The following is a 67,277-nucleotide window of genomic DNA, read 5'->3' on the forward strand; positions in this document are numbered from 1 at the left end:
TTAAATCATTGCTGGATTGCTTGTATAAATAATGATGCAATACTATGTAAGTATTTGTCATACTGCATTGTTAACAGGACAACGACAAGAAAATATTTTGAGTGTGTTCAGCACATACACAATTGTGTGTGAGAGTGTATGAGTGTGTGTGTGATTGTATGTGTGTGTGTGTGTGAGAAGTGTGTGTGTGTGTCTGTGTGTGTGGTGTATATGCCCATGTGGAAATCAGAAGAGGATGTTGGGTCTCCTTGTTCTACTAATCTCCTTCTTAGTCTCTTGAGACAGAATCTCTAACTAAGCCTGGAGTCACACTGGGGTCCAGCAGGCCTCAGCAGTCCCCGTCTCCAGCCCTCACAGTGCAGAGATGTCACTCCACCCTGGGGAAAGCCCAGCTTTTTACTAGGGATTCAATCTCAGGTATTCTTGTTTGCACATTAAGCACCTTCACCCACTGATCTGTCTCCCCAGCACCAGTTTTTGTTGTTATTTTAGTGAGTCATTACAGCGTGTGTGGTGAGTGTGAGTGTAGGCATGCATGTGTCGCAGTGTTCCTGTGGAGGTCAGAGAACAACTTTCATGAATCAGTATTTGTCTTCTACTCTGTGGAGGCAGAATCTTACATGTTTAGACCATACTGGGTACTCCAGGATAGCTGCCCTGCTGTAAAATGCATCTGTGACACACGTGTAGTCCATGTGTATTAACATGTGTACACCTGAGGCCAGGCATAGTACATACCTGGACTCTCAGCATTTGGAAGGCAGAAGCAGGAAGATCTTGAGTTTGAGACCAACTTAGGCTGTTTGAAGAGCTGTATGCTTGGTGGCAACTGTTTTTACCAACTGAGCCCTTTTTACCGGGCAGTCACCATCTGTTTTCTTGGTGGCAGTGGTGGGTTTTTGTTTGTTTTGTTTTGTTTTGTTTGCATATATGGTGTGTGTGTGTGTGTGTGTGTGTGTGTGTGTGTGTGCCATAGAGTACATATGGAAATCAGAGGCCAATTTATGGGAGTTACTATGTAGGTCCCAGGGATGGGACTCAGGTTGTCAAGTTTGTTGGCAAATGGCTTTATTCTCTGAGACAAACATCTACAGCCCAAGTATGCACTCTTTTAAAGGAGGTCTCTCACTCAGTATAATGCCTTTGAGACCCATCTCCTCAATGTGTGTTTGACAGTCAGCTGACCAATTCCTTAACTGCCAACTAATAAAAAGATACTGTCTCCTGTTAACTGACTCTCCTGAGGGAGAACACCTGATCTTTGAAAATCTGGGCTACATTTTGTTTTCAATCAAGATCTCTATGTAGCCCAGGCTGGTCTTGAATGCTTAGGTCTCTTGCCTCAACCTCTTAAGTGTTGGTATTAATGGCAATTTGGAGCTAGTTTAAAGAAAACTGCTGACCACTCTTCTTCCGGTCACTTTGTGGCCATGTTTCCACTTTCCTTTGCTTCATTAAGTAGATGAAAACAGAATTTCTGGGCCATAGAGTAACCTGGCAATAGTAACCTGTGTGTGTGTGTGTGTGTGTTTAAATTTAATTAAAGAGGTTTTTTTAGTTTTTTTTGTTTGTTTGTTTTTGTTCTTGTTTTCATTTGTTTGTTTGTTTGTTTGTTTGGTATTTTCGAGACAGGATTTCTCTGTGTAGCCCTGGCTGTCCTGGAACTCACTCTGTAGACCAGGCTGGGCTTGAACTCAGAAATCTACCTGCCTCTGCCTCCCAAGTGCTCGGATCAAAGGCGTGCGTCACCACTGCCCAGCTTGTTGTTGTTTTGTTGTTTGTTTGTTTTTTAAACTGTAGTTCTCAGAGAAGAGACTAGTTTTCATTACTAAATTATGGTATCTCTGGGGAAAGATACCTCTGTCGTCTTTTTAAAGACGCTTGTTTTATTCTCTGAAAGTGTACTCATGTGTACTGTGAATTTCGGTTTTATCTATCCGTCCTCTCTTCATACAACTCCACTCAGATCCTAGGGACCTAACTTCTCTTCCCCTTCATATTCTCCTTGCCACCAGAACCATATGTTAAGTTAGTGCTGACCATGTGCAAATGTTGTTAAACTAAACCACTGGGGCCTGGGGAGATCTGCTGGCAGCCACAAGTGACTCTCCATCAGCAGCCAATAGATTCTCAGCCAAGGACGCAGAGAGTTAGACCAAGTCACTGACCCAGCAACAGTCCCCAAGAGCGCCCACTGCTCCCCATCCTGGCAAACGTGCGGTGGCGTCAGAGGGTTTTCCTCCCAGTTCTTTAAAGATCTATTATTCTTTATTTATGCGTGTATGTGTGCCTGCATGAGTTATTAACACATGTGTGAGTACCCTTGGAGGTGGAAAGGAATCAGGTTCTCTGGAGCTGGAGTTACAGGTGGTTGTGACCCACCAGACATGGCTGCTGGGACCTGAACCGGCCTCGGCTAGAGCAGCAAGTGCTCGCATAGCCACTGAGACCTGCTCCACCCAGGCCTTTGTCGTAGCCACTGAGACCCCCTCCACCCAAGCCTTTGTCGTAGCCACTGAGACCCCCTCCACTCAGGCCTTTGTCGTAGCCACTGAGACCCCCTCCACTCAGGCCTTTGTCGTAGCCACTGAGACCCGCTCCACCCAGGCCTTTGTCTTCAGGGTGTTATTTGACCAGAATTCCCAGTGCTTTGGGCTTTGGAAACCAGGAGGGGCTTTGCTCTGCTTCATAGGAGCTTCTGCTCGGTGCCTGGCAATGGTTGTTTATCTGAGGATTTTCCTCACATACCTTCGGAGGAGTAATGCACAAGTAGGATTCAAACTGCAGTTTTGCTGGCTCCATGCTTTTGGGTGGTTGGTTGGTTGTGAGATTTTTTTTCCCTACCCCATTTAGAGAATACTGGAAAGGGAGGCCCCTGTGTGAGGAAGTGGCCAGAATGATGCTCAGCGTGAAGGGCCGTGGGGATGACGGTTCACACAAGATTCTGGTGCTTTTGGCAAGTGGGTTTGGAGGAGTTAGGAGATGAGGTGAAGGAGCGCCCAAGACAATAACAACAACGACAAAAAGAAATCACAACATAAACATCTACGGATTTGTTTCTTTGTTTGTTTGCTGCCTTTGCTTTTATTTTGCTGGGTTTTTTGTTTGTTTGTTTGTTTGTTTGTTTTGCTTTTTTGGGTTTTGGGCAGGATGTCTCTTTGTAGCCCAGGCAGGCAGACCTTCAACTACTGATCTTCCTGTCTCAGCCTCTGACTCTGAGATTACAGGAAGAACGGATGCCTTAATTGGCTTTAGTCTATAATTCTAGGATTGAGCAGCACTTCATTTCATAAAATGGAGTGTGTTCCAATGGCTTGAGTAGAAACCAAAACAAAGGGTGACTCCAGGTGTGACCAGATCAGGGAAACTGAACAATAGCTCAGCCATGATGGTTTGAGAGCTGGCCAGTTCAGATTAAGGCAGAGTCAACTTCATTATCCGGTCAATTAAACTGGCCCTTTGAGAACTGCCTCAGGTCAGCTCGGTAGCTTTGTTTCAGCCTGGTGATATGGAACCTTAGTTTTGCTGTGGAGTAACCACAAGAGAAGACTGCTCAGTTGTGAGTTCAAGCCACCGGGAAGTCACTATGAGCTGGCCAGTGACTATACTGGTTGTTCGGGAATCCCGGAGTAGGCCCGATCCCTTTCTCAGGGTGAGCTTTTAAGCACAAACACCATGTTCTGGGTTGATGTACGCCAGCTACCAAGAAAGGTTAGCCAGAAGCAGAACTATAGAAGCTAAAAAAGCAAGATTAGTACACTGAAAAATTTTCCCAGAACTGTAGACGTTGATGGATTAGTTCTTTGTTTCATTTGTATTGTTGGCTCTGCTTTGTGGCCTGAATGGATGCTCCCGAGCAGTTTGTTTTCTCTTTGTTTTCTTGTGGTGTTGGGGATCAACCAGAACCTCAAACAGGTTTAGAAGTCCCACACTATTCTGCTGTATTTCTAGCCTTTACATTACTTTTTAATTTTTTTATTTTTTTTAAGATTTATTTATTATTATACCTAAGTATACTGTAGCTGTCTTCAGACACACCAGAAGAGAATGTCAGATCTCATTACGGATGTTAGTTGCTGGGATTTGTTGCCCATGTGGTTGCTTGGGATTTGAACTCAGAACCTCTGGAAGAGCAGTCAGTGCTCTTAACCCTTGAGCCATCTCTCCAGTCCTACTTTTTTTTTTGAGGTTGGGTCCCACTATGTCTCAGGCTGGCCTTAACTTTTCTCCGTAACACATGTGATGGTGCAGAAGGGACAGATATGGGCACTTCATATTCTGCATTATAAAGGCACACGTGTGCTTCATGTTATAAAAGGAATCTGCCCACACAAGTAGCAGTTTGTTCTAAATTAACTAACCACCCTTTTGCTCAGATGTCCCTAGAGCAGTGGCTCTCAACCTTCCTAATGCTGCAAACCCAGAACATAGTTCCTCATGTTGTGCTGACCCCCAGCTATGAAATTATTTTATTCCTGCTTCATAGCTGTGATTTTGCAGCTGTTGTGAATCGTAAAGTAAATATCTGTGTTCTCCCGTGGTCTTAGGCAACCCCTGCAAAAGGGTCATTCAGTGCCCAGAGATTGAGAAACACTGTCCTAGAAGAACCAAAGGCTGAGCCCAGCAGATAAACAAGAACTGGAGCCTAAACATCGACAGAATTAGGAAAGGTACAAAGAGATGAGGTGGCGAGAGAGCTGCAAGAGCCTCAGCTTCACCTCTGGCTAAGCACTGAGTGAGGCTTACCAGGACCATACGAGGCACCTTTTCTCTCCTTCGTGAAACAGGCCTTTCTTACACAGGATAGGGGAGCAGTTTCTTCAAATATATACATCTGAGGCTGGGGTTATTAGAGCTAGGGACAGCACACACGTCTAATCTCCGCACTTGGGAGCAGAGGCAGGTGGATCTCTGAATTTGAGTCTAGCCTGGTCTACAGAGTGAGTTCCAGGACAGCCAGGGCTGCACAGAGAATGAGACCCTGGGTTTAATCTCCAGCCCTGAGGGGTGGGGAAGTCATAATTTCTTACCTAGGAGATAACCAATATTGATTCTTTTTTCTTTTCTTTCTCTCCTGCCTGGGCCAAGTAGGTTGTGCAAAAGCAAGCTGACCTGTTCTGTTCTGCTGGTGTCAGCAGACGCCTTCTGTGGGGTACTGATAGTGTTTCCCTGTCCCCTGATGTCCTTTCTATGTCTTGTTGCTGTCATCTCACTGTTGTTAATATTATCTTCATTGTTACACTCAATCTTAGCTAAAAGGCAGAAAGGTGACTATCATCTCATTGTTATTATTATTTGCTATATTGGGAGTCGAACCCAGGACCTCATACAGACTAGGCAATGATCTACCAAAGATCTACATCCTCACCTCTGGAGGTTCCTCTTCCCTCCCTCTCCTCTTCCTTCCTCTTCCTTTAATAGAGATGGGGGCGTGTCTCATAATAGCCCAGGCTGGCTTTGAACTCATGATATAACCAAGGCTGGCTCTGAATTTCTGTCTCAGACTCCTCACTGCTGAAATTATAAGTGTGTACCACCATTATCAGCTATTTGTATTGTTGGGGTCATGCTTGCCTCAAGTCTGAGATGTTCCTGCCTCAGTCTACTGCATACTGGGTTTCCTCTCATAGGAGTCACCTTGTAGACTTCATTCCTGTGAGATGGAACTGGATAGAACTAGACAGATGGCTAAAGCCATCAGTGCTGCCACCAACCCAAGGAATAACCTATTTGTTTGTTTGTTTGTTTTTGATTATTTTGAAACAGGATCTCAGTATGTAGCAGTGGCCTGCCTGGAACATACTATGTTGACTAGGCTAGCTCCAAATTCACAGGGATCCAGCTGCCTCTGCCTCCCAGGTGTTGGCATTAAAGAGGAGCACTGTCTAGTCAGTCAGGTGTGGTGGTGACTTTAATCAGCACGAGGGAGGCAGAAGCAGGTGGATCTCTGTGAGTTGAAGGTTAGTCTGGTCTACATAGTGAATTCCAGGACAGTCAAGACTACAGAATGAGCCTTGTCTCAGAAAACAAACAAAAAATGGGGGGGGGGGGAGTAGCAATCGCCAAAAATACTAAAAATAAAATGAAGCACATGAATCCGTAGTTGTTAGCACTTTAACAAGTGCTCTCTGCCGTCTTAGAGAATCTCTTCTGCCCAGGCATCATTGGTTCGCCTGGTTCTATGTTGGCTTTCTCTTGCTGTAAGCCTAAGTGGGAGCACACAACATGAGGTCCTTCCCTCAGCACAGTCTTGAAGGTTTATCCAAAATGTATGTGGTAGCCCAGCATTTTTTACAGCTGAGTCACACTCTGTTTTGCCATTACAGGACATTTTGTTTATTCAAGCATCAGTTGATCAACAGGAGTTGCTTCCACCTCTGGGCTCCTGTGAATAATGCTGCTGTGCATATTTGGTAACGTTAATATAAGGATCTATATTTCTTCAGGGCGTATGCCCAGTCTCCTGTTCACATGTTCACCAGGAAAATACTTTTAACACACTCAGGGCAAGATCTCACTGAACATCCTGAGCACAAGCCCTGAGCCCCAGGCAAGGCTGGTGAAGTTGACCCTGTATCCAATCTTCAAGGTTCACTTCATGTGCACACCCTCTCCCTCTGCCCTCTCCTTGGTGACAGGCGGGCACATTGCACAATACAGCCAGAAACAGCATAGCACCTTCTTATACCTCAGGAGGCAGAGGATTCAATGTGTACATGAAGGGAGTTAAATATGCTGGGATAACTTCCTCCTAAAGTTGTCCACAGACTGACTCTCAAGAAGAGTCTAGCCTTTAATCCCAGCATTTGGGAGGCAGAGGCAGGCAGATTTCTGAGTTCAAAGCCAGCCTGGTCTACAGAGTGAGTTCTAGGACAGCCAGGGCTGCACAGAGAAACCCTGTCTCAAAAAATACCAAAAAGAAAAGAAAAAAAAGAAGAAGAGTCTACCCTGGTGGTATTCATTTGTTTATTTGGTTATTTATTTGACACATGGTCTCTTGTAACCCATGCTGGCCACAAATCACTATGGAGCTAAGGATAGCTTTGAGCTTCAAAAATCATTAATATTAAAGTGTGTGTACACGTGTGTGTGTGTGTGTGTGTGTGTGTGTGTCAGGGTTCAGGGGTGTGTGTGCTATGGCATGAGTGTAGAGGTTAGAGGACAGCTTTTTGGAATGTGTTCTCTCCTTCCACTGTGGCTTCCAGGGATCAAAGTGATGTAGGTCATCAGGCTGTGTGGAAAGCACGTTTAGCAGCTGAGCCATCAAACTGGCGCTGTGGTCTTGAACTTCTGACCTTTCTGCTTCCACCTCAGGGCTGCATGAACCACTCACTATGCCAGGTTTAGGTGGGGCGAGCGATGGAACCCAGAACTCTACGAATACAAGTCAGGATAGTTCTACCAACTGAACTATATCCACAGCCCTGTGTATCGCTCCTTTGAGACAGGGTCTCATGTAGCCCAGGTTGGATCTGAATGTGCTATGTAGCTCAGATCGACCCTATAGCCCCCAAACTTCCCAAGTATTTGGACTACAGGCTTATCTCACACGTGACTGTTTGTCACTGTTTGCTTCAGGAGGATCTATCTCCTTTATTAAACACATTGTGATAATGCCAGTGTAGCCCTCAACACATCTGAGGAGCTATAAAGGGAGGATTTGCTACAGTCTATGTGTCCTCTCGTCTGTGCCCGTGTGGAGGATGACCTATCAAAACACTGGTTTGCAGACTGGACTCCTCAGCTGTCTGGACAGGCTGGAGTGAGCAGGCAGCAATGCGGGACTATTCTAACATTTTAAAATGAAGCCTTTCAGTGCCATCAAGATCATCCCAAGCCAGAGGCTTCTGGGTTCTTTTTTTTTGGGGGGGGGGAGGGGAGGGTTTGAGACAAGGTTTCTCTGTGTAGCCCTGGCTGTCCTGGAACTCATTCTGTAGACCAGACTGGCCTCGAACTCAGAGATCTGCCTGCCTCTGCCTCCCAAGTGCTGGGATTAAAGGCGTGCGCCACCACTGCCCGGCGGGCTTCCGGGGCTTCCGGGTTGTCTGTCTCTCTGTCTCTGTCTCTGTCTCTGTCTCTGTCTCTGTCTCTGTCTCTCAATTCTGAAGAATGAGATAAATGAACCGCAGGAGGTGAGGTTTAGGAAGTGGGGGAAGTACCATAGGGAGCTGAAGGAAGAGAAGGAAGGCAGAGGTCCTGAGCAGTGTGTGTGTGGGGGGGGGGGAGACGAGGGCGGGGGAGGATCCCATTGTGGAACTTCCAAAGGCCCGGGAGTTAACAGGGCTTTAGCCTTTAGATGGATGGAGGCAGGAAGGAGGATGAGCTCGTCAGTCCAGTTCTCATTCCAGGTGTTGAAGTCATTTCAGTTTGGGTCACAGCCTCAGTATTGGCTTCCAGGAAAGGTCACTCTGCTGGGGAAAAGAGATGGCAAGACCCCCCTTCCTGGCAGCCAGAGGCACTTTTGGCTTAGACACCGGAAACACCTCTAGCTCCTGCCAAGGCCAAGGCTCTGGACATGTCACAGAACATTTTGGGCTTTTAGCCAAGAAAGGCAGCTCATTTTTGTTTGGATTTTTTACCCTAAAATAAGCAGTCAGTTTCCACCTGTTGTCAGTAGCTGGGACAGCTGGCCTTGGACCTGCCTTCTCACAAGTTTTCTGAGTTCCTCTGGTATTCCACTTAACTGGGGTTCAGTCACTATACTTCCACTCCGGTCCTTAACTCGGAGCCTACCAATAGAGCCTTGAAATCCACTAGATCCATATACCTTTCTTATCGTCATAAGCCTAGCTATAAAATCCATGCTGCCAAGAGGCCATTCCTATATTACAGGGATGGAGAGATCTGAGGGTGCTTGATGGAGACCCTGGGGTGGGGGTAGGGGTACGCTATGACCTGTCAGATCAACTAGGTCAGCCAGTTTCTCATTGGCTAGCCTACCATACAAGATGGGGGAGGTTCATATGGACTGGCAGGAGTTCTGAATTTCATAACATGCCTTGGACAAAAGGGGTTTCTTTCTTTCTTTTTAAATTGGGGATCGAACAACCCAGGGCCTTGGACTTGGTAGGCAAGAGCTCTACTCCTGGGCTACAGTCCCAGCCCAGTTCTAGTTTTGATTGCTTTCCTTGGTCTGAGTATTTCTATGCCATTGTAATCTGAATTTCACACTGTAAGGGCCAGGAGGCTCCACTGGGACACCAGCCATTTCCAGCTCCCTGAACCCGCGGGGCCTTCCCCATGAATGCATATCACCAAGATGTTATGTCTTCCCGGTGCAGGGTACCTGCAGAGGTTCCTGGAGAGCATCTCTGTGCGAGTTGGAGAGAGCAGCGAACCCCTGGTTTCTTTTGGATTTACCACAGCGGTGCGGTACCGGCCAAGGCTAGGCAGCTTTCGGAGTCCCGAGACGAAGGGGGAGGAGCAGCGGGGGCGCGGTCAGGCGTCACGTGACGAATCAGCCCCAGCGGAGGGCGGAGCTGCGCGGGTACTTAGGAGTGCACCGGAGAGGCCGGGAGCGGTTCGGTTCGGCTTGGTGGCTGCAGGCCCAGGCTGTCGCGCTGCGCTCGGTGAGTTTGCCCGGAGCACAGTGGCTCCGCGGCAGAAGTCCCTTTGGCTGGGGTCGCGGGAGCGGGCTGAGCGGCGGCGATGGAGACAGGCCCCTCGCTTGCCCCGGGCGCAGGCGCGGTTCTTTCGCGGCCCTAGATGCTGCGCGCGGTGTCGGATCGCGGTCCTCTGGAAGAGGAGACCTAGGCTCCCGCACACTCATTCGGCAGAGCTCCGGCCTTCACGTTTTAGGGCCGAGCCTGGTGACCCTGCGGTGGTCGGCTTCTTCCCAGTGGCCTTGGCGTACTTCAAGGGCGGAGGTGGGGACTTCGGGGAGCTCCGAGGGAGGAGCTTAAAGGGAAGGGTTCAGCCCTGGCCTTCCCAGCTCGCAAACTGCAAGTCTCAGGGGTGCTCAGGGCGAGTATCGACCTGCATCTAGTGCCGGTTTGTGGCTTATTCTAAAGAATCTGCCCCGGGAACTTTTCCACACACAAACCCACGCAGTGCTTGGCAACCTAAAAGACCTGTTCTGTTGAGAACAGGAACCTGGTGGTGGGAGGCTGGGGTGGAACCTGCACGAAGAGTTAAACCGAAAAACAGGAAGCAGAGCTAAAGGATAGAGGCTGCCAAGTACCTTTCTCTGGAGGGGGATGGCCAAGGTGTTGGGAATGTGATGGCGGAGAGGTACTTGCAGGACAGCTGCTTTCATTCAGGGCCCTGCTGGCTGGGAGAGATAGCATCCTCTCCCAGAGTGTTGGGCATGCGGACCAAGAGATAGGTGAATTGGACTTGGTCCCCTAGGGGCCTGGAATAAAAGACTAAAGCCCACCATCACCTTGCCTTCACCTGACCAGATCCCCTCACCTGTTTGGGAAGGGAAATAAATTGTGGGGTTCAAAGGGAAGCTTAACACCTTTTAGTGTCTGGGGAAGACTGATCTCCAGGTGCCTCCTGTGAGGGACTGCTGTTCTTCGGTCTCCGGATTCAGAAGAGTAGCACGTGCAGAATGCTGGTGAAGGTGCTCTCATCTCTCCTCGAAGCCTTTCAGGGGAGAATTGCTTTCTCATAGGCTCTGGCCATGGTGACCTAAAACTACAGCGTTCCCGGAGCCATACCAGAACCAGGCAATCACAGCACTTGGAAGGCTGAGGCAGGAGAACCGCTGTGTATTGAAAACCAGCCTGGGCTATATAATGAATTCCGCAACAGTCAGACTACAGAGTGAAACTGTTTCACCTCCTAACCCTTCCTTCCTTCCTTCCTTCCTTCCTTCCTTCCTTCCTTCCTTCCTTCCTTCCTTCCTTCCTTCTAAAAAAAGGCATGCTTGAAAGAAGGCACCCTGGAGGAAAATGACCTCTGCGCCTTTAATGCCACGTGACCCAGGCCTACAGGGAGTCGGGGTGGGGTGGGGTGCGCCCACACCTGTGCTTCACCAGCCCGGGTGCCAGCAGAAGTTTCCAGTACTCCCCTTGATGTTGGCTTAAGTGTTTTCAGACTAGTCAGGCCTTGGAAGGTTGGAGCTCCAGGCTCCAGGTTGAAACTGTCCCCCGGAGGTGCTGATTCAGCCAGCAGTCTAGGGTGTGACCCTTATATGGTATGGGTAGAAACCTCTAGGTATCTGAGTCTCGGGTTGGCTACTGACTTTTTGATGTACTGATGTAAGGAAAATATTAGCTATGTGTGAGGGTTGGACTATGTGCAACAGAGCTTTGAGAGTCAAAAGGGAAACCAGGGACTTGTGTGTGATTGACGTGAAGGGCAGTGGTGGGGCTGGTAGGTGAGGTGAGGTGTGCAAAGGTCTGTATTGTCTTTGTGTAGTTAACAGTCCGTCTCCCTGCTCTGGTCATCTCGGTACTGTGCAGGAGCTGCCTAAGGAAGGGCGGATGAGCGATCTCGAGTCCTTTTGTTGCTGCTGTAGTTTATTTTCTGCCCTGCATTGAGCTTGGTGGAAGTTCTAGGGGTGGAGCTCGGCAGCATGCTGAAACTCTTGTCTGTCTGTCACACTGATATCCAACCCAGAGCCTCCGGCATCCTAATCATGCAGTCTGCCACCAGATTCTATCATACCAGCCAACTTTAACCAATCTCCTCCCTCCACCGCCCCTCTCAGGTTTTTTTTTTGAGGCAGGTGTTACCCTGTAGTCCAGGCAGGCTGTGAACTGGACAGTTCTGCCTCAACCCTCCTGAATGATGCTAGGGTTACAGATAAGAGCTGACGCTCCTGGTTTAGGCCTTTTTTTTTCTTTCTTTGGTTTTTCGAGACAGGGTTTCTCTGAATAGCCCTGACTGTCCTGGAGCTCACTTTGTAGACCAGGCTGGCCTCCAACTCAGAAATCCACCTGCCTCTGCCTCCCAAGTGCTGGGATTAAAGGCGTGCGCCACCACACCCGGCTATAACTTCTTTCCTACTTCTGCACTTGAAATACAATGTATCAATCTATAAGGATTATTTCATGTAACTTAGTTATACTGTGTGTCTTGTTCACTCAGTTATGAGATTTGTTGATGTTGATACCTGCAGATTGAACAGTTAGTTTAATTTGTTGGGGACAGGTGGCAGTGTGACAGGGGTTTCCGTGTATCCCAGCTAACTCACCACATAGGGGAGAATGGTTTTGAATTCCTGATCTTCTTGCTCACCTCCCAAATGCTGAGATTACACCCTATCAGGTCCAGGGAGTTTAGTTTATTAGTCTTTTTCTTCCTTTATATGAGACAGGGTTATGTAAACCAGGCTGGCCTTGAGCTCACAGAGATTCACGTACCTTTGCCTCCTGAGTGCTGGGATTGAAGGGTTTAGCTTATCAGGGTAGTGAACTACTTTAATCCTAGCACTCTGTGGGACTCAAGACCAGCTTGGTCTATGTAATGAATTCTACGTTTGCCAGGGCTACATCGTGACCCTATCTCAAACAAACAAACAAACAAGCAAACAAACAAAAAAACAAGTTTGAATTTAGGTTTGGGATTTAGTTTTTGAGACAGGATCTCATATAGCCCAGGTTGGCTTCAAAATTGATATGTAGCCCAGGATAACTCGAGATTTCTCCTGCCTGTGCATTTTAAGTGCTGAGCTTAAAGCATGTATACCACCACACATCTACAACTGTTGGGTTCTTTAGGTCATAAATCTGAGTATCTGAACTTAGGTGCAATTGGATGTAGTTTCTAAAATTTTTGTGTGTATATGTGTTGGTTTTGTGTGTAGCAGGGGACTCTGGGCCTTCCACAATCACTCACTGCTTCGTGAGGCAGGGTCACTTATTCCCAGAGCTTATGCATTTGGTTAGTCTGGCCAGTTTGCCTTAGGAGTCTCTTTCTCTGACTCCCAGATCCTGGGATTACAAATGCAGACCACCAAGTCCTCACAGCATTTACCTGGATAGTAGGGATTCAGACCCAGGTCCTCATGACTGCACAGAAGCCCTTCCTCACTGAGCCATCTCCTGCAAGCCCTAAAATTCAAGAGATTTGCAACCTTGGGACACTTTATGAGAGAGTGAAGTCACCTGCAAGTCTGTGACATGGTTATAGTCACTTAGGTAACTGGTGGAATTTGACCTAGAATTCGATCTCCTGAAGGTGATCGATCCCTACTCAGGTATCCTTCAGGGCCTGCCCATGATCTTGTCTCATGCCTCAGTTTCCCTCGCCTATGAAATAGAAAGAAGCCTTCTACAAGCCAGGAGGGCTCTTTCCAGAACTGGTGTTTTATAAAAGCTGAATGCTGGGAAGGACCTATGGTCTGTGATCTCAATTAAATTATTAATGTATTTTAATTGGGTCAGTAACTGGCCAGGATACTGTTCTTCTCCAGTCGGCAGGGTGGAAGAGAATAAGGTTGATAAATGTCAAGTTAGTATCCACAGAGCACCACAAAACTCTTAGATACTCTGCTCTCAGATCAGAAGTGGCTGCCCTCTGACCCCCTGACCCTCTGACCGGCTGATCTGGCCCAGGCAGGTGATGCTTACCCTCAGGGATCACATGTCCTTCCAACTGCATGAGGTGCTGGCCAGCTTGTGCCAGTCAAGGGTATATCAAACCATATCAGAATTCAAGTAGCCTGTCACTCATTCTCAGCATATTGATCACCTCTGGGTTTGGAGCTGTGCTGTGTTTTGGTATCAAGTAGTAGAGTAGATATCCGCATATAAGGCTTTATTACAAATAGTATGATGGTCATAATTTTTTACACCCAATAGAACACATGGTAGGGAGAGGATTTATTTGGAGACAGAGTCTTATATTTCAGGCTGGCCTCAAATTCACAGTGTAGCCAAGGATGGCATTTGAACTCTTTATCTTGCCTCTTTATGAGGTGTTGTAGGCATATACCACTTACTATGTCTTGTTTAATGTGATTCTGAGAACTGAACCCAGGACGTTAGGCAAGCATGCCAGCTGAAGGTTATCTTTGGTCTCAAACTGGGATACTTTGTAAGACAAAAATAGATGATAAATGTTGACTGCTGTGCACATAGAGAACTATATAGTCAGTTAGCAGTGACCAGAGGTTGTACCTGGTGGCTCTGCCTGCTCATGGTTGCCCCAAGCCTGGTACAGTGAGGCACTTTCCCAAAGAATAGCTCTGCTTATCATTTCTGTGAGCCTTGAGAGGGCCCCAAGAAAGGAGAAGGTACCCAGCTCACAGATAAAATGTTTCTGTTGTCTGCCTGGTCCTCAGGCTGACCAGCCTGGAGCTTAATTTAGCTTGCAATCGAATTAGGAAGCAAGCAGAGAAGCATAAAACACTAATCTCATTTTACATCTCAAGGTCTTTAAAAGCCTTGGACTCTGTATATTTTAGGAGCAGACTTGGAGACTGTACCACCCCCTGCATCTCGGAAGCATCTCTGCAGGTCTTAGTCAAATTGTCTTGTTTTCTACAAACAATTAAGTGCTCTCTTAAATGAGGGCCAATCCTCGTTAGGGTTGCTATTGCTATGGCGAAGCACCATGACCAAAAGCAAGTTAGGGAGGAAAGAGTTTATTTGGATTATACTTCTACATTGTGGCTCATCATTGAAAGAAGTCAGGAAGGGAATTCAAACAGGGCAGGATCCTGAAGGAAGGAACTGACGCAGAGGCGATGGAGGTGGGAAGGTTCTGCTTACTGGCTTGCTCAGCTTGCTTTCTTATAGAACCCAGGACCACCAGCCCAAGGGTGAACCCACACACAATGGGCTGGGTACTCCCCCATCAATCACTAGTTAAGAAAATGCCATATAGGCGTGCCCACAGTCTGATCTTATGGAGGCATTTTCTCAATTGAGCAGATAAATGCTGTGCCATTGAATTGCATCTCTAGCCTCCTCCAGGTGTGCCCATGGTAGCTGTGGGCAGCCCCAAGCTGTTTGTTCTTTAGGGTTACCATGCATCAATTACACAGTTTTTTTTGTTTGTTTGTTTGTTTGTTTTTAACTAGGAGCAAAGATATGAAATCTGGAAACCCACATCAGGGCTATGATTCAGACTTGGCAAAAGGTGGAGTTTCTGGCCTCCTTCAGGTCTGCTCTACACACCTTTGAGATTAATGTATCTGCTTCTACTATAGCTACCCCAGCATTGGGGGCAACTGGGCAAACCAGTCAGAAGGAAATGCAGTTCCCACTGTCCTGTGCTGTGGGTGGACTGAAGTGGTTAATGCTTGAGGAGCCCTTAATGACGGGCAAAGCCTAGACAGGTTTGTTTTTATGGAAGAGAAGCTCATAAAGTGCAACATCAAGGCCCCAGCAAGTCTCCTCATTCTCTTCCCATCTCTGTAGTGGGAAGATTCCCTCAGCACATCTGTGATGGATGACCACAGTTGTGGCTGCTCATTTAGAGCTGATGTGTGAGAGGTCAGACCCATGTACTACAGTCAGGGAGAGATGGATGAAGACTGCTTTGTGTGTGTGTGTGTGTGTGCGCGTGCGTGCGTGCGTGCGTGTGCGTGTGCGCACGCACTTATCCTGTGCTAGGATGTAGCAGGTGACCTGTGGGACACTCTGTCTCCTTACAGCCTTTAGAATGTAGACTTAGACTCTAGTCTGCCTGAGACGGTGTGACTACTCAAGAAAGCTTTCTTGGTCAGGCTTGTGCTTCCCTCACAATCCCAAGTGTTTGGTGTGCCATTACATTATGCTTCCTTCACCCTGGTGTCAGCTGAGTACATCTGAGGAAGGGCATCGAGCTAGTTTTGGGAAATGGTTTTGCTGTTGATGGGATCACCAGTCTACCCACTGGCCATTCTGTTCGTGTGACAGTGACAGTAATAGCAGGACATTGAGACACTGATTGCTACAAAGGTTTGAAAAGGAAGAGGGTAGAGGAACCCAGGACCAGCTGACTTGAGCTAGAAATAAATTATGCCCGCAACTGTCCCCTACTTGCACCTGGAAGAGCAGGCTGGTTAGCTCTGGGTGTACTTGTGTGTTCCAGCCTCCCTCTTTTGTGAAATAAAGACTTTCTGTTAACTAAAATGAAAATCACAGAATTGGGAAATACAAGGAAGTGCTTAATAAGCTAGGGGAAGTGAAAGCCCTTAGCTATTTAAGGCAAAGGCATGGAACTCGTGACAGGTTGACAGGTTTATGGACAGCTTAGCTTGTCATTGTCACTATTGGCTGTGTCACCAGAGTGCTTGTGTGTGTGTGATGTCTGGGAAGACTGGCATCTTCAGGGAATCAGCTATTGGTGCCCTAGGTAGGGACAGCAGGCTTCACTCACTCCAGTCTCAGGACTCAAGCCTTCGGACAAGGCTGTGGATTTTACTGAGGGTGGAAGCTTGTTTTAACTCAGAGTCCTGCCAAGTGGAGGCTTTGAGAGTGAGTTTGGATCAAACTGGAATTAGCCATCACAAGCTGAAGGACAGGAGTTTAGGGGAAGAAGGGCCGAGTCTTTTCTAGCTAGCAGCTCTTTCTTTCTGTGTCCACTGATGCAGGGTTTCCCTACCCTCCTCTGAGCCTCACATTTCGATTCCATCCCTTATCCTAACCTCTTTTTTTTTTTTTTTTCCTTCGAGGCAGGGTTTCTCTGTGTAGCCCTGGCTGTCCTGGAACTCACTCTGTAGACCAGGCTGGCCTTGAACTCAGAAATTCGCCTGCCTCTGCCTCCCAAGTGCTGGGATTAAAGGCATGTGCCACCACCGCCCGGCTTATCCTAACCTCTTAAAGGAGTAGAGAACCTACGTATTTGAGGGTGAAGTCTTTTCCTCGCGGGGTTCATCTTGGTATGAGTAGGGCTAGACACCGGGTGGAGACTGCTGAGCCCCTGAAGCCCCAATACCTAGGTTTGCAGCTGGGCAGGACCCTGATGCTGAGGAGAATAAAGTCCAGGGGTCGGGGGTAGGCTGCAGAACCAATGGGGACCCAGCTTCCCAGAAAGTGGGAAGTGGCAGCGGCAGTGGCCAGAATCTGTAGGCTACAGAACCAGGAAACCCTTGTGGCCATGGCCATGGGAGTGCATGTGCTTTTTGTCATGGCAGAAAACAAAGACATCTTGTTTAAAATCTAAAATTTGTTTAACTTGTTCAAAATTTCAAGTTTCCATGGAAACGAACCTTTCTACCCAGCTTATATTTAACAGCTCAACAGATGCCGAGTCCCTATGGGGCATCTCAGGACACCCTTATTCTCTACCATACAGTATGTTGTGAGCCCAAGGGTGTTAGTCCTTTAACATAGGAGATCCTAACAGATTTACCAGCCTTTCCTTCATCTAGATGCCCACCCTAGGGAGTGGACCCTGCAGGGTTTCTGCATGAGCGTCTTGGAGAAGCCAGTTTCTGGACTTAGGAAATGACTTAGCTGCAGAGGAGTTTGTACAAGATCTGAGTTTCATTCCCAAGGACCCCAGTGAGCCCTCGAACCCATGTAAAAAAGCCAAGCATGTTGGTGCACACTTTGTAATTCCAGCACTGGGGAAGCAGAGAGAGGCTCACTGGATCGCCAGCCCTGCCTGTTCCGTAAGGTCCAGGCCTTGTTTGGGAAATAAGCTGGATGATACCTTAGCAGCACCATCTGTGGTAGTCCTTGTCTCCAGAGGTACACACATATTGTACTTGCATACATGTGAACATGCACGTACACAAACACACACAAAAGTTAAGATCCAAGTACAAGGCAGAGTGCTGCTGAAAAGAGCAAAAGAGACACAATTACCTAACTGTGTGATTGGAGACCATGTGACGGCTGACACATGGTCATGTGACCATGAGTCACTGGAAATACAGTAGTAAGTGTGGATAGAAAGCCTGGGGGTGGGGTGGGGGAGAGGAAGCCCTATTGGCAGCAGGAGATGGTGGGTAACCCGTTTAAGGGCCATTTTCAAAGGTCTTGTTCTGTGTGACTGTGATTCTTCGTCAAACTGTGGATTCCTTGGTAGGTGTGCTAGGATGCACATGCAGTCACAGCCTTCAAAAAGCAGAAGCCTGAAGGTCACTGTAAGTTCAAGGTTGGCTTGGTCTATGCAACAAGTTCCAGGCCAGTTGGGGCTATACCAAAGGCTCAGTCTTAGAGCAGTGGGATGAGGAGAGAGGATTCTTTGAAATACAAGAACATGTTTGTTTAAAGATTTACATGTTATATGCATGGCAGTTCATTTTCCGCTGTTAGGTATAACAAGTCACTGTATCCACTTTCCCATTGTGATCTTTCTGTGTTTCTGATGTGAGAGTGTGTGTTGCTGGGGTGGGAACCAATGTCTCAGGTATGCTAAGCCCACAGTTTCAGCTGCATTTCAGCCCCAAGTCCTCTGATCTCCAAGTCTTTTTTTTTTTTTTTTTTAATTTTTAAAATACTTATTTATTTATTTTATGTGTATGAGTACACTGCAGTTGTACAGATGGCCGTGAGCCATCATGTGGCTGCTGGGAATTGAACTCAGGACCTGGCTCGCTCCGGCCCCAGCTCGCACCGGCCCACTTGCTCTGGCCCCGCTTGCTCCGGTGTAATTCACTGTAGCTGTCTTCAGACGCACCAGAGGAGGGCGTCAGATCTCATTACGGTGGTTGTGAGCCACCACATGGTTGCTGGGATCTGAACTCTGGACCTTCGGAAGAGCAGTTCAGTGCTCTTAACCACTGAGCCATCTCGCCAGCCCCCCAAGTCTTGTTTTATAGAGGACAAAAAGCTTCTAATGGGAGCTCTGGGTTTTTTGTTTTTTTTTTTTTTTTTTTTTTTTTTTTTTTTTTTTGTCTTTGTTTTTTTTCCCCCATATATTTTGGTCACTGTAAGAGTCAGTTTTCTCCTTCATCAAGCAGAAGATCAAACTCAGATTTTTTGGCTTGACAGCAGGGATGGCACCTTTACCTGTAGAGCCACCCCACTGACATAGACTTTTAATTTTAATGTGATGCCTAAAGGGTTATGTTTTATGCCAGTCTTAGGCTTTCTAGGGAGTTAGTTTTGTTTGGGACTATTTCCTTGTTTCATTCTGTGTATCACAGTGTAGCCAAGCCTAGCCTTGGACCCTTGCTTCCCAGGCTTCATCCTCCTGAGCCCTAGGATTACAACAAGCACGCCTCAGAAGCAGCTCACACTTGCATGTTTCCAAGGTCTGTCTGCCTTCGGGGTAGCACTTTTGTTTGGGGGAGCCAGGTGTACAGAGTTAGCCCCTCCTTGTTTTCCCAGGACGGGCAGACAGCTGTGTAAGCACATCTACAGGACTGTGTCACTTCCTCTTTCCCTAGCCCACACACACTCTTCTCACGCCCAAGGTGAGTTTTGAGTGGCCTGACTCTTTATTTTAAATAGAACTTTTCTGAGCTAGTGTCACCAGGCATTTTATAATATATTGTGAGGTTGTTCCAGAAGGCCTCCATTGGATCTTTTCCAGATTATTCTTTCTGTCCATACACATTATTCTTATAGATGAGTTGATATTCAGACTCCCTCCCGTGGACCCACCACACTTACCAGATTTGTTCTGACTCTTTGAGGACACAACTCTGCTGCTTGAACTTAAACGAGAATTTTTAGCTTTCTTTCAATACAATTTCATGTCTGTGATCCAGCACCCAGGAAGCAGGCAGGAGGAATAAGTCCGTTCCAGTGTCCTTTCGACCTTTGACCCTGAGGTAGAGCATTCACTCCTGTAAGCCCCAGAGTCAGGGCAGGGTCCCAGCCTACCTACACCTACTGTTGCTCCCACGAGGTTCAAACCACATGTCAGCATCCAGGAAAGGCCTGGCCTTTATTAGCTACTTGCCCAAGAGGGTGGGTGACTCACAGGTTGAGCTGGAAATGACTGGTCTCCTGATTCTTGAGTCAGTTCACAAGACCTTAGGGCCAAGGTATTGATGTATGAGTTTTCCTTCTCAGGAGCCATAAGCAAAGCCCTTGAGTGGCAGGAAAAACCAGAGGGCTTCTGGGAGCCTGGTGTATGTCCCTGGCACAGCCGGTGTGGTTCCTTAGTTACCGGCAACTGACAGCAGCCCAGCTGGGGAGATAGCTTAAGCCTATAGTAAAAGGAAGGAACCAGCTCTAGAACTTGTCCTCCAACCTGCACACAATTACACATAGAATGAATTAAACATGTCATTTTACATGTCTTTAAGTGAGGCTTGTAAATCCTGCTTTTTTTTTTTTAAGTTTTCTTACCTATTGACTCTCCTTGGGATTCACACAGAGTGATGGTTTTGGGGGTTTTGTTTGTTTTGTTTTTTTAATTACTTAATTTATTGTTTTTTACTTATTCACTTTACATCCCACTCACTGCTCCCTCCCAGTCACCTCCCCCGACCCCTGCGCACACACACACAATCTTGTTTTGTTTTGGTTTTTGAGGCGGGTTATAGCTACATGGCCCAGACTGAACTCTGTTTTAATACCTTAGAATTCCCAGAACAGGGTTTACACTACATCTAGCTTAACACTGACTCTTCTCCTAGAACACCGGAGAGAACCTTTTAAACTTCGTTCATCAGGTACTTACAGCTTAAAAATAGCCAGGAGGGGACATATATATTGTTGTGTGTGATATCGGCTCCCATCAAACCAGGCTTCACAGTGAGGCTAGAAAGGCATCAAGAGGCCTGAATAGCACCCGTGTGTGGGAGTCGTTTTGATGTTGCCTGTATCCATCCTTTCTAGGTGAGTGCAGAATCCAGCTTCCGAGATGTGGTGGTCCTTGATCCTACTCTCTTGCGTGCTGGCACTGACCAGTGCCCATGACAAGCCTTCCTTCCACCCACTGTCGGATGACTTGATTAACTATATCAACAAACAGAATACAACATGGCAGGTAGGCTGTGCTGCTGTTTGCTGTCTGCCTGTCTTTGTGGGTCCCTGATTTGGGTCACCTTGCGCACCCTGCACCCTGCCTCCGAGGTAACTAACTGGCTGTAGGGCATTCTTTTCTGGAAGTTGAAAGCTCGTGGACCACACCACCGATTCCTCTGCGATCTCCATGTGGTGTGCATGGGAGTGCACATCCATGTGAAGCCTTGTCCATGGAGGTGTATGGAGCGATAAGTGAGCTTCAGAACGAGGAGGACCCTGGGAAAGCTCCTATGGGAGATGAAGAAGTTCCTAACTACTTCCTGCCATCATTTCCTCTAGCTCTGGGGCATGTCTCCTGCTAACAACTGAAGGCAGATTAGAGAAGACACCGTGATCTGAGAGCTGTGCTCTGACCCTGAATCCCTCTACCTGTTCCCTAGCTCCCTGAATTGGACGGGACCCCTGATCTACCCATGCCTTCATGGGAAACCCTTGGGTGGGTAGGTGACTGGCCTGGTGTGACTCTCTTTCAGGCTGGACGTAACTTCTACAACGTTGACATAAGCTACCTGAAGAAACTGTGTGGCACTGTTCTGGGTGGACCCAAGCTGCCGGGAAGGTGAGTGACACAGCCTGGAGTAGATACTGCCCCCACATACTGGCTTGGGAACAGTGGTGCTAGTGTTGGGGTGTAGGGAGAGGTAGAAGAAGCCCTCTCTGGATTCCCTAAGTGTGTCCTTCAGAGACTCAAATGCTGCATTTACTACCTTGTCTCCAAGGTGTCACATCCTATGTGAGGTCCTAGACTTGGCAGTTGAGGTCTGGCTACACTCAGCTCTGAATAATTTGAGGAGAGTCCATAGAAGTTACCATTAATATTTTATTTTTCTGGAACACTGCAATGAACATTTTTATGCAGAAGTTGTTCTTAGCAAGGATTAGGGATGGCCATCCGAGGATGGTGATGATGTTGTCTAACTCAAGTCAAGCTGTGGGCAAGACACAGTTTAATATTTTAGAAGTTCCAAGTGAAAAAAGGTGGGAGAAGATCGCTTCAGAATCAGGGCAGAATCCATATGGGCGCAAAGGCCCATGCTGCAGGTCTTTTCTTGGCTCTCCCTTCTGGTAACAGCCACACAGATACACTGTACTCTGAGGGGTTTCCTGTGGCCTTGAATTCTTGATCTTCCTGCCAGCCGTGCTCTGCATCCAGCCCTCATACCAGTCCTAGACATCAAACTGGGGACTGGCACATGCTTGGCGGGTGCTCAGACTTCTGCAGATCTAATGAGAATTGGAATGTTTTCTGTAGACAGCTGTAACACTAGGGTAGTTACATCTACCCTAGTGTATTGCAGGAGTGTACTAGGAAAATAAAATAAATCCTAGGACTAGAGAGATGGCTTAGTGGTTAAGACACTTGTTGCTCTTGCAGAGGATCTGGGTTCAATTCCCAGCACCTATACAATAGCTCAAACACCACCATAGTTCCAGGTCCAGGGTATCTAATAATGCCTTCTGACCTCTGAGGGCACCAGGCACACATGTAATGCAGAGACATACATGCAGGCAAACAAAACAAAACAAAACAAACAAACAAAAAACCTAAAACCTGGGCTGGAGAGATAGCTCAGCAGTTAAGAGCACTGACTTCAAATCCAGAGGTCCTGAGTTCAAATCCCAGCAACCACATGGTGGCTCACAACCATCTGTAATGGGATCTGATGCCCTCTTCTGGTGTGTCTGAAGACAGCTACAGTGTACTTATGTATAATAATAAAAAAATCTTTTTTTAAAAGATTTTTATTTATTATAAAAGTCCACTGTTGCTGGGCAGTGGTGGCATATACCTTTAATCCAAGCACTTGGGAGGCAGAGGCAGGCGGATTTCTGAGTTCGAGGCCAGCCTGGTCTACAGAGTGAGTTCCAGGACAGCCAGGGCTACACAGAGAAACCCTGTCTCGAAAAACCAAAAAAAAAAAAAAAAAAAAAAAAAAAAAAAAAAAAGGAGTCCACTGTAGCTGTCTTCAGACACACCAGAAGAGGGCATCTGATCCCATTACAGATGGTTGTGAGCCACCATGTGGTTACTGGGATTTGAACTCAGAACCTTTGGCACAGCAGTCAGTGCTCTTAACCGCTGAGCCATCTCTCCAGCCCAATAAACCTTTAAAAAACAAAAAAACAAAAACCCCCAAACCCACTTATACACTAGGTAAATAAATCTAAAGAAAAGGGTGAATCACAGATGCTTTCCTTGCGTCTCCACTACACCAACCTAAGAATAAGCCTGAAGTATTTAAAGTAGTATGAATGAGATGCAATGAGATGTGCTTCTAATTCTGACATTCACTAAGGAGCTGGTCAAGGTAGGAGGATGAAAGAGTTCCAGGCTAGCCTGGGCTACATAGGCAGACCCTATCTTTAAAAAACAAAAAAGAAAGAAAGAAAGAAAAAGAAAGAAAGAAGGAAAGGGAGAAAAAATGGAGTACCAGGATAGATATTGTGATGGGGGAAAAATACCTGTATGGGCCGCATGGTTTAAAAATTCCCGTTAAATGAGCGTAGAGCAAGTACTGAGTCGCGCTGAACAGCGGAAAGTGCTAAGGCATTTCTCCTGCCGTGTCTCACCACTTCTCTGAAGGTACAGCCCAGGCTGGGGACAGCCACTCTCTACTGAGCCTTTCAGGGGCAAGGAGTGAATTGTAGCTTGCAACAGTCTTTCTTTTGCCTAGGGTTTCCTTCGGTGAGGACATAGATCTACCTGAAACCTTTGATGCACGGAAGCAATGGCCCAACTGCCCGACCATCCAGCAGATTAGAGACCAGGGGTCCTGTGGCTCTTGTTGGGTAAGACTGCTGGGGGGGGGAGGGCTCCTGGAAGAGACTGGTTGGGGTGTGATTATCATATCTGGGGAGGGACCAGCTGTGACAAGGCAGGTGAGGAAGCGTTTGCAGTCCATTTCTCCCCATCACTGTGGTTTGTGATCCTCGTGGTCGGGAATTACTGCAGGGATGGAGTGGATGGTGGGCAAGCGGTGGGTCTTGTCTATCTAGGTCTATGTGCGTGGGCTGTGAAGCTGCTTTCCCTCAGTGAACAGGGCAGCTCTGATCCAGCAGAGCTTCATGAATGTCCTGTGTCTGTCAGCAAGCTGATACCTGAATTGGGGCAAAAATACACACAACAGAAAATGGAACCCTCTTCACTAAGCACAAAGTTCAGCGCATTAAATGTGTTCCCCATGTTGGGTGGTCTCCATAGTCCTCTTTCATTTCCTCAAGTGAACCAGTTCAGTTATACTGACTCTTTGTGGCCCTCCTGCACCCATGCTGGCTCCCATCTGCTCTCTGCCTTGGAACTTGCTCCATGTGAGCCAAGTCCTCAGGCAGAAGGCTTGGATTAGTCTCTTGAATGCTAAATGTGAGCTCAGGGGACTCTCCTGACATTGAAAGGGTCTAATCACTCAGATTGAAGGCCCTCCCTGCTTCAAGCAAGACAGGTTTCTTACCAGGCAGGACTTAATATTACCACAGGCATTTGGGGCAGTGGAAGCCATTTCTGACCGAATCTGCATTCATACCAATGGCCGCGTCAACGTGGAGGTGTCTGCCGAGGACCTGCTTACCTGCTGTGGTATCCAGTGTGGGGACGGGTAAGTGTTGGGCACCTATTCCTCGAGGCCCTAAACCCTTCCTCCTCTGTGCTAAGTAACTCAGGTCTCTGGGAAGAGGAAAGCTGTTTTCATGGCTGAAACAGAGGGAGACATGAGGGTTTACATGCAGACTCTGTTGTAGCTGCTGCAGTTGAGCTCCTCCGAACCAGACTTGCCTCAGCTCAGAAGGGATAGAGCCCTGGCAGAGAGAATGTCGTTTCCAAAAGTTGTGCTTGCTTTCTGTTCCTTGTCTGGCTTTTGTCCTCTCTTGTCCTTCATCATCCCTCACCACCAACCCCCAGCTCAGGGAAACATACTGGTCTGCTCTATAAGGATGACAGACTCCAGATGGAAGGTGGGCTTATTATTGTTCCAGACACTCAGTTTGTAACTCAGGTGCTCACCAGTGTCCTTTGGCCCTTATTCTATAACAGTGGTGCAGGTGAGACATCCCTGCGAGTTCCAAAACGTGTGTGTCTAGGCCTCACAGCAGTAGCCTGGGAGCAGCAGGGGGAAGAGAGAAAGGGTAGTGCCCATCTCTCACCAGGCTGGGCCTCAAGCGTCTCTGTTTTTGCCTAATGCTTTGGAGCTGCAAGAGACACCACACCTTGTTTTGCAAGGAGTTCTCCTAAGTACATCCTCCAACCCAAGTGGATGCCCTAAACCAGGGGTATATTCACTGTGGCTGTAATTTTTAGAGTCCAACAGGTGGCAATGAAGGCAATGTGAACCTTCCTTCCTTGGTGATTTAAGGCACAGAAGTGTCCTTCTTACCATAGATCTTAGCAACCTCAGTTTATAATTTTTTTCTCATTAAGTTCAGAACTTGTGTTCACATGAAGAAGGTGTTTATAGCTTCCATTTGACACAACTGAGCTGCCAGCATCACCAAGTTTACAACTGGCCATCAAGGATTACTTGAACTCATGCTGCAGTGTCAGAGCTGTGGATTCCACAACCAAGATAGCCCTCAGCTGACTAGAGAGAGTAGTGTATATAGTATACAGTGTGGATACTTTAGACAGATATCCTTTATGTTCTATACTGAATGGACCAAGGGAGTGTGAGATTTCATCATGCCACTCAGGACATTGTGTGATTTAAAACTGAGTTAATTCTGGAATTTTCCACTTAACGTGTTTGGACCTTAGTTGATGGTATAACTAAAACCTTGGAAATCAAACTAGCCTGAGCCTGGTGTTGCATACCTTTAGTCTCAGCACTTGGGAGGCAGAACAGGAGGATCTCAGTTTGGTCTACATAACAAGTTCTAGGACAGCCAGGTCTACATAGAGAGAGACCCTGCCTTGAAAAAAAAGAAAAAGAAAAGAAAACAATAAGGAAAGGGGGGCTACTATACCCCAGAGAATTGTGCAGTTGAGAACCACACTGTTCCAGAAAGAGGGGAGTGTTGAAACCAGCTGTTTGTGGACATGAATAAAAGAGAGTCCTTGTGGACAGAGATGGAACTTAGTTGAGTCCCTAGTGGGGCGCCAGTGGAGAGAGGATGAATTTGGATGTTGGACTATGGGAGGATTCATGTGAGGACAGTGTATTCCCAGGGGGACCTTGGCCTTTGTACCATGCCGTGATGCATGGGAACACCTGGGACTAACTTGCTATTGACTAATGCTCTTTTTCAGCTGTAATGGTGGCTATCCCTCTGGAGCATGGAGCTTCTGGACGAAAAAAGGCCTGGTTTCTGGTGGAGTCTACAATTCTCATGTAGGTGAGTGTGTGCCCACAAGTCCTGTCTCTCAGGTGCATTTATTTCATAGACAAGTGTTAGTGGCTTCCTTTTCTGTGGTAAGGGGAAGGTCAAGGGTAGAGCCAGACCCTTGGTGATGGCTAGTTAGCCAGATCATCCTCAATACAGGAGCTGCCCCACAGGATGTAGACATGGTCTGACCTGGGGGCCTCCCGCAGTGAGGGTTGCAGGCTGATATCATCTTGTCCCCTCCATCTGTCAGGCTGCCTACCATACACCATCCCTCCCTGTGAGCACCATGTCAATGGCTCCCGTCCCCCGTGCACTGGAGAAGGAGATACTCCCAGGTGCAGCAAGAGCTGTGAAGCTGGCTACTCCCCATCCTACAAAGAAGATAAGCACTTTGGTAAGCTGGAGCCTGGGCTGGGGCCTGGGCCGGGGCCTGCTAAAGGAGGAAGAGGCCAAAGTCATTGGGTGTTAAGAGTTTATAGAGACGGGTGGTGGTGGTGTTACACACCTTCAATCCTAACAATTGAGAGGCATAGGCAAGCGGCTTTCTGAGTTCAAGGCCAGACTGGTCTACAGAGAGATCCAAAACAGCCAGGGCTACACAGAGAAAAAATAGGAGCAGCAAGAAGAACGAAGGGAAGCTGAGGTAATCCACACCTGTCTCACTGAACAGGAATGCACACTGCATACTGTGTCTAGTCCACACTCTGGCTGCTCTCAGCCCATTGGAGCTCCGAGGGACCAGGCAGATGGTTGTTTTGCATGGGGTTAGAACCTGGTTTTAAACCTTGGGGTCCTCTGTTCATCTTCTAGGACTGTCTAGCTCTACCTAACTTCTTACCTAGGAAAACCTTCCTTGTCTTCTTCTGGAGGCTTCGAGGGGCTGGAGGCTCTTTTCTCACCCTGACCAGCTTTGTTTCTTCTGCAGGGTACACTTCCTACAGCGTGACTGCGGGTGAGAAGGAGATCATGGCAGAAATCTACAAAAATGGCCCAGTGGAGGGTGCCTTCACTGTGTATGCTGACTTCTTGACTTATAAATCAGGTACCAGTCGGCTCCAACAGCAGCCAGGATTGGAAGGAAGTTAGAGCTCAAGGGCTCGGGGTCTACATAAACCAGCAGATTGCACAGCAAGAAAGGCAGGGACTTTGGGAAGGGACTGGGGACTCAGTTTCCCTTCCGTTCTCTTCTCTGGGCAGATAGCCAGCCTGTAGTGGTGGCGGTGGTGATCTGAAGGTCACAGCCTCCCACCTGCTGTGCTTACTGGGTCTCTCTGGTCTCCACAGAGCCTCTGTAGGGTCTCTTTCCAACCTTGCTCTTCCTTCTACAGCAGTTACTCCTGTCTTTGTCTCTCATCCACATTTGACAAGTGGTCATTTATCTTTGCAAAGGCCTAGATCACCTTAGCCATCCACATAGCTGGGATGACAACTCAGAATCAGGGTTCTCAGAATCATTGGTTTTCAACCTACGGGTCTCAACCCCTTTGAGTCAGTTTATAACAATGAAAATACATCCTGCATATCAAATATTTACATTACTATTCATAACAGTAGCAAAATTACAGTTATAAAGTAGAAACATAATTTTATGGTTGGGGTCACAACAACATAAGGAACTGTGAGGATTGCAGCATTAGGAAGGCTGAAGGCCACTGCTCTAGAGGAACAACTTAAATAATGAATCTGTCTGTCTTTTTAGCTACCTATATTTTTTTATCTACTTGTTGATCTATTTTTCTTTCTTTCTATCTTCCTATCTCTTTATTGATCTATCTATCTACCTCTCTTTATCTGGAGGGGGTTTATTACAAGTGGCTTACAGGCTGTGATCCAGATAGTCCAACAATGACACTAACAGAAGGTGTAAAAATCCAGTAGTTCAGTCCACAAGGCTAGATGTTGCAGCTGGTCTTCAGTCATATGCTGGAATCTCAAGAAGTAGGCTCTAATGCCAGTGAACGAATGACTTACTAGCAAGAGCATGCTGACAGAGAGAGTGAGTTTCTTTCTTCGGTGTGCTGCAGACAGTGGCTCAGATTAAAGCTGGGTCTCCTCACCTGAAAAGATCTGAATTAAAGGTGGATCTTCCCACCTCAGAGATGCAGATTAGAAGTGGGTCTGCCTACTTCAAATGATTTAATTAAGAAAACAGTTCCACACAGGTGTGCTCAGTCGTTTGGATTTTAGTTAATTCCAGGTGTAGTCAAGTTGACCACCAATAACAGGCATCCCAGCACCTATACCCTAAGATGCATTTCAGCATAAAGAGTGGATCACCCACAAGTGAAGGCCTGGTTGACCAGATCTCTGAACACCTGAGCCAACAGTGGCATTCGCCCATCTCTCGCGTACCTTTCCAGCAAACCCCAGCGCAGGAACTCTGCAAGCTCTCTAAAGCTTCACAGATGAACCCTGACATGGAATCTCAGGGTATAAAACAAACAATTGGCCTTTGGGTTTTAGGTTTGCTTCATAACTTAAAAGTTTATCAGAAGTTTTATTTTAAAGCCAACCAGACGATATTTTTGTAGGATTCCACTTTTTAAAGTTTGCATTCTTAAGTGTGTTGGGCTTCTAGAAATATTTTTGGTAGTAGGAGGCATGGTAGTGTGCATCATTAATTTTATCTCTCAGAAGGCAGGCAGATCTCTGAGATTACCTTGATCTACACAGTGAGTTCCAGGCCAGCTAGGGATATTTAATAAGACCTTGTCTTTAAAAAAAAAAGTAGATACACACATTTAAGTCAGATATAGTGGCATCCATATGAAGTTTGAGGCCAACTTGGGCTTTTTAGACCATTTCTCAAAATACACATACACACCTCCATACATATATACACATACATACATACATCTATCTACATAGTCTCCTAATACCATGAATACCCCTTGTCATAGATACTGTTCTACTGCTGTGAAGAGACACTCCTTTTCCTATTCACTGTTCTGATGCTCTGAAGAGACACCATAACCAAGGAACTGTTTAAAAAGAAAGCATTTAATGCAGGCTTGCTTACAGCTTCAGAGGGTTAGTCCACTATCATCATGGCAGGGAGTGCGGCCCCCCAGACATGCTAGAGCAGTAGCTGAGAACTACATCCTGGTGCACAGGTGTATGCATGTATGGGGGTGGGGGGTGAGGGGTGCCACAGAGACAGATAGAAGAACACCCCCCCCCCTAGTGACACACAGGCAACTTTCCCTAGTCCTAACAAATCATTCAAACATAAGCCCCTGGGAGCCACTCTTATTCAAACCACACATCGAAGCTCCCTGATAAGACTGTGGTTTTGTTGGTACTGGAGACCAAGCCCCCAGGGCCTTGACATGCTGGCAAGTGCTCCTCTTGAGCTCTTCCTCTAGCTTTCTAGAGGTTTCTGTGCAGGAGACCAGTTGGCTCCTGTCAGCCTGTTCTGACTGGGTAGCTAGTTGTTTTGGGAATCTGTGGGCAGATAGTAGTGCCCTGTGTTCAGTCATAACTGCCTTTTTCTTCCTCAGGAGTATACAAGCATGAAGCCGGTGATATGATGGGTGGCCATGCCATCCGCATCCTGGGCTGGGGAGTGGAGAATGGAGTTCCCTACTGGCTGGTAGCCAACTCTTGGAACGTTGACTGGGGTGATAATGGTGAGTGGCAGCCCCCCTCTTCAGACTATATAAGTAGCTAAGGGCCAAAGCATCATAGCCCCTTTGCTCCTCTGTGGCCCAGGGTGTGGACCTAACTATGTAAGGGTATAGATACCTTGGTCTAGAACCATCTCTGAGCTCCAGAGCTCCACGTGGTTTGTATATAGTTCCCACTGGACAAGCAGCATGTGAAGAGAACTGAGGGATGATGCTGGGTGTTGGATAGCTCACCCTGGCTCCCGTAGCCCTAGGACTTAGGATGCTTAGGCTAAGGATGGAGTGTGTGGCCAGCCTGGGTTACAAGTGGGGCATCATGTAAAAATAAGGGTTAGACCAAACCTAGAGCACACTTTGAAAGAACCTTACTTTTTCTCCATCCCAGGCTTCTTTAAGATCCTCAGAGGAGAGAACCACTGTGGAATCGAATCAGAAGTTGTGGCTGGAATCCCACGCACTGACCAGTACTGGGGAAGATTCTAATCTGCTGTGACTTGATTGTCCAGTCCTTAGGGGCTTTTTCTAAAATTGAGCAACCCTGGCAGGGAGTGAGGCAGACAGGAGAGGAGGGCATTTGATTCTTTGAGTTCACCTGACATGCATGAAGCTTTCGGCAAGATCTGTGCAACTGGACCAGGGCTGCCTGCCATCAGAGCTACCCTCCGAGCACTCTGTCCTTCTAGGCTATCCCATGACAGTGATCACAGCCTGCATCTAGCCTCTCCCTAGACTAGTGCAATTTGTAGTGCCTGCTGCTGTGGCTCTGCCTGCCATCCTTCCCACCCCCATCCCAGCATCCCCAGACCCGAGGGCTTTGGCTGCAGGATTTCCAAAAGAATGAACATCAACTTCATGATGAGAGGACAGATGCCACCTTGAAGCTATCACTTCTAGGTCTATGGCAGGCATTGATGGCCCAATGCACTTCTCTGGAGAAAGCTACCTTTTCCCAAGGCATCTGCATCCATCGACATTGGCAATGTGGCCTGGGTCCTGTCCTCAGCCGATGCTTTTCCAGTAGGATTTTATCTTTTGTACTTTGAGTATGAAGAGCAGTGCTGGTTTTACAGATCATCTCCAATTGTATGGCTTAAAACAAGCTACATGGTCACTGTTTGCTGGTTGACCAACAGATACCACAATGAAACTAGTCTGGGAAAAACCTGCTTTATGTTGTAGTTACCATTTAGCCCTGTCAGTTTAACCAGGAATGACTGTGCCAATAAACCAATTCTCCTTCTGCTTGACATCAGCTCTCATGGCCTTCTGGAGGCAGGGTGAATGGTTCTGTGCTGCATTTTCAAGGCTTTTGTGGTCTCTCTCTCCCTGGTTTCTTGTTACCCTCAGAAATCATACCTAAAACTGTGCTCACATCTTGGAGCATTTCTTCCTGCTTAGAGATAAGGGAGCTAAACCTCACATTTTATTAACCAAGGCAGGCTCTCATGTGTATTTCACAGAAGACCTGAGCTGCCATCTTCCTAGAGGTCTACATTTCCTTGGAGTGGAGCCAAAGCTTGTGCGCCATGCTTTTAAGTTTTCTGGGTCACTGAACTTCTTGGATTTTACAAAAATCATAGTGTAGTTCGGAGGGAACAGGGAGCCTCACTAATCAGTATTGGCTTCGTTGTCCTGTGGATCTGTTACTTTTCCTGCTAAATGAATGAATGAGAGGGGCTGGTTCTTTGGAAGCTGAGGAAGCCTGCCTTCGCATGCCAGCAATCAGAACTATATCAAAGAAGCTCTGAATGCCTGGTGAGTGCTAGACATGAGATAACCTGGCTTGGGTACTGGGGCTTCAGTACTTCGAGACGGTTCCACTTGTCCTCAACTACATCAAGTAGTTCCCTCCTACACTTCATTTCTTACCTCATCACATGCCCCTTTCCTACCTCCCATAGCCTGTGAAGATGGGCTAAATTAAGAGAAGAGGACCTTGGGTTTCCTCTGGATCACTGAAGGAGCCTAAGAAACCCATTTTGTCATCGTATGCTTGGGGGTGTCTCTAGATGTCTTCCACAACCTGGATTTTCCTGTGGGTGGTCTCCTCTGCTCAGGTCACAAGTTATCTTCCTTGGGTACTCAGGAGACATTGGTAAACAGATCTCTGGGAGTTTGGGGCCAGCCTGGTCTACAATGAGACCCTGAAGCTAGGAGCATTTCATTTTCAGCCTGCCCACAGGGGCTTTTAATGATTCCATGTTTACACAGCCCTCCCCTTCTACACATTACACACCATTGAAAGAGTCCTGTGTGTGGTCCTCAAACCTGAGCCAGGCCTTTGAATCATCATTTGTGGCCTGACTAGGTCATTTTAGATACATTAATTACAGTTTGGGCAATGGCCTTCAACAGGGCTTATGACAAACAGCATTCATGTCGCTCAGGAACTCATTAGGTAACATGTCAAACCAACTTGGTCAGAAGTCTTGTTCCAGATTGATTATAATACAGAGCCACAGCCTTAGAGCTCTCACTTCTGCTACCAGAGACTGGAAAACTCAGCAGGGGAGAAGCCTCCAAAGAGCTGTCCCAGACATGATTTGCAAATAACCAGAGGAAAGGTAAAGAGCACACCCTTCTAGTTATAATGGCTGCACACGGATGGGCCTCTGAGAAAGGCAGCACAAACTCAGTGAAGCCAGGTGGATACGTCAGAAATGGCTAGAAATTACATTGAGAGTCAAAAGTAGGCTAGGGATGTCTCTCCGTGGTAATTTGTCCAGCGTAGACGGTCCAAGCAAGACCCTCAGTTCAGTGCCCAGCAACAAAACAATGGGAGAAAAAGGTAGGCGTGTCAGATGTGGACAGCATGTATGTCCAACTAAATGTATTTTAGATAATGGCAATGGCTTTATAGAAATGCACCATGCTAAATATTTGGATATAAACAAAACCATCTGAAATTCAAGTGGAGCTTGGTGTCTTATTTGCTAAGGGAAAGAAATTAGTTTCAGAGAGTTAGAGTCTGTCCCCCTCTCCTTTTAAAAAAGATTTACTTATTCATGCAGTTTATGAGTGCTATGTCTTCATGCACATCAGAAGGAATCAGATCTCATTACAGATGGTTGTGAGCCACTATGGGGTTGCTGGGAATTGAACTTAGGACCTCTGGAAGAGCACTAAGGTGCTGAGCCATCTCTCCAGCCCCCAGTGTCTTGTGTAGTCCAGGTACACCTCCACAACTGAGGGATCTTGACCACCTCCTCCTGCCTCCACCTACCACATGCTGAAATTACTAGTAAGAGTTGTAGCTTCCAGAAAGGGTGAACATTTAAGACCTTTGTGCTTCCGTGAGGACAGAAGTTAAAGAACCATGTAACATTAGGCTGAGAGTCTCAAGTGACCAAATAAGTCAAGTCTCCATGCGGTGATCCAGCAAGGAATTTGTGCGTACAAAGTTGAACGGACCATTGAGCTGGCTGAGGCACTTCACAGTGATGAAGTCAACATACCCAGCTGGCTGAAGAGGGGAGCATACTATATGCTATACATGTCTCTGTGGTCTGAGTGTCCCCCAAAGGGTCATATGCAGGAAGCTTGGTTCACAGAATGACAGTGGCTGAGGCCCAGTGCAAGGTGGTCAAGTTTTGGAGGCACTGTTCTCAATGCTAGTCTTCCTGAGTTAGGGCTCCTGAGACCAAGCGCTGAGCACAAGAGTGGGGTGGCTCATGCCTGTAACTCACATTCAGAAGGCTGAGGCAGTGGGATCACCATTAAGTTCAAGGCTACATAGACTTGCAGGTCAACCTGAGCTACAGTTACAGTGTACAGAGTTGTCAGCATGCCAGGGCTTCAACCTGCTTTCTGTCATGTGCTCTCTCCTGCATGTCCTCTCACCACTGTAGTGTCATTTCCCACCAGGCCCTCCAAGGGCTAAAGATGGGGGCCACCTAATCGTGTACTTTCATCCTCCTAAGCTGTAACATAAACCTCTTTCCTTGGTAAAGTAGTTGACCTCAGGTATCTTGTTATACAGGTCAGCATGTTTGCCTTTTACTACTCAAACACTGGTTTTCACATACACAGGGTGCCAGAGGCCATCATGACAATGTAGCCGACTAACCACGCTGCAATTAAAAACCTACCAATATAGAATTGGTCTTCCTGTCATCATTTGTCTTGAAACTTCAAGAAAAAACAGAACAAATGACTAGAGGTGGCAGGCTGAAGCAGCTCACTAGAGGTGATCATGCTGCCTGCTCAGCCTCCGTCACAGGGCAGCCCTCAGCCCCTTCCCAGTCCCTGCTAACTGGCTGTTGCAGTGACAGAGAACCCTGTCCTGAGATCACTATGCCATCTGATTGAGCTTTCAGGTGAGCCACACTGGACAAACTCGGTCATTACAAGGGATGTTAGTTTGTTACCTTGTGTTGGACCTTATGCATTACATGCTATTACAAAAATCTCAAGATCAAAAGCCTTTACTGGAGGACATGCTTCTGACAAGTGGCCAATGGCACCGATGACTGATTAAGCTTGGGTGAGAAAGCCAAGCCTGCACTCGGGAAGCTTGGCAGCATCACCTAGAGTAAGGATGATTAACACCTTCCACTGTCAAACTGATGAGAAAGATAAAGACCAGACAAGTCACTTCATTTTCTATTGTCATACGTATTCAAAGGCTGTTTCAAATTAAATAAATTCAATCAGCATTCTAGCCAGGTTCACTAGGATCTTGTGACCATCACACGTGGCCATTCCATCTAAAGTGCAGCAGTCAGCATGCTGCCAGTGGCTACAAGTGGCAGAGGGACCATGACCCAGCGAGCACCAGGCTGCTGAGGGCAAGGCATCCTTTCCTCTGCAGAGTTCCTAAAGGTCCCACATTCAGTTCTCCAAAAGATTAGAGCAGGAGGAAAACCAAGGGAAGTCAAAATCCAGCTGGAGGAAAAGAAAAACCCACTTCATGTGAATTTCCACTTCCAGATAAACAAAATCAGTGTTCTCTCTGGACATAGTCCTCTGTGACCTGGGACAGGGTGCTCAGGTACTGCCAGCTCAGGGCAGCCAAGAGCATAATAAATGACAGGTAAATGGGGGAGTAGTGGCTTCGGGAGATGAGCTGGCAGTTGGGAAGATTCTGTGTCCTGATGTTGGAGATGATCTGCTTGGTTTTGCTAGAGGATGGGTCTGAGCTGGGGATCCGGTGATAAATCTGTTAAGGAGAGAAGAAAAGCTACTTAGCACTGCCTCCAGTACTTTATAGACATTTTCCATGGATTCTTCTAACAATCCTGAACAGGTAGGTGCTTTAGGTCATGTCACCAATGACGAAAACAGGTTCTGAGAACAGGAGTCACTTGTTACTCTCTGATAAGGCTGAAGCACCACCTAGGCCCAGTGAGCAAGGAAGTGCACTGCACATATCTCACCAAGGAGCCACTAAGTGGCCCGGAGAGCAGCCACTGCACAGCTTCAGATACAAGATTCCTCACAGCAGTGGGCATGGAGTGGGTGCCTGGTGTGTGTAGATTTAGTCAGGTTGACCAAAAAAACATGTGTTGGATGGGGAAGACTCTAGTCTCCAATAGAGAGATAGCTCAGCAGTTAAGAGATCTATCTGTTCACATCACCCATATGAAGGCTCACATCTGAAACTCCAGGTCCAGAGGATCCACCACCCACTTCCTGCCTCCATGGGCACTGCACACACACAGTGCACAGACATACATGTAAGCAAAACACTCATGCGCATAAAAGAAAACATAAGTAAATCTTTGTAAATAGAACTGGAGCTAGAGAAATGTCTGAGTGGTTAAGAGCAGGTGTTGCTATTGCATGGGACTGGATTTGATTCCCAGCACCTAGATGGTAGCTCAAAACCATCTGTACCACCAGCTCTGGGGGGCACACATGGTGCATACACATACATAGAGGCAAAACAGTGATACACTGTAAAACAAAATAAATCTAATACCAGAGAGATAGCTCAGTGGGCAAAATTTGATGGAAAGATACAATTAACTCCTGCAAGGTCCTTCAGCCTGCACTTGTGCAATGGTGAGCATGTGCTCACACAAATAAATATGAAATAAAGCAGCGATGATGATGATATCAATTTTTCATTTATAACGGATGTTTTTTCCACAAAGGTCATACTAAATTTTCTTCTTTAATTTTTTTATTAAAGTCAGAGCTTTGCTTATAGTGCTCAGGCTGGCCTTAATGTCTGGTCTTTCTACCTCAACCTCCCACATGCTAGGACTACATGAATACAATACTATACTTGCCTTTGGGGGGGAATTGTAAAGATGTATTTTTAATGTTTATCGGTGTTTTGCAGTGTTTATTGGTGTTTATGTATGTTATGTGTATCGTGTGTGACTGGTGCCTGTGGTAGTCAGAAGGGGGCATTTTGAATCCCTTGGAACAGTTGTGAGCTGTCATGTAGGTGCTAGGAATTGAACCCCAGTCCTGTCCAAGAGTGAGTGTACTTAACTGCTGAGCCATCTCTGTAGGCCCTATTATTCTTTAAAGCTAAGTATAGGGGGCTCAGTGGTTAAGAGTATTTGTGGCTTGTGAAGAGAACCTAGGCTCAGGTTCTGGCATCCACATAAAGAGGCTCCCAGCCACCTGCAGGGACTCACTCACTCACTTCCGGCCTCTGCAGGAACCCACTCCATACATGACACTCACACAGATATGCACACAAATGCAAAAACAAATAAAATAATTTAAAACTATTTTAAAGTTCTGCTTATCTCAGCACTACAAACAGGAGTGTAGTAGTGCCCACACTCCACTTCTTACCCACAGGCTGGGGCCAGTCCTTCCTGCTCTCTCCCCGCCCATAAAGGCTAGGCCATGCCTGAAGAGGATGGGGCTGGTCTTTTCTTTCCTTCTGGAAACTGGGGGTGGGGAGGATGTTATTTCACTATGCACTTGCATAATATGCTGCCTTGCCACAGGCCCCAAAAAGTAGGGTGATTAGTCACAGGCTGGAACTCCCAACACTCAGCCAAAATAACGCATTCTCTTTGTAAGCTAATTAACTCAGGTATCCATTATAGTGAGGGAAGGCCAATGAGGTCAGAACAAGATGCTATTCAACTGCATTCCCCCTTCTGTACATGTCCTCCCTTCTGCAGAATGAAGTCCTGCATTACTGGGTCTGAGACTAATGCAGTTATGAAAGCACAGCTAGGCCAGTCTGGATATGTGAGGGCTCTAGGGTGTCCCAGGGCTCCATGATTAAGGAAGATGGCAATGTGACTTAGAGTTCACATCCAAGGCTTTAAGCTGGGACCTAAAACATGAAACATCTCCATGACAGGAAAACAGATGAAGAATGAACACAGAGCAGCCCAAGGCAGGCAGGCTCAGAGGCAGGGAAAGGAGAGAGTATGTAGCACCATCAGAGTCATCACCAAGACAGGAAAGCAAAGGGCTCCAAGGAGAAACGAGCCATAGAGTCAAATGACTTGGAGGCGGGCAGATTGTGATTTAAAACAAACTGTTATTGGGCTTATCCCTAGAAAGACCATCAAAATATTTCTTCCTCTTCTGGGTTATACACACTCTAGTGCTAATTTGTACAGTTAAGGATGCCCCAAGAGAAAAAAAAAAAAAAACGGGCACAGGAACATAAAAACAACGGCCCTTGCCAAGGAAGGAATTCAGTTTGGCAGAGTAGGGGATGCAAGTTTCCGGGTGTTGCCCAAGATAGCAGGGAGAGTTCCTTGGCTGACAGATATGCAAGCTGTCCACCTGTGCTGGGGGACAAAAGCCTACATACACTGCACCTCTCCGTAGGCATTAAGGGCCTCTCGGAAGCCTCTTCCTGGTACATTCTCAGTTCATCTGAGGAGAGGCATAACCTCCTTTAAGTACAGAATTGATCTGTGAGGAGAAACAAGATTGGATCTAGCTGGTATCTAGACATCTGCAGATCAGCCTACCATAGACCTCATATAAATCTTGACTGGTTGACTGACTTTGAGACAGCGCTACAGCTGGGCAGTGGTGGCACAAGCCTTTAATCCCAGCCCTTGGGAGGCAGAGGCAGGTGGATTTCTGAGTTTGAGGCCAGAATGGTCTACAGAGTGAGTTCCAGGACAGCCAGGGCTACACAGAGAAACCCTGTCTCAAAAAACCAAAAAAATTTAAAAAAGAAAAAAATAAACCAAAGAGACAGTGCTACACAGCTATGGCTGGCCTCAAATCTGCTATACAGGTGAGGATGACCTTGAACTCCTGATCCTCCTACCTCTCCAATGGTGGGATTATAGCCATATTCCACCCTGGCCGGTTTATATGGTAGGTGCTGGGGAATCAAACCTAGAGCTTCGTGTATGCTAGGCCAACACTCTACCAGCTAAGTTATAGTTCCAGGCAGCAAGTCTTCATTATAAAACATCACTGGGAAAATCTCCATAAGGCTGACATGAATGCTCAGATTTTAATGTTTGAACTTTACAATTTTGATTTTTTTGTATCAACTTAAATATTAATACAACCTTTACCTTGCATTTCACTAAAGTAACTTTAAAGAAAATTAGAAACCCCAGATCAGAAGTCAGGGAGCTTTCTCTTAAAGGGCTGGAAGCTATTTTTAGCTATGTGGGCTACTCTGTTGTAACTACTCAACTCTGCCCTGAAGTTGCAAAAGAAAGCAGCCAGATAAGGAGGGGATACAGTGGCAGAGTTACAGCAGCAGCACTCACACAAACACTGCGCCACCTTTGCCCTCAAGCTCAGCCACCAGCAGCACTTACTCCTAACAGTCAAGAAAAGCACAAAATAGAACACGAACTCTAGTGCTCATCAACTTTTCAAAAATGACTTTCTAAAATTACGGATCAGTAAGGCAGGTAATTCTGCCTGTAGCCCCAGCACTTGGTGGTTGAGGAAGGAGGTCATAGTGTGTTTAAGACCAGCCCGAGCAGAGTATGTTCCAGTCACACACAGCCACCTCCACATGCTGGCACAGCTTGGAGAGGTAGGTTTTGCTTTACACGGTGGTTTTGGCATTTGAAAAAGAGTTGCAGGAAAACAAAACAACAACAGAATAAAAGCAAAGCCCATTTAAGAACTGACTGCAACTTCATAGTCTTACTTTGTCTACATTGCCCACTGCAGTTTCTCAAGTGAAGTCTGTGATATGACAGAACATACCAGACTGACTGTCAGGACCTGAGTATTTACAATCTGAGATTCCCTCAGCCATGCTCTGCTTTAGCTTCCAAAAGCCTCCAGGGCACATCCTTCACCCAGCACACAAGCTTGGTTGGCCTCGAACATCCTCTCACAACTCAGGAAACATGATTGTTCCTAGAGGCTTCGGCACACAGCCTTGTTTCATGTCATCGCTAGCGTCTTGCAGGGTTCTCTGTGTGTGTTTTCCAATAAGGGATACCAACATTACCAGGAAATTAAATAAGAACCCACCTCTTCTATATACCGGTATATGATAGCTTTGACAGCAGGCATGTTGGTGGCATCCATCATGAGGGTAACGGCTTGCCCCTTCCGAATCTTCACTACTCCTTTGAATACCTGCTGGTTATTGTAACAGGCAGCCAGTGTAGCAATGGCCATTACCTACAGGCAACAGGAGAGGGGAGAATCTCAGTTCATTGCAGAACAAAAGGCACTCCATGTGCTCATAAATTAAATTAGCGAAGACTTTCTGTGGATGTGCCAAAGAGCCAATGTGTACCACCAGCCAAGCAGCAGTACCCAGAGAGTAGGCCAGTACTAGAAGGCTCTGCCTTTCTAGCTCCCCCATACTCAACAACACGGTTATTTAAATTAGCCTGTCATTTAGCCACAACAATTCAGTCTTATTTACAAACACAAGTAAACCCAACATTTTCCATATTAAAGTAGTGTATTTCAAAATAGTTATCTGGAGAGCATTTTGAACTTTATCCTCTTATGGATATAGCCATATACATTAAGAACGGTGTGAGATGAGAACAAGGGGAGGGAGAGGGCCATGGCTTCCTGTGCACAAAGGGAAAGGACTCTCGGGCTGATGGAAACCTAAGACAGCCATGCAGATTTAGCTGAGAGCCTTTACAACTGTCAGGACAAGACCAAGCCAAGCTTCTGAGTGAGGTAATATGGAAGTAACTGGTAAAGGCAATTAATAAGTCTCAGAATATATAGCTTCTGGTCTCCAGGAGCAGACGCTGCTATCGTGAGTACGTGTGTGGGCAATGTGGGATACCAGCAATCTAACTCAGGAGGTTACCTGGTGGCAAGTGCCCTGGCCTGCTGGCCTGCTTAACAGCCTCACTCAGTTCAGCCAGCATGCTGGTCATCTAAGCTGAGGCCCAGGCTTGACTAGCATAATCATCTAGCTAGTTTAGAACAGTTGTTGGAAAAAGGGTAAACCCAGAAGGAAGCTTCTGGAGCAGCCAACCTTGTTCCTGAACATGACGCAAGGACTCTGCTGTAGCTCCCTACCTACTCCCAAGAAAGGTAGTGCATGTTGCTAAGGAACCATGTCCCTGAACACAACAGAGCAAGACAGAAGCTACATTCTACCAGCCCTAGCACCCTACTCTTTTAGCACCCCACTCCATACCTGTGGAATAGCACAGAAGTTAAACACACTTTGGTTCCGGAGCCTTGACAGGTAGGTGATAACGTCAGGGATATGTTGTAGGGCGTTGGTTATGAGTTCATTCAAGCACTGCACTGCCACATCTATGTTCTCTGGCTTAGCAAAGTCTTCCAGCTTCTTAACATATCTGCCCCACACCTGGTCAGTCAGCAAGCACAGAACAAGTCAACAGGTGGAGAACTTACATGTATTCTAAGATTTCCTGTGGGAGCTGAAAGGGTTCAATGTAGACCATTTAGCATGCAAGCTTAGCATGTGTGGAGCCTGGGTTCCATACTCAACATCAAAACCCAGCAGCAAAACATGAATGAGCTGTGCTATGTACAATGAAGTCGGTTCCCTGTTCACTGAGATCCAGATGTTTTAGGCTTCAGGTAGCAGCTACTTATAGTGTGCCTAGTCAAGGTGCCCAATGAATGACAAGAGACGCAGGGTAGCCCATGGGAAGGCTCCCTTCCTTATAGATAATGCAGTATGCTCCAAGCAATACCATAATGACTGCAGCACATAGAGGCCTCCTGCTAGCAGGGAGGGCGTGAGTCTATTACTGAACAACCCCAGCTACTAAAAGTCTACTCTAGCACCACACAGCAGACTGTTCCAAACCCCATTCCGCTAACGATGCTGTTCAGCAAGAATGTGTAGAAAAATAAGCAACTGCATGGCAGGGCCATCACCTCCCTAAGCTGTAGACACCTGAACTTAGAACTGGGTTCTCAGACCCCTCACTTCCAAAATGTGAAGAGTCCAGGAGTTCTGGCATAGGGGTGCCTTGTTTTGTCTTTTCTTATTGTTTGTTTGAATCCAGAACCTCATTAAGTAGCCTCAAACTCCCAGCCTCCCAGTGTCTGCAATACTGAGATTATAGGTATATGGTCACCCGACCTGACCTGGTTTCATGAGCTTTAATTTGAAATCATGGAATGTGACTTACTTATTAAAGATCTATTTTATATATATATACTTTATGTGTCTATGTGTGAAGTGCTGCATGTATGCGGGTAGTAGGAACCAAATTCGGATCCTGTGAGAGCACATCAGGCGCTCTGAACTGTTGAGCCATTGCTCCAGCACCATGTTATCCATTCTTAATATGCACCCAAATCTACCCAGACAAAAGGTACCAGATGTTTTGCAGAACCCACAAAACAAAACGAAACAAAAACTTAATGAATGTATGAATGAACTTGCTTTAACAATTTACTGACATGACACAGGATAAGTCTATTCAATCTATATCCTACTCATAAAATTATTTTAAAGTAGAGCTAGGTTTATTGTTTTAAAATATATTATGAATTCCCAAAAGTTGAACTTAGGGCCTCATGCACACTAGGCAAGGGTTCTATCATTGAACTATATTCCCTACCTAAAACCTTCCTTGTACACATAAAATATCAGGTCACATCTAAACATGATTAATACTTAATATAAAACACTCTTCAAATTTACCTCCCCCCAACCCCCACCAACCAAGTTTGCTCAAATTTAAACAAGATCCACATCCAACATACGCTAGGTCCCATCGAGTGCCGTGGCCGTGAACTTATTGAAGACAAGGGTGTGTCACGTCCTGGAAGCCTTCTCATCTTTCCTGTTTCTTTGACTTAATCCCAATAGTGCTCACTCACTCTGCTTTTCTTGTAAATGATAAATCTGGCAAAAACACTTCACTAATGATCTGTGTTGTGTCATTTGCCTAAGCTGTGCCTCCTGGGAAAATCGCAGCTCATACATACTTCCCGACACCCAGCAAGCATCAGAGCCAGCAGGTCTACAAGAAAGCTCTCCTAGTTCAGATGGCCACTGCAAGCCCCAAGTTGTCCCCTGTTCAGTGCTCATCAGGAAGGATGCAGTCAAGCTGTGGGAGAAGGGGCGTGGAGGCTCCCTGCCCTCCCCACTGGACCACCGACAGGCACCTCCACTTACTCAAGCTATTAAAACTGAAGCCCTGTCCGTCTGGGGTTTTGATGGAAACCTTATCATGGAAACAATATAAATGAAATCTATGCCAGTGGGGGCCAATTCTATCTCCAGTCCTTCCCTGCTCTGCTGCACCTCTCTCTGTCAGTTTTCCTTGGAGGAATCTATCGCAGTCACAGTGGATACAGTGAGATCCCCAATCCTCTACTTACAAACTGTTAGGAGCACACAGCCATTAGTAATCTGTTTGCAAAACTCCTTTGGGTCTTCAAAAGCCCCCAACCTTAGTATGAGAAGGCCAAGGCAGGATGAGCATGAGTTTAGGTCAGCCTGGGCTACAGAGTGAGATCTTGCTTCAAAGATGTAAAATAAAAGATCTCAAAGGCTTTAGGAGGTTTATACCAGAAAACAAGCACTGAGCATATAGGCTTACTATAAATCAAAGATTATATGAGCACAGGCTCTTGCCTATAAAACCTAGCAGCTTTATGCTGTTGGGTTTATGTAATAACAGGAGTTTTTGTTCACTTTTTTACAGAACCTGGTATCAAGCCATAGTCTCCCATGGACTAGCAAACACTCTGCCCTGAAGCAGATCCCCAGGCCCCTCTCAATTTCAGTATTTCAATACCAATTTATTTAGGTTTATTTGAGTGTTTACTCAGGCCAGCTTTGAAGTAAAGTTTCCAGCCTCAACCTTGAGGGCCGTGGGACTGCAAGAAGGTATCACCATACCCAGCTCTGGTATAAAGTTATTTTATAACGGGATTACCTTTTCTTCTCTCCTTTTTTCTTACCACCCACTCCTCCCGCCACCCCAGACCACAATTGGTGCTAGGGATCTAAACCACAGCCTCAAGCATGCTCAAAAGTATTGTGCCTCTGAGCTGCTCCTAAAACCGCAACATGGTTACAGAAAAACTGTAGAAAACCCTTAAACTGCAGCATAGCAATTTCTACAATTTGGTTTTCTCACTGGAGATGACTCCACAGTAGTGCGCTCTTTGTATCCTTACTCTCCTGTGACTAGACACTGGAAAGTTGAGAAAGTTTACCTTTACACATAATGCTACAATAAATTGCTTCTCAGGCAGCACAATGCCCTGAGGTCTTGCCTAATAAGAAATGGCATCAGGCTGGTGAGATGGCAGCTCAGCAGGTAAGAGCATTGACTGCTCTTCCGAAGGTCCTGAGTTCAAATCTCAGCAACCACATGTTGGCTCACAACCACCCGTAATGGAATCAGATGCCCTCTTCTGGTGCGTCCAAAGACAGTCACAGTGAATTATGCTGGAGTGAGCGGGGCTGTCCTGAGTTCAATTCCCAGCAGCCACATGATGGCTCAAGGCCATCTGTACAACTACAGTGTACTCATACAAATAAAGTAAATAAATCTTAAAAAAAAAAAAAAAAAAAGAAAAGGCATCTAATTGGTCTTCCTTTTCAGGCTGTTTGAGCTGACATCAACACTGAGGACTGGATGTTTGCCTCATTTCTGTCACAGCTGCAGCCTGTAGTGCAGGCAGGCTCTTCTACTTCACACCACAGGCTGAACAACTGCTGCTCCCGAGTCACAGGCACATGATTCATCTGTCTGTGAGACTGGGCCAGGAAGGTCAGACTCCTCCCTCTTCCTGGGTGGCCATAGATGCCTGGGCGCCATCTGACAAGGCCTCTACCACTCTCCACTGTGCAGGCATCACAAGGTGAGAGCCAGGCAGGAGCCCTTCTCAATCTGTCTGCTCACATCACCTCGAACGGCAACCCCCACTCTCATTTTGCTGTGATGTGGCTTGTCTCTGTTCTCACAATCTCAGTACCGACAAGGCTGAGGCTGGAGAATCTTAGAGTTCAAGCCTTGTCCTTTTATATCAGAATATAAATTTTGCATCTGTTATATACATTGCAAATTTCATCATTTTGTGACTTTTTTTTTAATCTAAAAGCACTTGGCTTTAGAAGAACATTTTATAAAAAGCAAGAGGAAATCCTGGAGTGAACATGGTAAACAATTATGGAATACTCAAGCCTTTTTTCAAAGCTCATGGTTTAATTAAATTGTTTCTTGTATAATGGACATCTGTAGTTTTTTTCTCTACCTAGTACCCATTCTGCCTCCACCCCTGCCCCAAGAGCTGGAGATTTGAACTCACAGCTTTGCATGCTCTTAGCATGTATGATTCCATGAGCCACGACTGCAGCACCTTCTGTCCCTTACTGTCAGAGACTTCTTGGTCAATCCATCCCATTTGTGTTGGGAACACCTATAATGCAGGTCTACAGTCAGAGGACTCAGGCTGTGGCTATCTACAGGAATAGACTCAGGGAAACACCTGAACCCCAAAAGCTAAGGTGTTAAGTTGGTTTGCCTGAGATATATCTGTGGCTTGGAGGAAGTCTGCCCAGAAAAGAGAAATGGGTGAAAGCCATTCAGAGCCTGAATCCCTAGATCAGTCAGTCTACCCAAAGCAAATGACTTATTTTAGTCACTTGCAACCACTGGGTTGGATGATTCATTTTTCAGAGTCTAAAACTGTTTTCCCAAGGACCCCAATTATCAGTTACCTCTTCAGGCCAAAACTTTCTTCCTTCTTGTTGGTCTTCCAGATAATCACGAATGATATTTGTTTTCTGCAGGAACAGACCCATTGAGTTGGCACACTCTATGTCTTCACCAACTACGGGGTCTTCAAACTCTGAGGCAGAGAATAGACGAGAAAGGCCGATTCCCACCAGCCCAGCAACGTAGTGACAGTACTGCAAAAGATTATTGTGTAAAGTACTTTAATAATGACACAGCCTTGCTAGGATCTGTAGCTACAAAACAGCAAATTGAGAGCAGAATGCCCGAGCTCTTCTTTTTATTAAAACACAACAAAAGCACATACACAAACAAGAGGTCACTACACTGTGTTCCTGAGTCCCTGTGAGCACTCTGCAGGCAGACACCAGAGGACCTACTGTCATCATCTCCACTGCACAGACGAGGAAACAGTAGTCAGTGACCTGACCATGATCACTCATCTGTGAGGCCCAGGGCTATGACCCAAAGGTGTCTGTCTGTCTGTGTATCTGTCTTCCCTTTTCTTTTCGTATTAGGGTTTGAACTGCAGAGCCTTGCTTTTTTGTTTTGTTTTGTTAAGGCAGATCTCACTTATTTAACTTTTGCCATATTCTGTAGCCCAGGTAGGCCTCAACCTCGAGTCCCTCCCACCTAGGCATCCACAGTAAGCTGAGGTTATAGGGTAGGCAATGATAGGTGGTGAAAACGGTGTTAACTATGAATCCAGCCTTACCAACAGTTCTGACAAGGTCTCACCAAGATATTTGACAAATATAATGTTTAACTGCCAAAGAAGTTCCTTCCTGTGAAAGCACCCTGCCCCCACCCTCTGAGAAGGACATGCTGCTGCTGACAGTCACATGCCATCTACAGACCACATATTGGAAAATACGTCTGCACCTATAATGCTAAGAAAAGTGCGTTTCGGGAGCTGGAGAGATGGCTTTGTGGTTAAGAGCACTGATTGCTCTTCCAAAGATTGAAATCCCAGTTGAAATCCCAGCAACCACATGGTAGCTCACAACCATCCGCAATGAGATCTGATGCCCTCTTCTGGGGTGTCTAAAGACAGCTACAGTGTACTTACATATAATAATAAATAAATCTTTTTTAAAAAAAAAGAAAGAAAAGTGTGTTAAGATAACAGTTCTTGGATAGAAACACTTCTAGAAGAGACCCATAATCCATCTGCCTTTTAAAGCTGAAGGGAAAATAATTCAATTACATTCAGTTGTATCTGGCTGGAACTTCCTTCCACATGTATAATGTGCAGATGGAAGGGGTTGGCATAGAGTCATGCCAGGAGCTGGCTAGGACTCTTAACTGTTCACTGACATTCAGAAACGGATCCAGTGCCCATCACACAATGACTAACTCAGACAGCAGAGGCCGAAGTTCCAAAGACATCCTTCGAAGTCTCACTGTGTAACTAGCCTTTCTCTGTCCTGGAATTCATTATGTAGACCAGGATAGCTGCAAGCTCAGAGAGATCTCTGTCTCCTGAGTGCAGGGGTTAAAGGCATGTGCCACCATGCCTGGCCATGCTTGGGGTTTTGTCTCTGTTTTGTTCAGTGCTGAGGTCAAAGCCTAGGGCCTGACTACATCTCCTGGACCCACACTGACTCAATGAATATGTCAGTCTACTTCAAGATCTGAACCTAAGCATGGTAAGAAATACAAAACACATAAACTCTCTAGGTCTTTAAGAGGTCAACGCATTAGTGAGCAAGCCACTCCTATGTTGGTTCCTTTGTCCAGATAAACAATCTATTGTAGCCTACCAACTCCTAGCCTGGCCTATACCCCACACTGCTGGTAAGGAACAAATTCTGGCCAGGCAAGCTATTACTGTATTTGTTTCATGCCCCCTCTCCCCACTCTCCCAGGAATATGGACCTGCCCACAGAGGGAAGATGTACCATGGCTACAGAGACAGCTCAGCTCGCCATTCGTCAGCAGTTGCTATGGCTTCAGTGTTGCTCTAAAAGCACAGTGCAACGGTGTTAAGGTAGGGATGCCTCACAGGAGGGAGATGGAGGCCATGAGAGCTCCATCCTTTCAAATGGATGAGTGAAAGTTATAAATGAGCCTGTGGCTAGAACTCCGTCTCTTGTTCTCTTGAACTATCTGGACAGTTACATGGACCTCTCTGGATATGGCTAAACTTCCCAGACATTTTAGAAAGAAGGCATGAAAAACTTGGATACATCTAATGTATCCTCCTCTCTTTTTCTTCTTTGGCAATGCTAGGGATCAAGCCCAGGGCCTTAGGCATGCTAGGAAAGCTCTCTACCACTGAGCTGCTCCAAAAACAAAAGAAGAAATAGCTCCTCTGATGACTCCCACACTAAAGCAGGCACATACCCAGTAGTCTATAATGGAAAGGAAAATGCCAATGACAAACAAAGCACTGTTTTTAAATTCTGAAAAGCACTAGTATTTCTGTGTTACAGGAACGTATTTGCCCATTTACCTAAATTTTCATAGCAACTTGGGGACAATCTAACAATTCACTTGGCAACAGTACGCCCTGTGGGGCATGTACTGTCACTGACAGAGCATTCAACTGTAAGCTAAGTGGTTCTGAGGACTACTCTGAGCTTCACCATGGGGACAGCTGGCCATCTACATAGCAGATGTGGACCCTGACTACAGATACTAACCTTGTCCCAGTCCTGTTTGGAGGTCACATCCTTGTCTACAAATTCTGCCATCCCACACCCCATCCTGTGGCAGATGTCAGCAATCACCGTTCGATATTTCTCAGCCAAATTTCTAAACTCCAGGGAGATCTGAAATGAGACCACAAAAACAATCAATCAAACATACCAGATTACACACTTCATGGTACCAGAGAGAAATGCATGACTCTGTAGAGCTCACAGGCCAGTGATAGGGCAGCCGCTTCCCTGTCAGTCAGGGTCCCCAAGGACTCATGAAGCCAGTGTCTTTCTCATTCCAAGGCCATATCTTTAAATTACTAAAGGAGCTCAGTCTAACTCTGTCTGCTGCCCAGTGCTCTCTTCCTTGTCAGCCCAGGCTCCATATAAGAATGCAGGACTGACTGCTGTGGAAAGACATTGCTACTACACAATTACCTCGCGTTCACAAGAGCATTTAAAAGTTATCAACATACAACACAGTAAGACTTTTGTTTTTATTTTTGAGGCAAAGTCTCATTATGTTGCCCCAGCTGACATCCAATGCACAATCCTCCTGCCTCAGGCTCTCTTCAGGTGTGTGCCACCACAGCTGCCCCCCCCCATGAAAATTTATAAAGCCCTGAACTGTCAACAGGTGATGTTAAGGCCTTATGTGAGAGAGCTGTGTAAAAGAAGCTAGACACATACCTCAGGAAGAACCAAGGGCAGACCAGCTGGCCACAGAGCAGCCATGTCATCTCTGATGAACATCAACTACTAACTCCTCCCTCCTCAAATTACATAAAAACCAGTCTGGTCTTTCAGAACTCTTTTTTTTTTTTTTTTTTTGAGACAGGGTTTCTCTGTATAGCCCCTGCTGTGCTGGTCCTAGAGCAGACCAGGCTGGCCTTGAACTCAGAAATCCACCTGCCTCTGCCTCCCAAGCGCTGGGACTAAAGGTGTGCGCCACCACTGCCTGGCTCAGAACTCTCTTCTTTCTAGGACAGCTGATCCAAGTCAGAGCCAAACAGCAACTCCTACATGAACTGAAACTGTCTAGCACTCTCCCAGGAGTCAAATTCCTGTGCCTCTCCCTTAAGACTGTTCCTAGCTACACTGCTCTGTGGCAAGGGCAGTTCTGTTTATAAGGGAACAGGTCAGTGAGGGCAGGAAAACAAGCACCTCAAACAGGACACTCGATCATCCTTACTGCCTTTTGGATTCCAAAATTTGGAAATTTGGAATGTAATTATAGAACTGAAGCAAATGAAAACAAAAAGTACCCAGTAAACCAGGAACTCTGGCTGAAACCCTGAGGGAAGAAGCTATTTTTTTCCTTCAGGCTCTGCAGTGTGACAAAAGCCACAAGGGGTTCTCCCACCCCAGGGGGACCAAGCCACAAGGAGGGCACACTCTCAGGTCCCTGTATCACTTGCTGGCCATTCCATGGACATGAAGGCACGTTAGGTGACAAGTCTCCTGGGACAATATAGGCCAAATTCCAAACAGGGCAGAGGATTGTGGCGCTTCCATTGACTTTCAAGACAAACTCCTCCCCTTATAGAAAGTCTGGGAAAGGTTATGATTAAAGCTGTTTGGTTGTTCTAACCCTCCCTCCTCCCCACTTTTGAGGCAGGCTTTCATCCCATACTCAAAACTGTCAAACTCGTGGTCCTCCTGCCTTTGCGTCTCTGGAATCACTGATGCATGCCAACATGCCTGGCAATTTTAACCTTTTCCTGTCCTTTCAGGTTTTTTGTTTGTTTTCAGGAAAGTTCACATGTGATGTGCATCAAAAGAGACACAACAGGTCAAGCACAAGGTTTCTGAGCACCCTAGGTCCCAATCCTGAGTCCCTAAGAACTTTATTTTTTTCATACCTCCATTTCTCTCATATGCAAAAATGTAGAAAGTATAGGTGTACCACATACAGTGTAAGTATAAGCCAGGGGTGGTGGCACATTCCAAAGGGGCTGAGGCTGACAAGCAGCAGCACAGGTTCATGGGCTCTCTAGGCCCATGTTGTGCATCAAACAGAGTTCACTTGGCTTATCCCCAAAACAAGAGGTGCATGCAATATTTAGCAAGAGAGAAAGAGGGAGAGAGAAAGAAAGAGAGGGAAAGAGGGAGGGAAAGAGGGAGGGAGGGAGAGAGAGGGAGGGAAGGAGGGGCTGTTCTCTAAACTATATTCTATCTGCTCAGCCTTGACAAGCCTATTTTGCAAGAACCTGGACCCTTTAGCTTTGAGTTTAAATGCCTGGTACCTTAGTTTTGTTTCAAACCAACACCCTTCGGTCTCCTTCCCCTCCTACTGCAGCTGTGTGTAGCACTGAGGTACCTTTTATTCCTAAAGAAAGATATCCCAGGGCCAGTCTTCCTCTACAATCTCTCTGAACATAATTTTCCTTGTCCTCCTGTCTTAAGATGATTACGTGTACTCCCATTCACGTACAAAACACGACTTTGTAATGCTTCACATTCATCAGGACATAAAAGATTAACTAACAGTAACAAGCGGCATCTGGCCTACATTTTCAGCTCCCTTCTCTCTCCCTGGGACAGCTCACTGCTTCTAAACTCTCTTGATCAAACAGGAAGAGATCAAGGATCAATTTACTACTGCTCACCTTTGAAACCTTCCAAAGCAGACTATTCCCTTCCCATTGGATTGCCACACACAGAGACAGCTGGATAGATGAGGATCTGAAAATTACCTAGCAATTACTTTAGCATTTTCACATTTTTGTGTTCTTTCTGGTGGGTAGATGAGGCTACCTTGAATTTTTATGATCCATATAATAAAATTATCCCATGATCAGAAAGTCTTTAAAGGTTATAATGGCCCAACATGAAAAGTAGTTTGGTAGCACACACCTTTAATCCCAGAGCCAGGAGAAACAGAGGCAGGCAGATCTCTGAGTTCAAGGCCAGCCTAATCTACATGGGTAGCCCCATCCAGACTAGCTAGGGCAACATAGTGAAACCCTGCTTCAAAAACAAAAACAAAAACAAAAAACAAAGGAAAATATATTCTTGGAGACAAGTCTGATTACTCAGGAAGTTGGGGTAGGAAGGTTATAAGTTCAAGGGTAGCCTAAAACACAAAGTGAGTTCATGGTCAGTTTGGGCAAATTACTGAGAAACTGTCTCCAAAGGAAAACACAGGCAGGCTGAGGATATGGAGCAGTAATAGTGTACCCAGTGATCAGATGGCCCTGGCTTCCATACCTAGTGCTGAAGAGAAAACCAACAAACCAAACCCCACTTGTGTTACTAAGAAGGTACAAGCAAGTGGGGGTCACAGCACTTCATCTACATTAGGACTCAAAGGCTCACCCGTGAACTTCTATATGGATGTAAGAATAACTGAATTCGCTGGCCATCGGGTACCGGAAAGACACCAATGCACCAGTACCTTCCCTAGAGCTTTAGGAAACCTGCAGCTTTAGTAACCTGCAGACGTCCTATGAACTTTCAGAGCACAGCATCTATATTTTGGTCTTTGGCCCTGAAGATATGACCTCAGCAAGTTGGAAACAGCCCATCTTTCTCAAATCTGGCAGGGCTCCCCTTCTCTTCACCCAACTCCCTCCTATACACAAGTATAGACTAGACTCCTTTATTGTAAAAGTTATATAAGAACTGTTCTCCAAGACTCTAGAACACTTTGCACAAGACAAATGTCCTCTTTTAGGGTGTCAGGGAACACGTGACTTTGCTGAACATAAAAGTTCTAGAAGTGAGGTTCGGGCCCCGAAAGCTTGGGGCTTTACCTTTAATCCATCTCAAGAGTAGATACCTACAGAAAACTTAGCATGCACCAGGCACTGATCTAAGAACCTTATATATAAGAAATTATCCAACTCTTACAGTTCTACCGGTACAGATTGGGCTACTGACTCAGAACTCAATTAAGAAAGTGCCAAAGATCTCACCTCAGCTGCTGCAAAAGCCCACGCCCTGCCCAAAGGTGTGAGCCTTGCTGAGCAGCAACCCTAGGCTGCCAGCCTCACTGCAGGCTACACTACAGTCACCAGGCCCGTGTGATCCAGTCTGGAGATCCACCTTTTTGTCTTTTAATATTTTGACAATTCTTCAGGCCTGAAATGTGAATTTCAGATCTTTCTGTTAAGAATGGACCTGGGACTTCTCAGTAACAACCTGTAGAAAGGGTCACAGCCATGCTGCCCTAAGAGTATCAATACCACCAGAATCGGGGAGCTGTAATTGTCTCTACCGTACAGAGGGAAAACCGAGGAAGGGAGGGGCTGTATACTTCACTACCAATTACCAAGTTGGGATTCCAACCAGAAAAAGTCTGGCTTTGGACTCCCAAGCTGCCCTCAAGCTGTTCACGTCACCTTTCTCTTAGCTCAGAGGCCGACAACTGCACTGCCAGTTATCGACAGCATATGCCCAGAGAGTCCAGTACCGTGGGGAAGTCCTCCAGCACTTGTCGGTCCTTCTCATTGCTCTCGGTGAACCGCCACTCTGGTTCATAGAGGAAAGTGTGAAAGTTGCGCAGCAGGGGAATCTTCTTCTCCACACTGATAGTCATGTCGTCCTCCACCGTGTCCAGGGCTCGGAGAACCAGGTAAAACACACACACCGCGTGCCTGTAAAAAAAAAGCAAAGGCTAGGAACATGCTACCTACCAAGTGGTTTTTGTTTTTTTAACATCTACTTAATTTGTGTGTGTGAGTCAATGTGTATGATGTTGTGTGAGAGAGCATGAGGGTGCCCCAGCACATGTGGGAGGTCAGAAGACAACTTCAGAAAAATCAATCCTCCCTTTCCACCTGTGGGTGCTGAGAACTGAACTCAAGCTGTCAGGCTTGGCAGCGAGCGCTTTTACGGGCCAACCCACTGTCTTTAAAATATGTATTTACATGAATTACATGTAAATCAGGGTGGTGCTCCATGCCTGTCATCTCAACTCAGGAGGCTGAGGTGGGAAAATCTTGAGTTCAGGATAACTGGGACCTTAAAGGGAGACCCTACTTCAAAACCTTAACTAAGTAATTTAATTTGTGCCAGGCCATTTTCTAAAGTTGTCCAGTAACTCTACAGGATTAGAAGTGCCATCAAAGCCTGCCAGACTTAGCACTTAACAATTGTTTTCCTGTCTTAAGTGGGAGTACTGAGCTCTGCCTTATTGATAAAGAGTGAGATGAAACCTAAGCAGGTAGGTGCTACACGGCTCTAAGTACATGGCTCTAAGGGTGCTTTGTACCTAACCTATGCCCAGCAGGGACCAGGAGGCAAATGTTTACAGAACACTAGGACTTTTGCAGATGAACACTTTCCAGCACGAATGCTGTCCCAGGTAAACGGCTCTAAACCTGTGTGCAAAGTGCACAAGAAGTACTTTTTGAAGGCTCAGTAGGCCTGAAATGTAAGGTGGCAAACAAAAGCCAAGAAAAATGTCTAGCCCGCTAACAAGTACAGGTGCCAGGACTAAAAGAAAGTAAACAACAAGGCTGCCCCACCCCCTTCTCTGAAAGGGCCGGCCTAAAAGGACGCTGGTAGTGGCCAGGTGCCTGGAAGGGCATTTGCAAGTAAACACATGGGCAGAGTGGGGGAAGGTAGTTCTGACTAAGCCACAACAAGGAGCCCATAATTCTAAGTGGCATGTTAATGTAGCTGCAGTGATTCAAAGGTTCCTGGAAAAGCGGTCCTCCCGAGTCAGGGCTCTCCACTAACCGTATGTCCCCATCCAGCGCCTGGATAACCGCGGCAAAACTGCGACTGGTCTGATTGAGATACTTGTAGCAGGTCTTCAAGCTGCTGCTGAGCGAGTCCTGTGGGCAGAGAAGACACACGGTGGTGGCAGACGTGGAGCAGGAGTGAGGCTGGGGCAGGCAGCTGGCAGCCGGGCTCCGTGCCCGGGACCAGTCCTTGAAAGGCCAGGCGTTGGGGGACCAGGAGCAGCCCCGTGGGGTTGATCCCGGAGTCTTGGGCGCGGCGACCGGACTCAACACCAAGGTCCGCTTGACCAGAGCCATGGCCTTGGTGCTGCCGGCAGCTGCCATGGGAGTGACGCCCAGAGCCCTTCCTCCATAGGCCCCACTGAGCTGCAAGGCGCCCACCGCAGGGCGGGGATCTGATAGGTCCAGAGAGAGCCTCACTCGGCAACACGTGCAGACCGGGGCCACACCCCCTGCTGCCTCTTGCCACGCCCCTCAGCAGGAACCCCAGCTTACCCTTACTCTGGTGCTTCTCCCCTGTGACAAGCTGTAGGGGGAGAAGAGAGCGCCCAGGAGCAGCTGTGAGAAGCTGGCTTTCCCTCCCTGTGACAGTCTTTCCTAGACTGACTGTGCAGGCTCCTCTAACAACTCTTACCAACTCCCTTTGGTAAACTGAAATGCTCTTTGTATGTGGTCAGTCTTACTATGTAGCTCTGGCTGGCTCGGAAATTGCTGTGTACACCAGGCTGGCCTCGAACTTGCTCGGGCAACCCTTATACATGTGAACACCACACCCAGCAATGTGTCTGTTTTTGCAGTGCCCAACCACGACCAACCACGCTGGTCCACCTCAAGTAATAACCCGTTACCCTCTGAAGCTTTCCTTTATTAATTTCCTGCTCTTGTACATAATCAGGACTGAGGCCAGTTCTAGCCTGAAGAGAGTCTGGCTTTCGACTACTGCTGTACTGCTCTGCTGTCCCTAGTCCTGCTAAGACTGCTGGAAACTTTACAATCCGTGTTCACAGAAGCGCAATACCAGGGATGATCTCTGCAAAGGAAAAACGTTGCAAGGAGCAGGGGCTATGCAAAGCTCACTGTTAACATGCCCCACAAATTTCTTTGCAGTTTCTAGGGCAGTGTTTCTCAATTTGTGGGTCCCGACCCCTTCGGGTGTCAATGACCCTTCACAAGAGTTGCTGAAGACCGTGTTAAAAGCACAGAGATTTACATTACAAGTAGCAAATTTACAGTTAAGAAATAAGCAAAATAGGGTGCTGGAGAGATTGCTCAGTGGGCAAGAGCACTGACTGCTCTTCCGAAGGTCCAGAGTCCAAATCTGTTCAACCACCCATAATGAGATCTGACGCCCTCTTCCGGTGCATCTGAAGACAGCTACAGTGTACTTATTTATAATAATAAATAAATCTTTAGAACTGAGCGAGCAGGGCCCAGCAGGACCCAGCAGGGCTGACTGGAGTGAGCTGAAGCCTTAAATTCAATTCCCAACAACCACATGAAGGCTCACAACCATCTGTACAGCTACAGTGTACTCATATACATAAAATAAATAAATCTTAAAAAAAAAAGAAATAGAGAAATAATGTTATGGTTGTGGGTCAGCACAACGTGAGGAACTGTATTAAAGGGTCACAGCACTAGGAAGGTCTGGAACCACTGGTCTAGCATCTGCTCTCACCAGGACTTGCAAGGAGTGCAAAGGGACAATGGCACTGGGTTTGAAGAGCAGGTTTAGGGAGCACTCTGCACTCAACACTCAAAGCGAACAAGCTACAGGCCTTGAGTCCCGTAGCACTTCTGTTTTGTTTCAGTTTCAGTTATGTTACCTTAAACAGGTCCCTAAAATGAAGGACGGTACTGCTCTCTGAGTGCTGGAAAGCACTCATGGCCATGGACTCCCAGTCTGTTACAGCTACTGTCCCTAGAGCGTCCCAGTTTTTCACTGCTGCCTGAAGCTACGTACACACCCAGAACTCTCCACGAGGGAAACAGGGCTCAAAGGGTACTCAGGGAAAGGGTATAGATGACTCATGAGTGAGGCTCAACGCCCAAGACTGAGGCTCCATGCTCCAGTTGACAGCTACCAGGACCACCCTGCCAGTCCTGCCCTTGTTTTTTAATAAGCCAGGTTTGATTAGGATAGGAAAACCAAAATCTCAGAACCCATGAACCTCAGGCTTGGACATCAGGAAGGTTAATAACTATTAACGTATTACGCCCTACATGCCAAACACAATACAAACATTACCTTTAACCCTTTCTAAATGTTTAAGGATAGGATAGCAGGCTACAGTCCATGGTGTCACATAGGGAGCAGGGATCATACTTTTTAGTGTTTTAAAAAAAAACCACAAGCCTGGATTAGGACCCCAGGATTCCTTAGCAACAATTCTTAAGCAAAACAGCTGAATATATAAACCAAATGAGACACCTGAAGCCTTGCCCTCAATCAATCAGGCTCTGCTGCCAAATAACGTTCAGTTAGCCAAGCATGGTGGGCACAGCTGTGACCCAGTACTTGGGAAGCTGAGGTAAAAGATGAAGAAGTTAGAAGCCGTCTCATCTAGGCTAAATAAACTCCAAGACCTTCCAGCATAAAGGAAAACAGCAAAAAGAAACAAAACCCCTTTCATTCCCAGCCTGGAACTATGGACCCGTAGCTCTCCGTACTACTTTACAGATGATAAACATAGAGATAAAGTTACTGACCAGAACAAGCTTGGCTAAATAGTATGAGTTAGAATTGACACAAGTCAGATCTCCTTAGAAAAGGTCGGCTTCTTCCATTTGGTGGCCTAAGTAATGTCACACAACTTGAATGTGGGGCAATGCATTGAGACATGCTCATGCGCTCAGTAAAAGAAATTATTTGAACTTGATTAAAAAAAAAAAAGATAATGTCTCACTGCCTAGTCAAAAATCTGCCTGCCTGTTCAAAGAGTAAAAGCCTTTCACTACCATGCCTGGCCTAAACTCACATTTATTTTTTGTTACAGAAATAATCAGCTCTCGTGGGGCGGTGGTGGCACACACCTTTAATCCCAGCACTTGGGAGGCAGAGGCAGGCGGATTTCTGAGTTCAAGGCCAGCCTGGTCTAACAGAGTGAGTTCCAGGACAGCCAGGGCTATACAGAGAAACCCTGTCTCGAAAATAATAATAATAATAATAATAATCAGTTCTCAATATTAATAGTTCAGGGTATGCTGGGTAGTGGTGGCACACTTTTAATTCCAGCACTTGGGAGTTAGAGGCTGGCGGATTTCTGAGTTCAAGGCTAGCCTGGCCTACAGAGTAAGTTCTAGGTCAATCAGGGCTACACAGAGAAACCCTGTCTTGAAAAACCAAAAGTTCAGGGTACATATTATTGTTGTTGTTGTTACTTATGAAATATTAAATGAAGGGAAATGAATTTTCCAGCTTGTTTCCACTAATTAGAGGTACTTCGGCCTATTCTTATTTGTTTATTTAGGTAAAGTTCTGCCATGGCACTGGGTTCACAGGCGCCTCCTGCCTCCTCCCCTGGAACAGCACCGGGGGCGAGGGCCTCAAAGGCGCTGGCAAAGTGCTCAGCAAACACGGGCAAGGAATAGCCCAAGCCTTACTTTCTCTGCCCCTTACCATGGCCGCCCACTTCCTGTCAAGGAGGAAACCAAAGCCTCCAGTCTCCAAGGGTCTCACTGGTCCAAGGTCCTCTTTTATAGAGAGGTAAACAGCCCCCACTCTAGATCACAACCCTAAAAATCTGCCTTCCCCTGACCTCGCCACTCCAGCCTCTTGCGACTGCTTATTTCTGTCTGAAACACTGCGTATTTGTCTTACCTTCCTCTCCCAATAAAAGACAGGTTTGACAAGAGCCAGGTCTTTTGCCTAGTTTTTTTTTTTTTTTTAATTACACACACCAGTTTTGGCCTGCTAGCTGGGTTCATGCAACACCTGAACTTTTTGAGTCGAACAGCCTCCAGGCTAAAAAGCAGAGAGATGGCCAGGCCTGGCTGGGCATCCCAGAAGCATACTTAAGAGTTGTGAGGAAAACCACCCTTGTAATCTGCAAAGTGGCAGCAATAAGAATACTTATCCCCTTCAGATTACTAAGAGTGATAAAGCAGTAAGCTGTAAACATGGCCACAAAACTTTGTGACTTCCCATCAGGAAGGCATTTTTCTCTCCCCCCTCATACTTCCCCCTCTCCTCCCCTGATAAAATCTGGGGTCCAATTGGACAGTTAACAGATGTGACTCATGCGGAAGTCTGAAAAGTGTGCATATAGAGGTTTGCTCCTTCCCACTGTCCATGAGTCCCAGGATAAGCCTGCAGGCTCATGAGTGTGTCTCCCCTATTCTGGCTGTAGTCTGCGAACCACCCCTTCATTAGCTACAAGCTGCCTGTCAGCTGAGCAGGCCACAGAGAAATAGATCCAGCTGTCCCAGACAACTGTGAACAGCTGTACTTTAAAACCACTAACCCTGGATAGGATAAAATATACACACAGCATATTTTGCCGCTTAGCCAGTGTTTGGCAGTTCACTAGTATTAGGAAGCAGCATGTGTTGTAAAACCAAACTCCATAGCTTCAGCCCTAAGCTGTGGGATGGTTTGTCCTCAGTAAAAGCTAAGGGAGAAGCTGGTCAGGTGCCGCAGCAGCTTCCGCAGCAGCTTAAGACACTGGCTAAACACGACCGGTGACAGGAGTTCAATTCCTGACTACAAACTCGTAGAGACCCACCTTCATCTCCTTTCCTTGTTGGGATCAAAGGCACGTGTGGCACTATGCCAGGCTCTCTCATCAGTATGCTTAAAGACTATGCATTTTGAAAACGACTTGTCACATGCATGAGGTCAGGTGTGGCAGTGTCCACCTATGGCACCATGTCAGTGCTCAAAGAAATCTTACTGAGCCAAGCAAATATTTATTCACAAAAGCCACAGAGACATCTGAAGGATCTATTTCCTTCGGGCATCCTAATTAGCAGTGATTTCCCTTCCTACTCCTGTAAATTTCCTTACGATAGCCACTACTCTGCCCCACTCAGGCAAAGGCACCTGGTTTAGAAGGCTGGAAGCTTCCTCAAGGCTGGTCTGTTCACCAATTCATCTTCACACATTTCTGACAAGCTACTTTATTCAAGGCAGTCAAGGTATGCTCATGAAGAAAAGATTATTGTTGGCTCACCTTTAATCCCAGCCCTCAGGAGGCAAAGACAGGGTGATCAGAGGCAGGTGGATCTCTATGAGTTACAAGGCTAGCCTGATCTACAAAATGAGTTCCAGGGCTACACATTAAGAGCCTGTCTTGGAAAAAAAAAGAAATCAAATCCAGAATCAAGTAAGAGAACCTTAAATTCTCTCTCTCTCTTTCTCTCTCTTGCTTGCTTTCTTTCTTTTTTTCTTCTTTTTGGTTTTTCGAGACAGGGTTTCTCTGTATACTCCTGGCTATCCTAGAACTCACTCTGTAGACCAGGCTGGCCTTGAACTCAGAAATCTGCCTGCCTCTGCCTCCCAAGTGCTGGGATTAAAGGCATGCGCCAGCAGGGCCTGGCTGAGAACCTTAAGTTGTAAAGAGACTGAAATACAGAATCTTACATCTGAAAGCCGCTTTGGGATTACTGTGTAAGTTAAACAGTGCTAGAGAAAGCGGGATAAGGAAACCTTGCAGGTCAGAATGCCTTCCTCCGTTTCCATAAAACAATTTTGTAACACTTACTTGTTAAGAGTCCTAGCAAGAGAGAATCAGTAGTGACTATCTGGAGAAGGCAGAGAGAATCGGCCTCCCCAGGGGAAATGAACTACCTGTGACTGGAGCTGTCAGGAGACCAAGTTGGATTATAAAGCAGATTCTTTGCTTTTATCACTTACCCTTGCAAGAATCTGGCAATTGTACATCCTTCTCCACTGAAACATACTCTTGGCATTTATTTCCTTTCGGATCCTATCTGTCTATGCTCTTAATCTTAATTACACTGCTATCCATGCTTTTACCCATCAGAGCGCCCATCACCGTGCAGGTGTCTGGGATCTGCTGAATGGCTGAGAGCACTTGTTAGAGCTAAATCTTAAAAAGTGAGAAGGATTCTGAATGAAAAAAGTAAAGTGTTTTTAATAAAGGACACCAACTAAGAATACCTTTAGGGGGCTGGAGAGATGGCTCAGAGGTTAAGAGCACTGACTGCTCTTCCAAAGGTCCTGAGTTCAAATCCCAGCAACCACATGGTGGTTCACAACCATCCGTAATGAGATCTGACACCCCCTTCTGGTGTGTCTGAAGACAGCTACAGTGTACTTACATATAATAATACATAAATCTTAAAAAAAAAAACCTTTAAATAAAATACACTGATGCTTCCAGTGAAGGGGAAAACTTTAAGTTTCTGATGTAACCCACTAAGTTAACTGGATGTGTCTTCATGCAACAGTTACATACTTTTGTTAGAATAAGTATTATTATAGAAGCACGCATTTAAGAAAAGATACAGACTGATGAAATACGAACAAAAATCAAGTTCTGGCCACTCGGCAGCCAATAGCTAGTAGGAACTTGAACACAACAAAAAAGGAAGAAAGCACCCAGGAATAAAATAGGAGCTGCGGGAAGATGAGGAAGCTTACGGGGGAGGAGAGGTCTGAAAACTGGAAGGAGTGGGTGGGTGCGAAGTAAGTTTCATTCCAATGAAGGTAGGCACGATAATTCCTACAGGGTTCCTTATGTTCTCAAAATTTTCCTCAAGCGTGCTCTTTTATCTAATCTCGATTCTAGAACGTACCTATTTAAGTAAAATTAAACTCCAAGCTTGGAGGAACAAAGTACGCAGCCAAATTAACAATAAAAGCAAAGGCTTGAACAGGCAGAAAGCTTTAAAGACAGGTAGGGGGGAGGGCGGGACCTGGCAAGGGGACAGGGCCCATGTGGGGTGCGCGTCCCAGGCAGGGATCCCGCCTTCCTTGGAGACCAGGGTGTCAGAGACCACCCTCAAGAGATCTCTCGTGCGTGGAGCGGCCACAGGCCTGGGAGGGATCAGGGATGCTCGGCTTACCTGGTCCATCTTGGGTATGAAATTCCGCCGGCCTCCCATGCGAAATCGCAGCAGGTTGTAGAACTCCTCCGGGTGGCCTAGACACTTGACGAACTCCATCCTTGCGACTGCGGGGCGCGGGGCTCACCGGTCGGGATCTCCCGCTCCCACCTGTGTTTAGATGCCTGGAGTGGGCAGGGCGAGGAGGCGGGGCCAGCGCCGGACGTCCCGCCCACGTCCCGCCCTCCTCAACCGGCCGCGCCGCTCGCGCCTCCAGGCCAGGACGCGCGGAGTGGACTGACGGACGTTGATTGGCCAGAGCTGCTCGCACCAGGAAAACACTGGCCAATCGGCGGCCGGAGGAGCCTGGCGCGATGACCACACCCTGAAATCTGATTGGAGGGCTGGAAAGAAGCCAGCGAGCACGATTGGTAACCAGAAGAGAGCCTTTGTTTGGTCTGCTAGTCGTAGGCGGGCAGAGAGCGAGGCGCGTGCGTGGAGGTTCTGTCGTTCGGAGAGAGGCTTGATCTACGCCTGCTCTGGCCCTCGGAGGGGGAGGTTCACTTGATCCTGGGGACCTCTGCCCCAGGTCAGCGTTCAGCTCTTGAGACGCCTAAGGGGTAGGCTAGCAAAGCGGCGTCAGAGTGGAAGGGAAGCGGGGACTGGGAACGCGACTGGCGGCTTGTAAGTGAGCCGCTGCAAAACATCGTAAGCTGAGCGGCCGGCCACTCGGGGCTCCGAAGTTTCGCATCCCTTGACCTCAACACTATTTGGATGTTTTTAAAAGAAAGTAAGTTTCGTGATTTAGAAAAACAAACAAACAAAAAGCTTGAAAACAAATAAGCCAGAGTCATGTTTTTCCTTTGAGGAGTTTCCAATGGCTTTCCTGAGCTCCAGGAAACTCCCAAGTGGGACGTATTTCTCAAATTCTCAGACTTCTTTACCCATCATTGTGAGACAACATGATGATGACTCTTGGATCCCATTTTCAAAGCTGCTAAAACAAAGGGAACTGAGCTCTTAATGGACATACCTCCCAATGTTCTGGTTGACATGAGCCAGGATTTAATGTAGTGCCTGCAAAATCTGCACACTATTGAGCCTCCTCGGTGGGGACAAATAACTCCCGCCCTCCTCAATGAAGAATTGCAAGCGAGGAAGGGCTCCCTCCCTGAATATCTATTGGTAATTGATGGTTGATAGTGGAATGACTTTAAAAAGTTACTAGCATAAATGATACATGAGTCTTATTATGAAGTCTTCATACGGGTATATAATGTATTTTTATTACATTCCCCTTTAACCCTCATAATCCTTACTGTTCGAACTAGCCCTCGTTTCTACTTACACCTTTTTATTATATTTTGATGTGGGCATAAGTTGTTATACACATGCCACGTATGGAGGTCAGTTCTCTCTTCCAAGTGAGTCCTGGGGATAGAACTCAGGTCATCAAGTTTGGTGGTGCCTTTGTATGACCTAATGAGGGACAGAGATTTTAAGTTGTATGACTGCTAGTAAGTTGCCCATGCATCTGTTAATATCCCTAATTAAACCTATTGATCGATCAAGAAGAAAAATGACAACTAGTTTTAAAGACAAGTTCAAGGGAAGGAAGGAGAGAGAGAATAATAGGGGGTGAATATGATCAGAATACATTATATACATGTATGAAATGTCATAATACAACCCATTGTTATATATGATGGATATGCTAATAAAAACAGTTATTAAAAGTATATGCCAGTTTGGTCCTCAATGTCTGTGTCCTTCTATAGAAAACTCCTGTGTTGGAACTTTAGTCTAGAAAGCAGAATTTTAGAGATGGGAATTTGATAGGGCCTATATATAAACAAGGCCACAAGGGCAGGCCTTAAGATAATTCCAATGGAATTGGTGTCCTTACTACAAGAAGAAAATATCAAAAGAGCCCTCCTACCACCACACACACTGTGAAGACACTGTTCTAGAAGGTGTATTCCAGGACAGAGACCTTCATCAGATAACTGAATTTGTCTTACTCTTAAACTTCCATCTTGAAGATCTGTGAGAAGTGAAGGATTACCTAACCACTTGGTCTTTGATTTTAATTTCCATTCAAAACACATCAGTTTATTAGAAACAGCTGGAAAGTCAGACTTAGCCCCATGAGCCACTCCTTCCTACACCAGCTTATGACACCTGCAGCTGTCAAAAATGGCAGCTCTTATCAAAATGACCTGTCACAAAAGTGGCCCACAGTGGCGACGCCTTTCTTGCCTTAGCCTACCGCTTTAGTAGAGTACCACTGCAAGGGCTGTTCGAAGGGACAGCACCTAACTTTCCCCAGCAGCTCCACACTGGTGGGTCCTCAGCAAAAGCCACTTGTTGCCAGGAAGGACTTCCCATCCTAACCCCTGGGTCTGAGGCAGGGAAGGGGAGTGGTGGTGAAAAAAGGCCGCCAATTCCTGAGTCCCCCAAGGTCAGGACTGGAAATCCCACCAATCTCCAATCTGGAAGTCTCTGCCCTTCCTGCACCCCAGAAATCCTATCTAAGCCCTGCCATTTGTCCAATTCCCTGCTGTCCGCTCCCAGGAGCAGAGGGCAGCCATCCCTGGCTTTGTCTCTCCTCTCCCTGGCTCCTCCAATAACTCTTTGATGAGATTTGCTGCCTGGTGGGCCTCACTGAAAGAAGCCAAGAAGCAATCAAGAGAAGGGAAAAAGCTGAAAGAAGCCAAGAAGCAATCAAGAGAAGGGAAAAAGTGAAGAAGTGAAGCAGGGCTGAGCTCTTTGGCTCAGCTGGGAACACCCTCCCCTGGGACCCGTTGCAGTACCTCTTCTGAGGAAGCTTCCTCTCAGGGCTGTGTGCTTTCTGGGTTCCTGTGTCTCAAGATACCCTTCCATTGGGCTACCTCTCCCCTCTGGTTCCCGGGCTTCTGAGTCCCAGGATACCCTTCCCTCTGAACAGAAACACACCACACACCTCAGCTCATCCAAGAATTAGAAGAGCCTGTGGTGGCACTTGGCAACTCATCTGCCTGTGGTCTTAATAGTCTAAAAGGCAGCCTCACAGACACCTATGTCCAGCTGCAGCCAGAAGGCTGGATTCACTGGGTGCAATGGAGCCCCACCACAGCCTAACCATCTTCCTGCAGGACTCACCCAGTGCATGCTCAGTCCCCTGAGAGGCCACTGTTAATGACAGTGAAACCCTGCAGAGAGTTCTCACCAGCGAGCAGATAGATGATCTCCAAGGCATGCTCAATGGTGCACTGTAGTCATAAGCTCACATTGAGGGCATACGCCATCATGACATTGATGAGATGCTCCACACATGGGGTGGGAAATGAGCTCTGGAGAAGCACTGGGTGACACAATACCAGCCATTGCATCCTGTACCGGCCCCCGTCAGGCTTCTCTGCAGGGATACAGTCTTGCAGGGACCTGTCTCGTCCTCATCATCAGTGCTCCAAGTCCACCCTGTGAGAATCTCCCATCAGCCATCTGGGCACACTGAGGACACCTCTGGCACAGATGGGAGGGCTGTGGTTTGCGGGGAGGGCTTATTTTTGTTTTTTTTTTTTATTTGTTTTTGTTTGTTTGTTTTCCTATGGCACACTTAAACATGGTATGACAGTGGCATTAAACCTTGTCCACTGTTTGTTTTCCCTTTGAGGCAGTGTTTAGGTTGGCCTAAAACAACAGATCCTATGGCCCCAGCCTCCTGGGTAGCTGGGATATGTGCCACCATATTCAGCTTAACTGTGTAATCTTAAATTCCATAACCTCCCCAGACTTCAGGTAAGGACAGTAAGAACAGGTGCTCAGGACTAAGGAAATGGCTTCTTGATTAAGAGTCCACACTGCTCTACTAGAGTACCCAAGTTTGGTTCCCAGAACTCAAATCAGGTGGCTCTTAGCCCTTGTAACTCTAGCTTCAGGGGATCTGACCACCTTGGGTACCGTCACTATTGTGCAGATAACTCCACATGAGACACACACATTATCAAAAATAAAATCTCCTTTAAAATAATAAAAATTAAAGTTTTAAATGATTTAAGTGTCCATCTCCATGGGCTACTCTGTAGATTATGAATATGACCTAAGAGGTAAGAGGCTGGTGTGGGTGAGCATACAAGGGTGTGTCAGCAGCTAGAGATGAGCATTGTTAAGGCCACTTAATGTTTTTCCAGAGGACTCAAGTACAGTTCCCACCACCACACAGGGAAGATCACAACTGCCTGTAAATCAGGAGATCCCAACACTCTCTTCTGGCTTCCAAGGACACGGCACCCATGTCCACATACTAGGTAGATAGGTAGGAAGGAAGGAAGGAAGGAAGGAAGGAAGGAAGGAAGGAAGGTAGGTAGGTAGGTAGGTAGGTAGGTAGATAGATAGATAGATAGATAGATAGATAGATAGATAGATAGATATAGATAGATAGAGATAGATTATCTTCTAAAAGACTATTTTTAAAAGTGGACTGGAGAGATGGCTCAGGGTTTAAGAGCACTGGATTCTTTCCCAGAGGACCAGGGTTTGATTTTCAGCACTCACTGGACAGCTCACAATGTAACTCCAGTCAATCCCAAGGGGAATCTGATGTCATCTGACATCTGTAGGCACTGCATACACACACATGGTACACAGACATACATGCAGACAAAATATGCATCCACATTTTAAAAAGTCATTTAAGAAGGGTGAGCCCTCAGTGCAGGTGACTTAAGTGTAGGGTGACCGCTCAGTGAGGGGTGAGCACTTACTGCTGCTCAGTTCACCTTGAGTGTCACTCAGTCACTACTGACAACTATCAAGAGTTGAATTTCAGAGCAAGGAAAGTAAGAAAAAGTGAACCATCAGCCACTGTTCTCAATGTCTCTCAAAAATCACATCATCGGGGGCTGGAGAGATGGCTCAGCGGGTAAGAGCACTGACTGCTCTTCCGAAGGTCTTGAGTTCAAGTCCCAGCAACCACATGGTGGCTCACAACCACCTGTAATGAGATCTGATGCCCTCTTCTGGTGCATCTGAAGACAGCTACAGTGTACTTAATTATAATAATAAATAAATATTTAAAAAAATAAATCACATCATCTAGCCGGGCAGTGGTGGCGCACGCCTTTAGTCCCAGCACTTGGGAGGCAGAGGCAGGCGGATTTCTGAGTTCGAGGCCAGCCTGGTCTACAGAGTGAGTTCCAGGACAGCCAGGGCTACACAGAGAAACCCTGTCTCAGAAAACCAAAAAAAAAAAAAAAATCACATCATCTGCCAGAGAAGGGCAACAGAAGCCAAGTTCTCCAGGTTCTCCAAGGCAGAAGGGCAGGTTCTACTCCTGTCCGGCTCCTAAATGGATTGTCAGGCCAACCCTGCAAGGCCCTGCCACCAAGGGTGAGTGCTGGATGCAGCTCAGTGGTACAGTCCTTGCTTAGCACAAGTGAAGTCCCACGGTTCCATCTCAGCACCATGAAACTGAAAAAAACAAAAACCAAACAAAACACCACTTCTGCCAGGTGGTGGTGGCGCACGCCTTTGATCCTAGCACTTGGGAGGCAGAGGCAGGTGGATTTCTGAGTTCGAGGCCAGCCTGGTCTACAGAGTGAGTTCCAGGACAGCCAGAGCTATACAGAGAAACCCTGTCTTGAAACAAACAAACAAACAAACAAAAAAAACAAACAAAACAAAACAAAAAAACACCACTTCTGCTGGGCGGTGTTGGCACACGCCTTTAATCCCAGCACTTGGGAAGCAAAAGGCTATACAGAGAAACAGTCTCAAAGAAATAAAGAAAGAAAGAAAGGAAAGAAGAAAGGAAGGAAGGAAGGAAGGAAGGAAGGAAGGAAGGAAGGAAGGAAGGAAGGAAGAAAAGAGAAAAACACCACTTCTGCCTAATGAAGGCAACTGAAAATATCACACCATTTTATTTTCAGTTGCTACTTTATTTTCAGTTGCATAAAGCTGTGGCTAACAACCTGAAGGGCTGTTTCTTTACATCCCCAGACACATGAATTCTTCAAACATCAACAGTCAACAAGTGCCCAACTTAAGGGGGAAACCAGGTAGGCTGACCAGCAGTACCTTCCTGAAGCTTTGCCCTCATCCCTGACCCCTTCCTCCATGGTGAAGAAGAAAGAAAACAGAGGGACTCAAAATCAACCAGTTCCCCAAACACAGCACAGCACACCATTAGCAATGGAGCCTAGGCATATAGTATCCTCTAGCTGTTCACCCAGTCGGCTCTCCCCCTCGCCCTCTCCCACCTCCCTGGTCCTGACCCCCAGCTGTCTCCTCCAGCTGTTCCCTCCCCCAGAAGCTACATGCCCCCAAGTCACTTTCTTTTCAGACTCGCTGCTGCTCCAGGTGGTTTTCCCAGCCCACTGTCAGGATTTTGACAGCGTGATGGGATTCTATAGAATTAACTAGAAAAGAAAAGCATCTGTCTATCGCTATGAAAGCCGCAGCTGAGGCCTAATCCAACGAGATGAACATCAACAATACTGACCCTCCTGACCTTACCCTGATCTGTAATACTATCTGCCCATACCCTTCTCTTGGGACACACAGCATCTCCAAGGCTACAGGTTCCATGACAAAGGCCACATGTTTTAGGAAGACAGTAGATTCTGTGGCCCCTCGGATGACAGCTGGGGCTGGCATTGAGGGCACCACCAGGTGAGCCTCTGGAGCCCATCTGGGGGCCCAAATGTCTCCTTCATGACCTGGTGACCAGAAGGACATTGTTCTTTCTGGTAGATCTGTGTGTGCCGTTCCTTGCCTTGGAATTTGTCCTGAAGCCAGTCTTTACTGAATTCCACCACATGATCCACGAGGGCCTCCAGAGCAGAAGAACTCAGGAAGGAACCGAGAGAGAGAGGATGGATCCCTGCTCTGTACAAGGCTTCATTCTTTATAATGTTCCCTGAAAACAAAGAGAGATGTGAGGGTAGGAAATGCTTGTCTACGTAGCCTCAAGCTTGCTATGTAGCCTAGGCTAAACTCCTGACCCCTCTGCCTTGTCTCCTAAGTGTTGAGTTAAGGATATGTGCCAGCTGGGCAGTGGGGGAACACGCCTTTAATCCCAGCACTTGGGAGGCAGAGGAAGGTGGATTTCTGAGTTCGAGGCCAGCCTGGT

General features: G+C 46.6%; 3 protein-coding genes across 5 annotated transcripts in view; 1 reads left to right on the forward strand and 2 right to left on the reverse strand.

Annotated features, from left to right (window-relative positions):
• The first annotated feature begins 9,441 nt into the window (after nucleotides 1–9,441).
• Ctsb (cathepsin B) lies at nucleotides 9,442–33,844 on the forward strand. Of its 2 annotated transcripts, XM_031362976.1 has the most exons (10): nucleotides 9,442–9,569; nucleotides 20,622–20,772; nucleotides 21,284–21,369; nucleotides 23,486–23,600; nucleotides 24,285–24,403; nucleotides 26,047–26,132; nucleotides 26,374–26,517; nucleotides 27,049–27,165; nucleotides 29,624–29,752; nucleotides 30,135–33,844. In XM_031362976.1, the coding sequence occupies exons 2-10, from the start codon at nucleotides 20,647–20,649 to the stop codon at nucleotides 30,230–30,232; spliced, it is 1,020 nt and encodes a 339-aa protein (XP_031218836.1). In that variant the 5' UTR covers nucleotides 9,442–9,569; nucleotides 20,622–20,646; the 3' UTR covers nucleotides 30,233–33,844. The 2 variants fall into 2 exon arrangements, with proteins under 2 accessions (XP_031218836.1, XP_031218837.1); XM_031362977.1 differs by lacking the exons at nucleotides 9,442–9,569; nucleotides 20,622–20,772; nucleotides 21,284–21,369; nucleotides 24,285–24,403 and having other exon boundaries at nucleotides 23,527–23,600.
• A 495-nt stretch (nucleotides 33,845–34,339) lies between these two features.
• Nucleotides 34,340–60,461, reverse strand: Fdft1 (farnesyl-diphosphate farnesyltransferase 1). The gene is made up of 8 exons (XM_031362975.1): nucleotides 60,188–60,461; nucleotides 53,154–53,251; nucleotides 51,883–52,066; nucleotides 47,472–47,600; nucleotides 44,811–45,002; nucleotides 40,284–40,460; nucleotides 39,140–39,292; nucleotides 34,340–34,907 (listed from the first exon to the last, which is right to left on the reverse strand). The coding sequence occupies exons 1-8, from the start codon at nucleotides 60,284–60,286 to the stop codon at nucleotides 34,689–34,691; spliced, it is 1,251 nt and encodes a 416-aa protein (XP_031218835.1). The 5' UTR covers nucleotides 60,287–60,461; the 3' UTR covers nucleotides 34,340–34,688.
• A 5,602-nt stretch (nucleotides 60,462–66,063) lies between these two features.
• Nucleotides 66,064–67,277, reverse strand: part of Neil2 (nei like DNA glycosylase 2) — an 11,766-nt gene continuing 10,552 nt past the window's right edge. For both annotated transcript variants that reach the window (XM_031361608.1, XM_031361607.1), the window contains exon 5: nucleotides 66,064–67,064. In XM_031361608.1, coding sequence (XP_031217468.1) covers nucleotides 66,751–67,064 — 314 coding nt within the window. In that variant the 3' untranslated portion in view covers nucleotides 66,064–66,750. The remainder of the gene's footprint in view (nucleotides 67,065–67,277) is intronic.

This window comes from Mastomys coucha, unplaced genomic scaffold, assembly GCF_008632895.1.
Source record: "Mastomys coucha isolate ucsf_1 unplaced genomic scaffold, UCSF_Mcou_1 pScaffold9, whole genome shotgun sequence".
NCBI classification, from domain to species: Eukaryota; Metazoa; Chordata; class Mammalia; order Rodentia; family Muridae; genus Mastomys; species Mastomys coucha.

Bases quoted from the DNA above. Each gene is read 5' to 3' on its own strand.
- Ctsb (XM_031362976.1), top strand. From the start codon at position 20,647: ATGTGGTGGTCCTTGATCCTACTCTCTTGCGTGCTGGCACTGACCAGT. The intron at 21,370-23,485 runs GTGAGTGACACA...TCTTTTGCCTAG, and splicing joins GGACCCAAGCTGCCGGGAAG to GGTTTCCTTCGGTGAGGACA. The intron at 26,133-26,373 runs GTGAGTGTGTGC...TCCATCTGTCAG, and splicing joins AGTCTACAATTCTCATGTAG to GCTGCCTACCATACACCATC.
- Fdft1 (XM_031362975.1), bottom strand. From the start codon at position 60,286: ATGGAGTTCGTCAAGTGTCTAGGCCACCCGGAGGAGTTCTACAACCTG. The intron at 45,003-47,471 runs GTTAGTATCTGT...AATCTTTTGCAG, and splicing joins CCAAACAGGACTGGGACAAG to TACTGTCACTACGTTGCTGG. The intron at 34,908-39,139 runs GTGGGTTCTTAT...TCTCCTTAACAG, and splicing joins TATACCGGTATATAGAAGAG to ATTTATCACCGGATCCCCAG.